Consider the following 72,089-nt stretch of genomic DNA (forward strand, 5'->3'; position numbering starts at 1 on the left):
TCGGACCGGTGTCCATTTTAAGCTGTTACAGATAAGCATTTCCTCCAAGAGCAGGAAACTGACTAAACATGCCAGGCCCTAAGAGGGGCATGAACTGGACCAACCAAATACTCAGACCCTAAAGGGAGGAAGAAGCCTCATGAGCATCGTCCCAATATGCTTGAGGTGGCAGAGACCTCTCTTACCAAGCCAGTGGGTTGAGAATTAGGTTCGCTGTGGCCTGCAGTGATGAGATCTGGCAAAAGCTCTGTGAATGCATTGAGAAATGAGAAAGTGCAAGCAGATGAGAAAGTGATCTGGAGAGCATCTCTCAGGGCCATCTGAGTCAGAAGGGAAAAGGACATGGTGGGAAAGAGAAGGTGGGGGGGTAGAGACAGTAAAAAGGGAAAAGAGTTCAGAAAGGAGAAGAAAGTCTGGAGAAAAGTTAACATGCACAGCTCTTACCAAAAGATATGGGAGTGGCTGATTGAGGCCAGTTGCCATTCCCTCACTCCCCCCTCACATGGCACACCACACGTAAGGAGATGATACGAACTCACAGCCAGACTGAATTTATTCAAAGAAAACGAACTTCCAGAAGTTGACCAGCTGCCAGTGTGCACAAAGACCAAACATGTGGCTGAAGTCCCAGACACCAGCAACCTGGGCCTTATTATATCTTAGGTGGGTTAGGGTAGAGGTGGGGAATAGTAGGTGGAGATGAGCTTCTCCATATAGGTTTTCCAAGTTTTTCAAGGGCTTCCAAACCTGGAGAAGAATGTATGGGGTGAGGTGGGAACAATATAGGATATGAGACTGAACTGGTCTCTTGAAAGAAGGCAGGGGTAACAAGAACCTAAAATGACTGACGCTTATGTTCTTGTCCCATCATAAGCCAAAGCCAAGAGCCTGGAACTCCATCTGAGTTCCCACACGGATGGGAGAGACACAAGCACTTGGGCTGCTTTCCCAGGTGCATTAGTGTTGTGGGTTAGCTTAGGCTCAAACTACTTCAATTTCATGCTCTTGCCTTTTACTTAAAGAAGAATTCTAAGTTCAGGCACAAATACAACATGCAGCATGATGAGGCTTATTATAGTGAGAATACATAGGAATAAATAGTCTTTATTAAAGCAGAGTGTGGCAGGAAGGGGAAAGACAGACTTCCATACCAGGCTCTTCTGTATGCACGAGGGGAGAGAGAGCAAGCATGCATTACCCTTCACCAAGCTTCTTATGAGCTTCCAAAAGGGCAGTGGTTACATAGTCTGCTTGACATGTGGGTGATAGGACTACCTGGGGGTGGAGGAGGTATGGCTTTCAGCTCATGAACTATCTATCTACCTTAGTTTTTCCACTTCATGAGCAGGGAGCTGGATTGGAAGTGGAGCAGCTGAGACTGCAACCAACATGCAGGTGGGATTGCTTGCATGTAGAGGTGGTTAACCCATAGTGCCACAACACTGGCCCTGATATGGACATATCATTAACTAAAGTCTTTTTCATTTTCAATTCCTCAGTTATTGCATAATATACTTTTTCTGTCTTAGTAACCACAAATTATCATTTTAAAATCAAAATCTAGACATTTTAATTATAAAAATAATACATGGGGTGGCATTGTGATTCTGCAGGTTGAGCTGTTGCTTAGAATACCAGTATCCCATAACAGAAAGCCTGATATGAGTCCTGCCTGCTCTTCTGTTCCAGCTCCCTGATAATCCAGTTTCCTGGTAATGCACCTGGAAGGACAGACAGTGACCCAAGTGCCTAGATCCCTGTTGTTGCTGTGGATTCATTTCTGAGAGGAAGAGGGTGGTGGGGGAAAGAGGTGCAGAGTCACCACACAGACCCCAGGAGTCAGTGAAAGCAGGCCTGAGGCAAGCAGTTGCTACAGCTGCTTATATAGTAAGGCAGCCAATCCAGTCAAGGGGCGGTCTATGCCCTAACCAATCACAGCCTGTTGCCAGGCAGTTTCCAAAGCCATCCTATCACAGCCTGTTGCCAGCCAGGCTCTGTTGCCAGGCAGTTTCTGAAACCATCCAATCACAGCCTGTTGTCAGTCAGGCTCTGTTGTCATGTGGTTTCCGAAGCCATCCAATCATGGCCTGTTGCCAGGCAGTTTCTGTTGCCAGTGGCCATCTTGCCATGACCTTCTCACTTTCTCGTTCCACCACATTGATCCCTATCACCTATGTGGGAGACCCACATGGGATTCCTGGTCTCTGGCTTTATCCTAGCCCACCCTAGATATTGAAGCCATTTCTGGAAGAAAACAGTAGATGAAAGCTCTGTCTCTCCCTCACTCCCTCAACTTCTCCCTCTCTCTCTCTCTACCTTTAAAAGTACATCTTCATAACAACACACATATTAGCTATTAAAGACTGCAGAAGAGTATAAAATGAAAGCATGACTCCCTGCATTCTATACTAGTCATATTTCCCAGAACAAACTACTCTTAACTATTTCCTACATTATCTTCTGAGATTTCTATATGCATATATACAAGAGTACTTTAAAGTATCATGAAAATGTAATCAAATGATTAAGTCTAATTTGCTGTAATTAATTTCTTTTTAAATTTTTATTTTTATTTATTTGAAAAGCAGAGTTACAGAGAGGCAGAGACAGAGAGAGTGAGAGTGAAAGCGAGGTCTTCCATCTGTTGGTTCACTCCCCAGATGGCCACAATGGCTGGAGCTGAGCAGATCCAAAGCCAGGAGCTTCTTCAGGTCTCCCATATGGGCACAGGGGTCCAAGGACTTGGGCCGTCTTCCACTGCTTTCCTGGGTCATAGCAGAGAGCTGGATCAGAAGTGGAGCAGCTGGGACTTAAACAAGTGCCCAATGGGCACAGCAGGTGACAGCTTTACCTGCTGTACCACAATGTCGGCCCTTGTAACTAATTCCAAAGTCCATGCATACAAGAAGGTTTCAAAACCATTTGTGTAGTGTGTATTATGAAAAGAGGTGAATGAATTACAAGTTTTGCACCAAAATAATGTCATCTTTAATTCTATTTCTCATGAACTTTTTGAAGTGCCTTCATAAAGATATTTGTGCAGAGGGCTGGCATTGTGGCATAAATGGGTTAAACCACCACCTTTAATGCTGACATCACTTATGGGCACTATTTTGTGTCCCAGCTGCTCCACTTCTGATCCAAATCCCTGTTTATGTGCCTGGGAAAACAGTGAAAGATGACCTGGTGGAAGCTCTTGGCTCCTGGCCCCTGGCCCCTGGCTCCTGGCTCTTGGATTTGGCCTGGCTCAGCCCCAGCCATTGCAGCCACTTGGGGAGCAAATCAGCAGATTCACAGGGAGAGATGGAACAGCTCTCCTTGCCTGTCTCTCTGCCTTCTGAATGAAATGACAATGAGTAAATAGCACTTTATAAAGAGATACATATGCATGTGTCCTTTTTTTTACAAAGGGGCATTTTTTCTGTACCTTGTTTTACATAAGTACTCTGTCCCTACACCATTTTTCAGACCTATTACATATTTAGTATTTGACTGTACAGATATAGCATAATGCATTTTACCACTTCTCTGTCAATATACATTTAGGTTGCTTCTGATTTATTCCCATCTTCAACAATACTACAAAGACCTGACTTGGTCTTTATGTATTTGACCAAATATATGTTAGATAAATTTGCAGTTGAATCCTAGCAAAGGGCATTTACATTTAAAGAACTTTGACCTGCTAAATTATCCTCCAAAGAGAGTACTGTGTTATTCTCCTGCCAATATGAGTGCAAGGGCCTGTTTCCCCACACCTTCCAAAAGTGTGTGTGATCAGAGTCAAAATCCCTTCCGATGCTTCCAATTTCCCATTTCTTCTGCTCTCTGTCTTCAACTTTTCTTTCCCTCTTTTTAGGTCTCTGATCACACTTGGCTTTTGCCAAACTAATCTGTGAATATGTTCTGCAATTATTTCCTCTCTACTTACCTTCTACACTGCCTTCTCTCACCCTCCAACCTCACTTTTCCTGCTCACAAACTTCCCTGATAGTTTCCCTGCTGCTCGGCACAACTGAACAGAAAGCAGGTGCTCGCTCTTACCTTGGTCTCCCACCCTGCCATCCTCTTCAACCAACAGAGAATGTTAATCAGGAAACATGGGAATAATTTCATAGGAAATAACACTGCCTGTGGTGCTGGCATCTAATACAAATTTCTTCTATAGGAGTATGGTTTTGCATTTCATTACACCCATTCTCTACTGCTTATAAACATTATCATATGAAAAAACAGAAATGAGAGTTAACTATATCAGAAATTATGTCAGAAATTAACTCTGAATTTTAAAAAGCTATAATATACATGGTTAATTTTGGCAATCTGCACTAATGACCTGTGTCCTATTACATTTTGCTTTTGAGTACTTCCCAACCTCTCTACTGACCTCCACCTCCTCCCTCCTCCTTCACTCCTACTCCCTTTATACACCACTGCCCCCTTTGCCCCTGAAGCTCTCTCCCTTTGGAAGCAGTCTTGTAGACTGACATTCAGTCATGTGAGAAATGTTACTTATTTCAAAATGGTTCTGTAGGACAGGCCTGAATGGCATCTGATGGCAATCAACTGGCCTTCTAATAACCCTTAGATATGTTTCCAGCATACATGGGGCCAGTATTGAGGCATAATATGTAAAGCCACTGCCTGTGACACTGACATCCCACATGGGCTGTGGTTCATGTCGCAGCTACCCTACTTCTCATCCAGCTCCCTGGTAATGTGCCTGAGAAAGTATCAGAGGATAGCCCAAGTGCTTGCGTCACTGCTTCTTCATGGGAGACGTGGATGAATCTCCTGGCTCCTGCTTTGATCCAGTCCAGCGCTGGCTGTTGTAGCCACTGAGGATGTGAACCAGTAGATGGAAGATAGATATCTGTGTGTGTGTGTGTGTGTGTGTTTATCTTTTCCTCTAACTCTGCCAATCAAATAAATAAATTTCTTTTTTTTTTTTAACAGAGTTGACAGTGAGAGAGAGAGACAGACAGAGAGAAGGGTCTTCCTTTTGCCATTGGTTCACCCTCCAATGGCTGCTGTGGCCAGCGTGCTGCGGTCAGTGCACCACACTGATCCGAAGGCAGAAGCCAGGTGCTTCTCCTGGTCTCCCATGGGGTGCAGGGCCCAAGCACCTGGACCATCCTCCACTGCACTCCCTGGCCACAGCAGAGAGCTGGCCTGGAAGAGGGGCAACAGGGACAGAATCCGGCACCCCGACCAGGACTAGAACCCAGTGTGCTGGCTCTGCTAGGTGGAGGATTAGCCTGTTGAGCCACGGCGCCGGCCACAAATAAATAAATTTCTTTTAAAAAGTTTTAGAAAGGGGTCCACACTATGGTGCAGCTAGTTGAAAACATCCCTTGTAATACTGGCATCCCATATAGGTACCAGTCCTGGTGGCTCCATTTCACATCCAGTTCCCTGCCAATGGTCTGGGATCAAGTACTTGGGCCCCTACACCCAAGTAGGAGATCTGACTCCTGGCTCCTGGCCTCAGTCTAGCACAGCAGAGGCTGTTGTGGCTATTTGGGGAGTGAACCAGAAGATGAAGATCTCTCTCTTAGAATAAAAAAAGAGGGGTCAGCACTGTGGCACAGTAGGTTAATCCTCCACCTTCTGCACTGGCATCACATATGGGCGCTGGTTCTAGTCCCGGTTGCTCTTCTTCCAATCCAGCTCTCTGCTGTGGCCTGGGAAAGTAGTAGAAGATAGCCCAAGTCCTTGGGCCCATGCACCCATGTGGGAGATCCAGGAGAAGCTCCTGGCCCCTGGCTTCAGATCAGCAAAGCTCCGAACATTGCAGCCAACTGGGGAGTGAACCAGCAGATGGAAGACCTTTCTATCTCTCTCTGCTGATAACTCTACCTCTCAAATAAACAAAAAAACTTTTTAAAAAAATAGAAAATAGATTAAAATTAAGGAGAACAAATAAAAAAAGCCCCTCTCTCATTCTGCCTTTCTGTTTAAAGAAAACTGACCACAAATATTCTGACTCAATTTGACATACGATGGAGCCAAGAAAGCTACTGCTGACTTTGTCTATGCCTCCTCAATCCCTTTCTGCAAAAAAAAACAATTCCTCTTGCTTTCCAAGCACCCAAAGCCAAAATGACCAGTGCTACCCAGTTTAACTCTGTTAAGGCTGCTCCAGCATTGAAGGAAAGAAGGAGGAAGGGACACAAATGCATGGTGCTTTAGATCATAGTTTCAGACCAGAATCTCATGGTTGGGGGATGGGTGCTTTCTCAAGATGGGAGTCTCAGGTGCTCCAAAATGGAGTCCCTACTGTCCAGGTGTTACTTCGTTACCAGCTTATGTATCTCATACAAAATATTTCTCTCTTAGGCCGGCGCCGCGGCTCAACAGGCTAATCCTCCGCCTTGCGGCGCCGGCACACCAGGTTCTAGTCCCGGTCGGGGCACCGGATTCTGTCCCGGTTGCCCCTCTTCCAGGCCAGCTCTCTGCTGAGGCCAGGGAGTGCAGTGGAGGATGGTCCAAGTGCTTGGGCCCTGCACCCCATGGGATACCAGGAGAAGTACCTGGCTACTGCCATCGGATCAGCGCGGTGTGCTGGCTGCAGCACACTGGCCACGGCGGCCATTGGAGGGTGAACCTATGGCAAAGGAAGACCTTTCTGTCTCTCTCTCTCACTGTCCACTCTGCCTGTCAAAAAAAAAAAAAAAAAAGAACATATAAAAAAATATTTCTCTCTTACACATTTTATAAAACTTGCCAGAAACCTATAGCCATGAGGGGAAGGATGTGCCAAGGACAGCCAGTTAGCCTGATGAGTCTAAGCATCCTGTTCTCAGCTTTTTCCAAGTCGTATTAACAGGTAAACAACACAGTTGCTCAGAAAGTGCTCTTACACTTGTTACAAGAGCTGCTTCCCACCGTAAGCACGAAAATGCTGGTCCATTCACAAGCACTGTGATAGGGAGGGCACTGGAGAAAAGGTCAAAAACAACACACTCGGGCTGAGAGGAGAAATGCTGTCACCCTAACACCCTCTATCCAGAAATCACTTTCTGTGTTCACTTCCTAGATGGCCTCATTATGCTAATGAGTTTCATAAACTGGTAATCTGGTGACAATGACATTCTATCAGGACACTGGAATCACTCAGTTCTTCATGTGAAAACTGCATTACACTGAAACTCACTCAGCAACAGTTTTCAAGGTCACATCTACTCTACATCTCTGTGGGGGGAGAGGTGAACTTTTTTTCTTTCCCCTCTTCTTTTTGACCCCTCCTCCCATTAACAACTTGTATAGATGCTTCCACAGACCACAGTCTTTATGAAAATGTAGAACTAATATCGTCCTATGTCAAAAATGTCATGGGTTAAACACAGAACCCAAAATAAGACAAGTATCTGGACTTCTTAGTTAATTCAGTGTGGGGTCCAGGGCTGTGGCAGAGTGAGTAAAGCTGCCCCGTTCAGTGCCAGCAGATGGAAGACCTCTCCCTCTCTCTCTGCCTCTGCCCCTCTGTATCTCTGACTTTCAGATAAATAAATAAATCTTTTTAAAAAAAAGTATGGACTGTAAGATAATCAGCCTGGTGGAGCACTGGGTGACTGCAGAACTGGGCAGAGAAAGTGCTACTTTTCTGTATTTGTGTTTATAGTTCTCTACTTCATGCAAATCCAGACTAAAATAGCTCCAGTTGTTGACTGCACAGTTCGCTCTCACTTTGTAAAGGGGTCAGCGGCAGGCAATAGTAGTTGACATCCTTCCTAACAGGAGAAGGAAGAAGGGCTGACAACAGAAATTGAAAAGCAGCAATTAAGTCATCAGCTAAGATTCTGTGGCCTCAAACTCCAGATTGAAAAGTCTGTTAACTAAACACGGAAGAAAGATCAACCCGCAAAGTTACTGCTCACCCTTCACGCTGCTCCCTCTGGCGAAAAGCTCAGCAGCAGGGCCACTGCTGCCAGGTGTGTCCATGGGGAATCCAACGCCCGATGAGGTGCAGAATGGGGGCCATGGAGCAGCTCCTATTCTGACCCTCCTTCCCACCCCTGCAGCCTCCCACACTCCTCTGAAGGCCACTGAGCCCCACCCCGCAGAAGCAGCAGCCAGAAGGCATTCTGTGACCCACCCGAAGTGGGAGCCGGGCTTATTTAAATAGAGCAAACTGGCAGCCTCACGGCCTTCCTTCCCCGCCCTCTCACCTGCCCTGCTTGTGCAGTTGTCCTGACCGGTGTTCTCTGTTTTGTAACCACCACATAAAGCACATTGAGGAAAATTTGAGCAAGGTAACACAGGGGCTGGCCAGGCACTGGGAGGCTGAGCAGTGGCGGTGGGAGACAGGAGAGCCAAGGTCCCAGCCCTGACCCTGCCCCGGGAACCCACCAGAATCACTGAGAAGTGAGCCACGTGGCGGAGCCGCCACCCGCCCTCTCACCCATCCCTCTCCCACATTCACATCTGTGTCCCTTCTGTTCTCCATACTTGCCTGAAAGTCCCGGGAGCCCATCCCCCTGCTTCAGGACACTCAGGGAGCAAAGCAGAGAGTGTGGGATAGAAAAAGTCCCTGGCATGTGGGACCCACAGGCGGCAGCTGAAGAGGCACAGAAGCAGCGGGTGGCGGCTCAGGGTGTCTCCGCAGACTTCCTGGGATTGTACGTGCAGGGCAAGAGCCACAGTGAATGTGGGAGAAGGAGCAGCGTGGCCTCTCAGGCTGACTCCCCATGAATGAACTTGCTCTGTTCTCAACTCTGCGCCAGAGAGCAGGCACCGACATGCACGTACGCAGGTGCAGGTACTCCCACGTCCACACGCACAGGCAATTGGAACATAGAATACGTCAGGGCACCTGGCAACTCTGGGAAATGGAGTCCAGGCCACGCATTTCTAGAGACCAGCGGGCGATCCCCAAGGGCTTCAGTGTGCAGTGGATGGAGAAATACTGCCAGAAGGGGGCACCCGCTCTGTTCACATCCCCTCTTTTCCTTCCCACCCCAAAATCTCAAGGATCAGTTGGAGTTGGTGTTCTTTCCTGAATCAAATCTTAAAGCATGGCACTCTCTTTTGTAACTGATCCCAAATCCTGGCTCCTTCATAACCTCTGTCTTCTTCCAGAAATATCTTATGGGTTGCATTGTTCCTGGAAACTTCTCTCACATAATAAATGATTATGAAAGCAATATACCTTTTAGCAGAGGTGTAGAGGGTAGAGTTTAACATGCAGATTTGATAATACAATTTTATTTGTGTCTTATTGATGTTTATAGTTCTTCTCAAATCATTTTACACCATCTTTTAATTCCTCAAGCATAGAAACAAAGAAGGGAACTGGATACTGAACTAACATTGCTACGTATCTTCTAGGAGCAAGATTAAGGGACTGCATGCCTTACCTCATAGCATTTATACCTTGGATTAATTCTGGAGACAGTATAATCAGGAGTTCACAAAGGGGAAACTGAGGTGCAAAGAGTTTAGAACTTGCCCATGGCAATATCATTAAAATGTCTAGGTTAAAGGCTAACTAAATTCTTTTGTCTTGGGGCTCAGTTTCTAAAACCCCAGATTTGTCATCTGGGGGAAAAAAGTGAGAGAGAGGGAGGCTGGTGCCATGGTGAAGCAAGTAAAGCTGCCTCCTGCAGTGCTGGCATCCCATGAGGGTGCTGGTTTGAGTCCCAGCTGCTCCACTTTGGACCCAGCTCTCTGCTATGATCTGAGAAAGCAGTAGAAGATGGCCCAAGTCCTTGGCTCCCTGCACCCATGTGGGAGACCTGGAAGAAACTCCTGGCTCCTGACTTCAGATGGGCACAGCTCCAGTCATTACAGCCAGTTGGGGAGTGAACCAGCAGATAAAAGATCTCTCTCTCTCTCCTTCTCTCTGTGTAGCTCTGACTTTCAAATAAATAAATAAATCTTTTTAAAAAAAGTGAGATAGAACAAGAGTACCTACAACAATAATCTACACTGTAGAAAACATAGGATTCTAACTTGTCTAAAAAGGAAGACAATTCAAAATTGCTATTATTCCACTGTCGTTTTCATTTTTTCTTATGTTTAATATCAAGATAGCATATATATTATGCAATCTTAGGTATACATATGATTTTTAAAATGTTTAAGTAGAAATGCAAATGGATAACTGGATGACATGGAGGTCTATGTTTATGATTGCTTCTGTCAATTCTAGTTCATGGGATTAGAGTTGTTGCTGGATTAGGAATGCTTAAATACTTATCCATTGCTTTCACACTATTCTTTCGCAATATTCTTTTGGGTAGACTGCTCTTTCTTGCCAAATTGAAAATGTCATGGGGACAAGAAACATGTTTGCCTTGAAATTAACTCAGCATCTGGACAGAGTAAGTCTCTTAGTTCAATGAATAAATGAGGATATAGAAACAAGCACATAAGAGTTGTGACCCCCAAGAACTGCCTAGTAGGGGAGACAAGGAAATAGAAATCTATTTGGAGACTGTCACAATTAGGGTTGAAGTGTATAAACAGGAACCATCCAGGCCAACAGGTCAAATGTTCACCCTTGCTATGGAAGGCATTCCATTCATTTATTTAATAAGTGTTTATTGAGCAATCTTCTGTGTTGTGTGTGGAAAGAACTACCAGCCACTTGATTTCCCTAGGAATTGAAATAAGAGACACTGAACAACCAGATAGAAGCAGGGAGACTGGGCTAAATCACAAAAGGCTTTGCACACAAAGGTAAGGAAAATAAAAGACAGGGGGTAAATTAGTCTATTAAAGATAATTTAGTAGGATCCACGCAGAGGTACTGTGGCAGTGAGAATGAAGAAAAGGCAAATATTACATTGAGATCTACATGTAGAATCAACGGGAGTTCAATGCTTTAATATGGTGGATGAAGGCAGATGAAACTCATGTGTAAATCTTAATTTGGATTTTATTTTTAAAGGACAAGATGTTCTTACTACATTAATGTTCATCAGTAACAAAAGGCTACCTCCAATCAACTTACAAAGTTGGCATAAATCTAGAACACAATCTCATGGGTAAATGTTATGTATAAGCCCTATGTAAATCATCAAGCCTATTATGTAAACTGCTACCATATACAATGGTCCTCACTATGATGCAGTTACTTAGAAATTAGAAGACATGGGGTCAGCGCTGTGCTGTAGTGGGTAAAGCTTCTGCCTGCAGTGCCAGCATCCCATATGGGAACCAGTTTAAGTCCCAGCTTCTCCACTTCTTATCCAGCTCTCTGCTGTGACCTGGGAAAGCAGAAGAAGATGGCCTAAGTCCTTGAGCCCCTGTACCCACATTGGAGATCCAGAAGAAGCTCCTGACTCCTGGCTTCAGATCAGCTTAGCTCTAGCCATTGCAGCCATCTGGGGAGTGAACCAACACATCAAAGATTTTCTCTCTCTTTCTCTCTCTCTCTCTCTCTCTCTCCCTCTGCCTCTCTGAAGTTCTGCCTTTCAAATAAATAAATAAAATCTAAAAAAATGCTGATGAGAAACTATTTTTAAAGAAAAGAAACTAGAAGACATAATCAGTGGCTATATGAACAACCTAAATAAAAATGAAATTCAAAATTACATAATTCATAGCTGAATTTGGAACACCTCACTAAGTCACAGTTCATGTGCCCAGCAATCTCAGGTACTCAAAGTACAATGAGCAGGACATATGTAAAAACATTCCCAGAATAGTCAAAATATGCATTATAAAGTCCAAGTGAGGTGTCCTGCCACTGGCTCTGCATCATGGCTCTTAAACTGGTTCATGAACTGGCTCCTCTGGCAGGCATGAGTGGGCACAAAGAGAAGAAGAAAGCAGTCGGTGTGAACTGTGACTAAGTGGAAAGGGCTCCAAGAACAGTGATGCAGAGCTCTGTGGCCCCTAGCTGGATGTAATATGCAGGCAGGCATTTTGATTTCTGGGAGACTACCATGCTCTGAGTTGTCATGGGGCCATCAGAACTGAGCAGAATCAACACATTCAAGGCCAACATCCACAATTCATCTAGTGATAATGGAGCACAGAAGCTTGGCTTTATGGGTACAACTAAGCCTCACTCCCTTGCTATATCTTTGTTTGGAGCCACTGGAACTGGAGAGCACATGGGGTCAGAGGGGGTAGAGGAGCATGGTGTGTGGGGGTCTAAATGTGGCAGCAGTGTGCAGAGGGAGGTGTGGAGGAGGAGGAGAGAACCAAGAGCATCTAACACTAGGGGCATAAGGAGCAGAGGAGGAAGGGAGACAGGATGACTTGTCAGCATTATGCCCGGTACCCTCCTGAGTATAGTTGATACAACATGAATGATGTGAATATAGTGCTTACCCTAAAGACACTTCAGTCCTGGGGGACAGGTGACAAGGACATAGACAATTACAAAACAGTGTGATAAAAGGTGTAGGTGCACAACAGAATCACCTACATCATTTGTGGATTTCATGTCCATGTCAGGTAAGAACAACTGGGCTAAGGTCAAATCTCAGAGGGATGAGAGCCCAGAAATGACACAGTTGTCTGAAAAGAAAATAGGCAGGTGATAGGCAGATGCTTGGTAACTGAAGCTGGGGCCAGAGCATGGGTCCTGACTGACTGGAGGCTGTCAAACTGTCATTAACCTGTACCAGGCTGAGATGTCCTAGCTTCTATCCTGGTGCTCATGTCTGTAGAGAGGCATAACAAGAAAGAGAAACTCACCTCTGGCTGTGGTTGACCAGAGGGACTGTGGGAGGTCCTCCATTTGAGGCCAGAATCGTTTTACCCTGAGGTTTCCTCATTCATGGGAAGGCTCTTTTTTCTTTTCTTTTCTTTTCTTTTCTTTTCTTTTCTTTTCTTTTCTTTTCTTTTCTTTTCTTTTCTTTTCTTTTCCTTTCTTTTCTCTTTTCTTTTCTTTTCTTTTCTTTTCTTTTTCCTTTTTTTATTTGACAGGCAGAGTTAGAGAGTGAGAGAGAGAGACACAGAGACAGGTCTTTCTTCTGTTGGTTCACCCCCTAAATGGCCGCGACGGCTGGTGAGCTGTGCCGATCCAAAGCCAGGAGCCAGGTGCTTCTTCCTGGTCTCCCATGTGGGTGTAGGGCCCAAGCACTTGGACCATCCTCCACTGCACTCCTGGACCACAACAGAGAGCTGGACTGGAAGAGGAGCAACCAAGGCAGAATCCGGTGCCCCAACTGGGGCTAGAACTTGGAGTACCAGAGCTGCAGGTGGATATTTTCTTTTTTGCATTAAACTCTCCTGCCACCAGATCTCCCACATACCCACAGAGGGCAGATGATAATGACTTATTGAATGAACAGAATCTTGAGGTGTCAACTAAATAGAAGACTCATGAGTCAATACTCACCTTATGGGTGTACTGCAATATGAGAAAATTGAGGCAGGGGATTTTGGTCACACTCAACCTAAGAGTCCTTCTTAAAAATCAAAAGAAATAGGAGCTGGTGCTGTGGTACAGTGGGTTAAAGTTCTGGGCTGAAGCACCGGCATCCCATATAGGCACTGGTTTGAGTCCCAGCCTGCTCCTCTTCTGATCCAGCTCTCTGCTATGGCCTGGAAAAGCAGTAGAAGATAGCCCAAGTCCTTGGGCTCCTGCACCCATGGGGGAGACCTAGAAGAAGCTCTTGGCTCCTGGCTTCAGATCAGTGCAGCTCCAGCTGGTACAACTCCAGCAGTTGAGGCCATCTGGGGAGTGAACCATTGGATGGAAGACCTCTCTCTGTTTCTACCTCTCTCTGTAACTCTGTCTTTCAAATAAATTAAATATTTTTTTAAAAAAGCAAAATAAATAAATAATCCCTTTCACAACTCAGAAGTACCCAGCTGCCAACCTCTTGAGTATATGCTCCAGAAAATGAGAAATTCCCTAAGACTAGAGATGGGCAAGCACTATCTTGACACTTTCAAAACCATGTGAGGAGAAAAAGCCCCACCCCACTAGAACCCATTCATCCAAGGATACAGTAGAAGCCTCAGAGGCTGGCCTCACTGCACATTTGCCAACAGGGTAGGCAGGGCACAGAAGGAGTGAAGATATTTGTGGCCTCATGGTGCTGGCTCCAGCTGTTGACACACAAAGAATGGGTGATAGGCAGGCGTTCGAGCTAGCCCTGCCTCTGCCTGGCCAGCACTTCAGTATGCATGGACCAAATCTGCATCTGGAGTGCCTGCTGAGGCCAGGGGATACATGGGGACCTGCAGTCAGAGGAAGTTTGAAGCACTAGCTTCAAGGTTGGAGAGTTGCCATAGCAACAACACTTTTAGGGGTTGATGTGACAGGGACAGCCCTGGGAAGATGAACCAGTCTCTTGACCCCATGTCTTTCCCTTTATGCTCCTCTGACCTACAACGTGAATGAGGCTCTGACAGAGGGAGAGTGGGGCATGGGATTTGCAAGGCAGACAGATGAGCAAGTGAAGCAATCTGACTTCTTACCTGGCACAACTAGAGAAGAGGAGAGATTTGCAGGCTAGAAACAGAGCAAAGAGACAGCAAAATAATACATCCCTGTTGCCCCTTCCCCAAGATGCACAATTGACCTCTTCTTAAATCAGAATTGATGGTAGTAGTGATGTTGGAAATTGTGAGTGAAGGGCCCAATGTGGCTAATTTTCTGTTTGTCTTTCCTGTAAAAGGTACAGCAAGTGATATCTACTTAAAACATACACATAGCTTGAGCCTGACTGAGAGTTCTTGCAAAATATAAGTACACCTTGTGAACTTGAAAGATGCTAACTGTGTGGCCCCTCACTGGGGATTTGGAGTTCTGTAATTAGAGCTGGATTTTGTCACTGGTGGTGCACACTGTTGTCTCTACTAGAGTCCATGGCCACTCTTGTGGCATTTACCCTGGTTGGACATTTCCTCACATTCCCAGCTGAAAGGCACCAACCATGAATGCCTTTAGCTAAAGAGTGAAATCTATCTGAACTGCAGCAGATTGTGATTGGATAGATTTTTATTGTAGAATTTCTACCAGAAATCACCTTCATCAAAGCATGCTTTGTTCTGACTTTATCATACACAGTGATGGAGCAAGGACAAAAGCCTTGGATCCATGATGACCTCTTACAAAGCAACAAGCAGGCCCCTGTTTTTCGGCCTTGCCAATACAGCGCCACCCTACTTTAACCAGGCCTGTCCTGCCTTGACTTTTGGACACATTACTATCAGAAGACTCCTGCTGTCAGCCCGAGATCTCTCTCACTCCTCCTCTCAAGCTATCTCCCCATATCTCAGCTGCTCAGCCTCAGAGTCCAGTCTCAGCCTGAACCTCTCCCAGCTCACACTGTTATCTCAAAGGACCCTGAAATCTAGCCCAAACTCTCCCTCTTTCTCATCAGCCCAGCATTAGCTCACATCTCCAAGCCCATTGCCTACAGTGCTAGCATCCCATTCAGGCACTGGTTCAAGTCTCAGCAGCTCTACTTTTGATCCAGCTCTGCTATGGCCTGGGAAAGCAGTGGAAGATGGCCCCTGTGCTTGGGTCCCTGCACCCACAGGGGAGAACTGGAAGAAGCTCCAAGGTCCTGGCTTTGGATTGGCCCATCTCTGGCTGTTACGATTATTTGGGGAATGAACTAGTGGATGGAAGACTTTCTCTCTGCCTTTGCCTCTATGTCACTCTGCTTTTCAAATAAATAAATAAATAAATCCTTTTTTAAAAAATGTTTTATGGGGCTTATTAATGTATGATTAATCAACATTTCTAGTTTCCTTATATAATGTCAATTATAGTATAATATTCTGCTATTAACTTTTAACTGTTCATTGTTTAGGATGACAACACAATTTGTTATCTTCTTTGGTTTTGTTACATGTTTTTCTTTTTTAAAATATTTATTTCTTGGTATGTCTGAGTTACACAGAGAGAGAAGGAGAGGCAGAGAGAGCGAGCAAGGTCTTCCATCCACTGGTTCACTCCCCAGTTGGCTGTAATGGCTGGAGCTGTGCCAATCCAAAGCCAGGAACCAGGAGATTCTTCCAGGTCTCCCACGTGGGTGCAGGGTCCCAAGGACGTGGGCCATCTTCTGCATCTTCCCAGGCCATAGCAAAGAACTGGATCAGAAGTGAAGCAGCCAGGACACGAACCAGTGTCTATGAGATACCAGCATTGCAGGCAGCACCTTTACCCACTACTCCACAGGGCCAGCATTGTTATATATTTCTCTTTTGAGCTTTATACCTCTTGCCTGGCAGAATTTTTCAGAAGTATAATTCCCAGCATAATACTCCTGGCCTGGCACTTTGAGATAGTGAATTCTGGCTACATAACAAATATAGCTAAGTTTATTAATGGACTGCAAGTAAAACTAGCCTGAAGACCACTCCTTCTAAACCCTCATTGTTGCTCAAAGTTGGCTAAAAATGTGCTCACACTGACCCCTTCTCATCAAATGTTTCTCTCTTACATGGGTCTGGATCAAAAACCAGGTCAAATAAAACCTGGAAAAATTGGAACATGATCAGCTGCATTTTCAGAAATGGATTTTGGTCACAAAGAGGAAACAAAAATCAAGATGCAATGAGTCATTAGTGTCAATCCTAAATCAGGTTTGATGAAGCAGGATGGTTATAAAGGAAGGGATTTTTAATGAATTATTGTTTGATAGTAACTATAACAGAACATTCTGTCAGAACTATATCCTCTGGAGAGGGCTCCCATTTTGAAGGGGAGATGCTACCTTGATGTGATACTTAGTGTTCTCATACCTAATGCTAGAAATTTTGTACAGCACCCACAGTGAACTTCTGAGGAAGTTCTTTGACATTGTTGTTCCTGAGAAGCTGGGATTAGGATGCAGAGCACTAATTCAAACTTTGGAAAAATAAAATTACCGATGCTGTAAGATTGATCTGGGCATTGCCACGTGAGGCTGGCTGATATGTCTCAGAATAACAGTCACTTGTGTACTGCAGGACGCAGAGTAGCTCACTTTTGGCCAACCCAGCACAATACATACAACTCACTGTGTGTGCTTCCACTCCTGGAGCAAAGGTTACTGACTCATTTTGGGCTCTCTGGGAGATATTAAGCCATAGTATTTGATAACCAAAATGTTATTTTGAAGCTATAATGTTTAATCCAGTCACCTTGCCACGAGACCGCTCTGGGACACATATATGTGAATAATTATATGATATTGAACAGCTAGATCTGACCAATGTCCCTTTAGCAGAGGGGGGAACACCCATTCCATGTCATAGAAAGCCCATGGGTCTGACCTTGCTAAGGCAACTGCAAATGGGACTTGAAATTCAATAAACCTGTAGCAGGCTAAATCTTTTTTAAAAAAGATTTATTTATTTACTTATTTATTTGAAAAGGAGAGAGAGAGAGAGGGAGAGAGAGAGAGAGATCTTCCATCCATTGTTTCACTCCCCTAATGGCCACAATGGCTGGAGCTGGGCCAATCCAAATCAGGAGCCAAGAACTTCTTCTGGGTATCCTGAGCAGGTACAGGGCCCCAGGTCTTGGGCCATCTTCCACTGCTTTCCCAGGCCATAGTAGAGAGCTGAATTGGAAGTGGAGCAGTTGGAACTTGAACCAGTGCCCATATGGGATGCTGGCACTGTAGACAATGGCTTTACCTGCTATGCCACAGTGCCAGCATCCCATATGGGCACTGGTTCAAGTCCTAGCTGCTCCACTTCTAATCCACTCTCTGCTATGGCCTGGGAGAAGAGTGGAAGATGGCCCAAGTACATGGGCTCCTACACCTGTGTGAGAGACCTGGAAGAAGCTCCAAGGCTCCTGGCTTTGAACCAGCTCAGCTTCTGCCATTGAAGCCATCTGGGCAGATAACCAGCAGATGGAAGACTTCTCTCTGCCTCTGCCTCTCTGTAACTCTGCCTTTCAAATAAATAAATAAATCTAAAAAAAAAAAGCTGCACAGAAACTGGCTGTGCAATCCTTCTCATAATGCAGAGGATCTCTACAGCTAAACCCAAGACTAGAAACTTTATCTGAAGCAATGCCTACAGGGGCTGGTGTGGTAGTGTATCAGGTAAAACTGCCAACTTCTACTCAGTATCCCATATGGATGCTGGTTAGAGTCACAGCTGCTCCACTTCTGATCCAGCTCCCTGCTAATGGCCTTGCAAAATCAGCAGAAGGTGACTCAAGTACTTGTTCCCCTACCACTCATGTGGAACACACTGAAGAAGCTCCTAGCTTCGTCATGATCAATCCCTGGATTATGCAACCATCTGAGAAGTGAACCAGCAATGAAAAAACTCTGTCTCTCTTTCTTTCTCTGTTAACTTCACTATTATGTAAATAAATAACTAATAAAAGAAATACCTAAAACTTTGTCTCCTTTCATTCTTACAATACCCCAGTCAGTCATTGTTCCTTTTCTCTGAGGTTTGAGGAATAACAAGAAATTGGGGCAAATAAACCAAAACTTCCATAATACAAAATCAAGGCTCAGCCTCTTGTCTGTCTCTTAGCCCAAAGCTTTCTTGCCTGTATGGTATTGAAAAAATTTGGGACCAATGCTGTGGCATGGTAGGCTAAGCCTCTACCTGCAGTGCCAGCATCGCATATGGATGGTTCTAGTCCCAGCTGCTCCACTTTTGATCTAGCTCCCTGCTAATGGCTTTGGAAAGCAGCAGAAGATGGCCCATGTCTTTAGGCCTCTACATCCATGTGGAAAGAATTTCCTGGCACCTGGCTTCAGATCAGCTCAGCTCTGTCCATTGTAGCCATTTGGGGAATGAACCAACTGATGGAAGACTCTCTCTCTCTCTCTCTCTCTCTATCTCTATCTCTCTCTCTCTCCCTCCCTGTCTGTAAACTCTGCCTCTGAAGTAAATAAATAAATCTTTTTTTAAAAAAAGGGAGTGATACAGCTGGCCTGACAAGCTAGTAATCACTGGACAAAAGAAGTCATTTGTTTCTGCAATAGATAAAACCCTGCTAGCCAAAATTGTCTGGAAAGGTTTATTTAGGGGAGTTTCAGATCAGGTAAGAAAAATCCAAGTCTGGGAAGTAAATAACTACCATTTACACATAAACCCCAGACAAATTAAGCTCACCTGTACATCATAAAAATTCCCTAAAGAACATGTCATCGCCACCAATAAAAGGAAGATCACAAGCACCACTGAACAATCGGGAACTTGGACAAAGCTCAACATGCACCTGTCAGCCCCAATTTTAATCTATAAAAACATTTACCTCTAACTTCTTGGGGAGCCCTGAAATTAAGTGAAAAGTTCTCATCTCCTTACTTTGGACTTCGCCATAAACACCTCTAGCTACCATCACTCAGTGTCAGTGATTGGCTTACTGTGTGTTGTGCAAGCACATATAGGTTAGGGAGTTCTTTTTGTTTTATTTTTTGTTTCTGTTTTAAAGATTTATTTATTTCTTTGAGACTCAGAATTACACAGAGAGAGAAGGAGAGGCAGAGAGGGAGAGAGTAAGAGAGAGAGAGAGAGGTCTTCCATCTGCTGGTTCACTCTCTAATTGGCTGCAATGGCTGAAGCTGCACTGATCTGAAACCAGGAGCTTCTTCTGGGTCTCCCATGTGGGTGCAGGGGCCCAAAGACCTAGGGCATTTTCCACTGCTTTCCCAGGCCAAAGCAGAGAGCTGGATCAGAAGTGGAGCAGCTGGGACTCAAAGTGGTGCCCATATAGTATGCCAGCACTGCAGGCAGTGATTTTTATCCGCTATGCCATGGGGCAGGTCCTGGTTAGGGGGTTCTATAACAACAATGCCAATGAGTTTGGGGGGATTATTCTGCATAGAAGCAGAGATGGTGCTTGAAACCCAGGCATGCTGACATAGAATGTAGGCATCTCAAGCAGTGCTCCAATCACTATGCTAAATCCCATTCCCTTAGTTTGTTAAATTAACTTTCTACTTGAATGCCAGAGAGACTGAGAAGACAGAGGAGATGATCCATCTGATGTTTCACTCCTCAAATGCCCAGAATGTCTGGGGCTGAGTGAGGCCAAAGCCAGGATCCAAGAACTCATTCCAGGTCTCCCTCATGGCTGGCATGGATCTGAGTGACTTAGCCTCCAAGGGCAAACATTAGCAAGATGATGGGATTAGAAGAGCCAGGACTCTGTCCTAGGCACTCTTGTAGCAAAATGTGGGTGTCCCAAGTGACAGCTTAATTGTTGTGCCAAATTCCAGCCCAGCTAACTTTGTTGAGGTATTTTCCCTCACAAGTCTCTTTCTCTACTTAGAAGAGGGAAAACTGATTTTTCTTTGAAAAAATTGTCAATTAAACAGGGAGACTCTCACAAATGTAAATGAGATACACTCAGTATTATATTAAATATATTATTTGAAAGTTTGCTTTTAATAAATTCAGGAAAGTAAGAAAATAATAGATTGTGGTTTGGGTACAAATAATATATCTAAACCGAGCATAACATGAGTTTTAACACCTCTGCTTTAGAAGACATTTACAACTACATTGAAGTTGTGTAGAAGAGAATGATATAGAATTAATGAAAGCAGGAATGCAGGAGGTCAGATTCTTCTTTTCCCCTCAGGCTTCAATGCAGGACCACCAAGTCCGTATTGCAATGTTCGGATACACTATGCATATTTTCACACTGTTTTTGTCTGCCACTCTCTGAATCTATGTTGGGATTTCTTCCCCAAGCCTTCTTGAATCTGTAAAAATATCACAGCATGATATAGCTCCATCCCATTAAAACACTCAATAATGGATACATGACTCTTTCTTAAACTTTATATGAAGAAACACAGAATAACTCACCTGGAAGCATTTCAGAAAATGAGGTAAACATTCAGGGAAAAAGCATTTGGCATGGTAGTGAAAAGACCCACATTCCATGTTATGGTACCTGGGTTCAAGTCCCAGTACTGATTCTGATCCAGCTTCCTGTTCATACACAAGCAGGTGAGCAGCAAGCTCAGTAGTTATCTCTCTGTTGCCAGCGTGGTGGATTCAGAATAAGATTCTGGCTTCTGACTGCCCTGGCCAGTCCCAGCAGGTGCAAAGACAATCTCTCTCCCTCTGTCTCTCTCTCTCTCTCTGTGTGAGTGTGTGTGTCCCTCTGTCTCTTAATCAGTATCTGTTTTCAAATGAAATTTTTTTTTAAAGATTTGTTTATTTGAAAGGGAGAGTTACAGAGAGGAGGCAGAGAGAGTTTGAGAGAGAGGTCTTCCATCCACTGGTTCACTTCCCAGATGACTGCAACAGCTGGAGCCACACCAATCTGAAGCCAGAAGCCAGAACCTATTCCAGGTCTCCCACACGGTCGCAGGGACCTAAGGACTTGGGGCATGTTCTACTGCCTTCCCAGGCCATAGCAGAAAGCTGAATCGAAACTTGAGCAGCCAGAACACAAACCGATGCCTATACTGGATGCCGGCACTGCAAGTGGTGGCTTTACCGGTAACACTATGCCACAGTGCTGCCCCATGAAATGTTTTCTAAAAATGAGAAACATGGACAAGAAAAATATTTTTTCTTAAGCCATCAGGGTCATGTTCAGCATCTTTACCTACATGTGGAAACTGCCCAAGTCTTCCAGAAGCTGCAATCATATCTTAGCTCAGTCTTGAGGGAAAAATGCTCTTGTTTTCCTGTAGGTGCTGTGTGTACATCACTGGTAGTAGCAAGCCTGTGCTTGACTCCTCCAGGGTGAGTTTTGGTGCAAAGCTCACTGTTTAGCGGTGGCTTGCTGCCCCCTGCTGGCCCTCTGGTGGAACTAATAAAGTGTTTGGCAGATACTGACAAATTGTTTACAAACTTTCAAGACCCTACATAATGATGAATTGCAAAGTTAAAGTGGTCACAACTTCCCATTTTATAAAGCTATAGGAATGGAGAGACTGAGCCTCCTCTAATCTCAGCTTCAACTGTATCCCATTACCTTTTTTATATGCATTTCATTTCCAATCATTTCACAATGTTTGCTATTGTCCTTTGTGATTTGTTTCTGTAGCTCCTAGGAGTGTGTTCTTATTTTCCACATATTGTGCACTTCTCAAATGTTCTTCTGTTACTGATATTCCAGGTGAATCTATTGTGCTCAAAGGATGTCCTTTTTTATTTTTATTCTTTTAATTTTATTTAGATTCTTTTGTGACCTAGCAGAAGCTCTTCTGCAGACCATCTTCTGTGAGTACTTGAACAGAATGTGTATTCTTTTGTTCAAGTACATGGTCAAGTTGCTTTATCATTTCCAATATATTGCAAACCTGTTCTGTCCATTATTAAGAGACATATTTCTGTCTCCTAATATTAATTTTTTAAGAATTATTATATCTAATGCTGGACTAGAGAGAGAGAGAGAGGCATTCCTCTGCTGATTTTCTTTCAAAATTGCTACAAAGATGGCCAGCGTTGTGGCACAGTAGACAAAACCACTGCCTGCAGTGCCAGCATCCCATATGGGTCCTTGTTTGAGTCCTGGCTGTTTCAATTCTGATCCAGCTCTCTGCTATGGCTTGGGAAAACAGTGCCATTTCGGCAATCTGGGGAGTGAACCAGTGGATGGATGACCTCTCTCTCTCTGTTTGACTCTCTGTAACTCTTTCACATAAATAAATCTTTTGAAAAGGTGAGCTAGCCAGGAGCTGGATCACTAGAACTGCCAGAACTCGAATGAGTGCCACAATTGGTGGCTTTACTCCCTATGCCACAGTGCCCCTTCCTAATACTAGTCTTGACCAGTCTTTTCTCTACGATTTTTGTCATTTTCTTTCATTTAATGTTGGGCTTATTTGTTAGATACATGCATATCTAGAATTAATCTTATCCAGGTTGATTGACCCTTTTATTACTCTAAAATGTCATTTATCTGTAGTACCTTTATTTTAGAGTTTCTTCTCTTATTGGAATGGTCAGCAAGTATATACATCTCTTTTATAATTACCTTACATGGCATATCCATATTTCATGCTTTAACCTCTACTACTTTTGTATTAGAAGCACCACTGTTCTGGTGCTTAAGGTTCATTTACTCCATGATTCTGGCTTTTTCAATTTATCTTAAAGATTTATTTTATTTTATTTTATTTTATTTTGAAAGACAGATACAGCAATCATGAAGGGAGCACAGTCCAGAGTAGGCAAAGCAGCCCCTGGTACAAATCACCCCAGTGAGCTGTCTTGCTGCTTCCTGAATATTTCTTTGAATCAGAAATAACCTGAGCAACTAGTTGTTGACCTGGTGTCATTGGCCTAAGGAGTTTCAGACTGGCACAAACCAGATTAAAATTCCAACTGAAATCTAGGGAAATGTATCTGGTAAGTATCAAACTTGTACATGGTGCTACCAGGTAATATCTCTTTTAATGTTTTGTTCAGCTGTTAGTGGACATTGGTTTTTTTTGTTTTGTTTTGTTTTCAAAAGATTGAATTGATTTGAATGACAGAGGTACAGAGAGAGAGGGAGACAGAGAAAGAATTCCCATCCATGGGTCACTCCCCATTTGGCCATAATGACCAGGATTGGGTTGGTCCAAAACCAGGTATCAGGAGCTTCTTTTTCCAAGTCTCCCACATGAGTTCAGGGGCCCAAATTCCTGGATCATTTTCTGCTGCTTTCCCAAGCACAATAGCATGCAGCTGGATTGGAAGTGGAGTAGCTGACAACACAGGAGGTGACTTTACCCATTATGCTACATTGCTGACCCCTGAACATTGCATTTAAGAGAGCTCTCCCTGGGACCGGTGCTGTGGTGTGGTGCCAGTTTGAGTCCTGGCTGCTCTACTTCCAATCCATGTCTCTGCTCTGGCCTGGGAAAGCCAGTAGAAGATCAGCCAAGTCCTTTGGACCCTGCACCTGTGTGGAAGACCCGGAAGAGGCTCCTGGACCCTGGCTTCAGATCACCACAGCTCTTGCTGTTATAGCCAATTGGGGAGTGCACCAGTGGATGGAAGACCTGTCACTCTCCCTCTGCCTCTCCTTCTCTCTGTGTGTAACTCTGACTTGCAAAAAATTAAATAAAATAGAAAGAAAGAGAGCTCTCCCTTTTGTAGTCAGATATCTCTTCCCTAAGAAATTGCTTTCTTATTTTTTTTAAAGATTTATTTTATTTATTTGAAAGATAGAGTTACACAGAGAGCTAGAGACAGAGAGAGAAGTCTTCCATCTGCTGGTTCACTCTCCAGATGGCCGCAGCAGCCAGAGCTGCTCCAATCCAAAGTCAGGAGCCACAAGATTCTTCTGGGTCTCCCACATGGGTTCAGGGGCCCATGGACTTGGGCAATTTTCTATTATTATCCCAGGCCATAGCAGAGAGCTGGATTGGAAGAGGAGCAGCCAGGACTAGAACCAGCACCCATATGGGGTGCTGGCACTTCAGGAGAGGGTGTTAACCCACTGTGCCACAGTGCCAGCCCAAGAAATTGTTTTCTAACTTGGTTCTTTTACAGGTCTGGACTAAACAGCAATTGTGATCAGACCTCTATTCTTATTGCCCCTTAGCACTTATTTTCTAAAATAAATAAATTGTATTTGGAAACTACAAAAGAAAAAGCTGTTTTACTATAATGCTGCTTGACCTCCTTAAGACTGAATAAGAAATGGCCACTTAAAAGATCTCTGAATGGGGCTGGGGCTGTGACGTAGTGGGCTAAGCTACCACTGCAGGTGCCTGCATCCCATCTGGGCATGATTTCTAGTCCTGGCTGCTCCTCTTCTCATCCAGCTCTATGCTGCGACCTGGAAAAGCAGTAGAGATTTGCCAAGTGCTTGGGCCTCTGCACCCATGTGGGATACCCAGAAGGAACACTTGTTCCTGATTAGGATTGGCCCAGCAATGGCCATTGTGGTCATTTGAGGAGTGAACCAGATGGAAGACCTTTCTCTTTGTCTCTCCTTTCCTCTATAACTCTACAGATGGTCTGGGTGGAGGCTTCTTGGAAATAGAAGTCAGTTGTTCACAGTCGATGGTTACATGTTCCTCATGAGCTGTCAGTGAGGTCTGCCTTCTGTCATTGCCTTTCAGTGGGCTCCTGAAACTCCCATGCAAACACCATTATTCATAGGTCATTCAAAACACCAGCAGCCAGTGAGTGTCAGCCAAAATATGAAAATTTTAACTAAGGTTAAAATTATATTCTGTGTATTGAGTACAATGAATCAGAATCAGCCTTTTGAGTTTTCTTTCATAGGAAAAATTTTCAAAATCGTAGCTTTGAGGAGCTGGCACTGAGTCATAGCTGGTAAAACCACTGCCTGCTGTGCCATTATCTCATATGGGCACTGGTTTGAGTCTCGACTGCTCCACTTCTAACCCAGCTCTCTGCTGTGGCCTGGGAAGTCAGTAGAAGGGGGCCCAAGTCCTTGGGCCCCTGCACCCATGAGCAGACCCCGAAGAAGCTCCTGTCTCCTGGCTTTGGATTGGCCCTGTTCCAGGAGTTTCGACCATTTTGGGGAGGTAAACCAACCAGTTGAAGACCTCTCTCTCTCTTTGCCTCTGCCTCTTTGTAACTCTTCCTTTCTAATAAATAAATAAATCTTTAAAAAAAAATGTTGCTGCTGAACACTCCCCAAACTGCCTGGAGGAATTGCTACAGCAACTTCAAATGGGTTCATTTGCCTGAGACATAGCAAGTCATTCACTGGCTCTGGGGTAGGGAAAAAAAATTATAACTTTAGTTATATACTATCGCAGTTCCTTAAGACATCTAGGTATTGCTGTTAAGCATAAACTGGGTAAAGCAAATGACATAAATGTTTCTAAATATAAACTTAAGTACTCTTTTTTTGTTTGCTGATAGATCAGGATTTCTCTCATTTGTCAGTTGAAAATAGCTAATCAGAATAAAAAATGAAAGGGACTCTGTGAAGAGGCTGGAGTCTCCCCTATTCAGAGATTAGAACCCAGGTATCTCCTCTACCCAGCACCATTCTAAGGTGGGCTGAGGGGTAACCCCCAGGGGACATCTGGAGAGGCCTAGGCCTGCCACTCCTTTCCTCTACCCCATTTTTGCCATGTGATGAAAAATATTGCATTTTGGATTTTTCTCTTCTGTCCTTGCACTTTAAAATCACCTTAACTGTAGCCTAGGGGAAGCTCTGAGGGGCTCACTTAAGAAAGCCACCCAACCCCTCTCTCCCAAGAAAGGGGGGATTTTCTAATAGTGTTTTGAATTAGGCCAGATGCTTTTCCTGATCCCCCTCCTACCACCACCACCAATGTCATGGAGCTCTGACCCCTTTCCTGGGAAGCTAAATGCCAATAAGCCTAGAAAACTAACTTTCCACAAGTCCTTTCCTCTTCTAACCAAGAGCTCAGACTCCTCTCTCCCCAGGTTTCTTTCATGATCACTTAGCACCAACAGGGGGTTCTACTACTTCCTTAGTTGGTAACAGACAAGAGAGGGACCGTGGGGAGAAAGGAAGACTCTGGTGTCTCTCCTCTTTTCCTGCTGGTCTGAGGACCAGGAAAAGTAAGACCCTCCTTCTTTTACATATCCCTCCCTCATTTTCCCATCCCAAGATAGATATATAATTTCTTTGATATTTATACCCACACCTGGTAACACAGAAGATTAAAAAATAGGATCTGTAACAATAATAAAAAATTATTTCTGGTTTAAAAATGATCTGGTTCCCTCCAGGGCAAGCAATTGCACAAATGCCCATTGAATCTGGTCCAGGGACTAGGGAAGGAAGGTCTTAAAAGGTAAAAGGGGGGAGCTACTACCCCAGCCTCAGGGCCCCAACTCTCCAACTCCCCAACTCGGTTGCATTTTATAAAACACTCATCCTCTGGGAATCGGAGTTTTAAAACATGTCCATGCAGGGGAAGGGAGCCCCTTGAGGGAAGGAAGGTGGTCACCCGGGGCCCTTTGGTGTAGACACAGTGGTGTGGGGAAGGGGAGGTGCTGACGGCTCACACCATATCTCAGGTGGTACCACCCACTCAGGACAGTTTCTTGACTCCTCCTCTTGTGGGGCCAGGGGAGGCTGAGCTGATGCTCTTGGGTTGCTGTTGGATTTGCTGTGGGCAGTATTGAGCTGTACTTCATCTTCAGGCATCAGCAGTGGCTGCAAGGCCACTTCTTCTATCTCAGAGACACCAGGTGGGGATTTTTGGCTGCTGTAAGATGTTTAACGGCCCAGATATGGGGTGGTTGGACCTGGTTCAGGGGACCCTAGTCCCTGGCCCCTTAGGCTTTCTGCCTTCCCCAAATGGGGGACAGCTGGGCATCCAAATGGAGTCTTGCTCGGTGGTGATCTCTTCGGATCAGCTAAGGAGGAAGCCCTATGAGGGCATGGCCTGAGCCAGGTGTTGACTGAATGCCTGAGTCTCCCAAGCCTGGCTCTTCCTCATGGACTGGGAGCTGGGTGACTTGTGCAGCAGCTTCTCTCATCCCTGGAGGGAGGCCACAATGTGGCACCACAGATTGTCATAATGGACTGGTGAGGGCTCTCGTGTTGGACCTGTTGGCACCAAACGTGGATGCCTCTCGGCTTCCTGTTTCTGGACCAGGAATACTGACAAGAAGGGAGAGGTGTAGCTGAAAGCTGGGTCTGGCTCAGGCTTCCGTTGCATGTCTGATTGGCCAGGCTCTTACAGGAGGTGGAAGTGGTGCCTTCTGAACGCATGGACTGCAACTCATCCAGTACAAAACCTGTTCTCTGCGCCGACTTGAGGCTGGAGGAACGATAGCCACTGGAAAGTGGATCGAAGTGAAAGCTTTTGCCAAAGGTGGGAGAACAGAAGCTCTTGGGTTCCAAGCTGGGCTCTGAGTGGTAACTGGGATGACGGCTGCTCTCTGCAGTTGAGGTTGGCTTCCTCAAACTGTCCCCATGACTAACTTGGTGCTGGAGGAATGAGGCAGGGCAGCTGATGTACTGCTGCTACTGTAACCCGGCTGACACTTGTACATGGTTGGTGTGGGGGGCTGTCCTTGCCCCAAAAACTGCTATCTCCATTAGTAGCCAGGCAAAGGTGTGTTCGCAGTCCCATGCAGCTGCTCAGGTCTGGCATAGGAGGAGGCCGGGGTTTGGCATTTGCAGAGTGGCTCTCTGTTGTTTCCAAGCTTCCCTTAGACTTAGTTCCCCTAAGCTCTCCCTGGATGCCATTATCCATGATCTTCACAGTAATCTGACACTTCTGGCTGAAGGAAGGGAGGTCTGATTACAATTGTCTTCTCTTTCTTTGGTCTTCCCAAATATCTGGGTGCTGGGGAATTGCAAAGTGCATTGTTACAGCAGCCATTGGTGAAGGGGCTCATGCCTCCCCGGAATTTACCCATAACCTGTTCATTGGTTGTGCATCCCTAGGCCACCAGCACCACATGAAACCCTGTGAGGCCAGCTACAGGGATGAAGAATAAGCCAGCAACACACTTCACTGCCATTGTGACAGTGTGCAGACCCCCGAGAGCTCCTCTATGTGGCAGAGGACATAAAGGAGGCCAAAGCCAAATATACCCATAGAGTGGGCTGTCAGGGAAAGGAGGAAGAGGAAGAAACAATGCTCGTTCTGGCGGCCAATACAGGTGTTCACCCAGGGGCAGGGATGATCAAATTCCTCCACACAATTATCACAGACACTGTGTGGGAATGCCAAGGAGGACAGTAGCAGCGGCAGCTGGCACATCCTTTCATGCACACCTGGATGCCATTGATCTCCACTGTTTTGTCAAGGGAGCTCGAAAATCTTCCTTGTCCTCATCTTCCTCAGCTTGAGGGAAAATGCCTGGGTCCATGAAGGTGGCCCTACTGAAATTGGCCAGAACAAAGAGAAACATAAATGCATTGTAGATGGGCACTGCAGGTGACATATTCAGGCTTAGTTCTGGACACGTACAAGCAAAGAAGAGTGTTGTAGCTCCCACTAAGAAGATAGCGGCTGCTGAGGTCAGGATGTGTTTCTGGGTCTGAATGTCTATCCAGACTCTGCGGGCATGTTGGAGCTCTGAAGGGACATCTAACCTGCTGCATAGCCCAGGCCCACACAGAGGCAGAATGGATAAGACAATGGGATAAGGGAACCAACAGAGAAGAGTACAGAAAAACAAACAAACAAACAAAAAAACAAACAAAAAAATTTCAGGGAAACCAAAAATTTAGAATTATCATCCTTCCACATCCACAAACAAAACTGAAGGTCAAAATATCTCAAACGAAAGAAAGCATATGGGAGGGGGAAAGGTGATTGCAAGTGATAAATAACCACTTCCGCAGAACAAAGCAGAAGAGGAGGTTAAGAAACACAACTTGGGGGCTGGCGCCGTGGTGTAGCACATAAATCCACTGCTTGCAGTGCCGGCCTCCTATATGGACACCAGCTCAAGCCCTGGCTGCTCCACTTTTGATCCAGCTCTCTGCTATGGCCTGGGAAATCAGTAGAAGATGGCCCAAGTCTTTGGGACCCTGCACCCACATGGGAGACCTGGAAGAAGCTCCTGGCTCCTGGCTTCAGATTGGCACAGCTCCAGCCATTGCAGCCAATTGGGGAGTGAACCAGCAGATGGAAGACTTCTCTCTCTCTCTCTCTCTCTGCCTCTCCTCTGTGTAACTTTCAAATAAATATACAATGACTCATTTAGGACCGAGGTCTTGCATGCGGAGTAAGTGTACAACAACTCCTGCTGTAATTTAACAATTGAATCTCATATGTATGATGTCAGTGATCACCCAAGACTCTTGCCATGAGTTGCCCAGGCTAAGGAAGCCTTTTGAGACCACAGTCTTTGTCAGTATTTAGGCAAAGCCAAAGGCAAAATGGAAGTTCTGTCCTCCCTTCAAAGAAAACTACATTCTTCTTGGATGGCTCCTTCTTTCCACTGGGGTATCATTCATGGCAATCCTTCATGTAGGACTTTTTTTATTTTTGCCACAGTGTCTTAGAATTCAATGTCTGAAATGTTTTTATGGGCTTTTCAACCATACAAGAATGCTTTAAGGGCTCATTCTGAGGTCACTATGCTATATAAAATGATTGTCATTCCATGAGTCTGCTGTATGAACTGCTTTCCAACTCAACATGTCTTAAAATGCAATGTCTGGTCTTACTCTAAGTCTCTTTTTTATTGTTTTTTAAATATTCATTTATTTGAAACACAGAGTTACAAAGAGAGAAAGAGACAGAGAGATCTTCCAGTGGTTGGTTCAGTCCTCAAATGGCTGCAACAGCCAGAGCTGGACCCATCCAATGTCAAAAGCCAGGAACTTCTTCCAGGTCCCCCAAGTGGTTCCAGAGTCCCAGTACTTGGGCCATCCTCTGCTCATTTCCTGGGTGCATTAGCAGCAAGATGGATCAGAAGTGCAGCAGCTGGGACTCAAACCCATGCCCATATAGGATACTGGCAAGGCAAGCAGTGGCTTTACCCTCTACACCAAAGTGCCAGCCACATGCACACAAATCTTAATCAGTGACTATCCCTGGTTTTAAACTGGAAGTTTTCTGGCAGAAAAATCACTAATTTCTCTGGTTTCATTTGAGGTACAGAAATACTAGCATGTTGCTTTTATTACTGCTGTAGAATGGTTATATACCTGCAAGGTAAAGCTATGCAGAAACTGGCTGTATAACCCTTCTATTTATATACAAGATTGCTACAGCAAAACCCAGAACTAGCAAGTTTTTTTCTTAAAGAAATGCCTATGGTGGCTGATGTTGTGGTGTAGCAAGTAAAATTGCCAACTATGACCCCAGCATCCCATATGAGTACTGCTTTCAGTCTTGGCTGCTCCACTTCCAATCCAACACCTTGCTAATGGTCTTGTAAAGGCAGAAGATAACTCAGTACTTGTGCCCCTGGCTGATGCAGCCACCTGGGGAAGTGAACCAGCAGATGGAAGATATCTCTCTCTCTCTCTGTGTTAACTATTAAGTAAGCAAATGAGTAAGTAAAAGAAATGCCTCCAACCTCCTCTCCTTTCATCCTAAAAATACCCCCACATTACCCCACAAATTTCATGAAGCAGTCTAACCAATCACTGTCCCTTTTCCCTAAGGATGGAGAAGTAACAAAAAATAAAAACATCTAAAATGAAACCCCTATAAAACAAAAGCAGGACCAAGCATCTCCTCTGTCTCCCTTAGACCAAGGCGTCCTTATCCATATTGTACCAAAAATAATTCACTGAATTGAGGGAGTGATACAGCTGGCCTGCACACAAGAAGTCACTTTTCTGCAACAGATAGAAGCCTGCTGGCCAATATTGTCTGGATGGGTTTATTTAGGGGAGTTCCACATCTAGGTAAGGAAACATCCCAGTCTGGGGCAGCAAATAACTACCAATTGTCTGTAAACTCCCAGATTCACTGACGCGCACTTGAACACCATTACACTTCCCTAAAGAATATAGCATCTTCAACTAGGAAGATGAAGGTCAAAAGCATCACGAACCGATCAGGAACCTGGACACAAGCTGAACATGCATCTGTCACCTCTAATTTCAATCTATAAGAATCTTTGCCTCTAACTTCCTGGGGAGCCCTGGAGTTAAGTTCCTTGATCTGGTCTTTAAAATAAATGCTTCTTTACTCCACCACACCAAAGCCAGTGATTAGCTTACTGTGTGTTGGGCAAGTATATACAGGTTTTAGGGGTTCTACAGCAACACCACCAACCAGATTGGAGGTATACCCTTCAATAGGGGCAGAGATGGGACTTGAACCCAGGCATGCTGACATAAAAGACAGGCTTCTCAAGGAGTGCTCCAATCATTCTGCCAAATCCCATTCCCTTACATTTTTAAGCTAATTTTTTCTTTGAATTCCAGATAGACTGAAGGACATAGCAGAGATCACCCATCTGCTGGTTCAGTCCCTAAATGTCCACAATAGTTGGGGCTTAGAGGTCAAAGTGAGGTGCCAAGAACTCATTCTAGGTGTCTCTCATGGATGGCAGTTGGGCCATCTTCTGTTGCTTTTCCAGGTGCATTAACAGGGAGCAGAATTGAAAGTGGAACAGCTCCTATATGGGACGCCAGTGCTCCAGGTTGTGGCTTACCCACTATACCACAGCATCAGCCATGATTATATTGCACACCTCTGCTTTTGAAAATATTTAGAAATAATTCGAAGCTGCAAATTACTGATTTGGGCTTGTGCTGTGGTGCACCAGCCTGTAGCATCTGCATCCCATATGGGAGCCTGGCTGCTCCACTTCCAATCCAGCTCCCTGGCAATGCACCTTGGAAAGTAGTGGGGGATGGCCAAGTCCTTGTGCCTCCACACTGATGTAGGAGATCCAGGACAAACTCTTGACTTTGGATTAGCTCAACTCTGGCAATTGTCATTTTGTGAGTGAGCCAGTGCATAAAAGACACAGCTATCTTTCTAGCTATCGCTCTCCCTACCTCTTTCTGTACCTATTTCCAATAAAATAAATAGAAAAAAAATACAGTGTGGCTTTGGGGGGCCACTACTCAACACTCCCTCCCCAGATTTAAAAAGTCAGTGATAGAGAATTAATGAAGGCATTAGTTTAGGAGCTCACATCTTTTCCTCTTGCCTCAGACTAAACCAGCAGTGAGTGCTCCCCAAGTCTGTACTGCAAAATCCTGATAAATTTGTTATCACACTTTCATTATCTGCCAATCTCTGAATCTGTGTTGGGATTTCTTCTCCCAAACACTCTCGGATACATATAAAAACAACATAGCCCAGTGCAGCTTCATCTGATTAAAACACTCAGTGATGGATAATTGACTTTATATGAAAAAAATAAATAAGCCACCCAGGAACATCTTAGTAAATGATTGCTTCTCTGTTGCTAGTTAAGAGAAACTCCCAGGGAATAAGCACTTGGCCTGGTACTTGAAGACCCACATTCCATACTGTGCTGTCTGTCTCAAGTCCCAGTACTGATTCTGTTCCAGCTCCCTGCACGTGCACAACCACGGAAGCAGCAAGCTCAATAGTTGTCTCTCTGCCACCAATATGAGAGATCAGATGAGTGACCAGCTTCTGATTTGGCCTGGCCAGTTCCAGCCCATGCAAAATCACTATCTCTCCCTCTTTCTCTGCTTATGTGTATGTGTCTGTCTCTCTTTGCCTTTCAAATAAAAATTTTTTAAAAATGAGAAACATCCTAGACTGCAACAAGGCTCATGTGCAGGATCATTTCCTCCATGTGGAAACAGCCCCAAGTCTTCCAGAAGTTGCAGTGGTGCTTCCTTAGCACAGTCTTGAAGGAAAAATGTTCTTGTATTTACTGTAGGCACAGCACCTACACCACCTGGTGGATTAAGAATGCGCACCATAGGAGGCCTCTTGGGTGAGTTCAGGATCAAACTCATTGTTCAGTGGCTTCTTGCTGCCCTCTGCTGGACTTCTGATGCAACTAATACATTTTTTGTTAGACACTGACAAACTGCTTACAGACCACCCTACACAATGAAGAATAGCAGAGTTGAAGTGATCCTAATTTTCCATTTTAGTACTTAAAAAAGCTATAGAAATTGAGAGGGATCATATTCGTAACCTGTTTTAACTGCATCCTATTTTTATGTTTCATTTTCATTTCCTATCATCTCGCATTTTTTACTTTCACTTGTTATCTATTTTCTATAGCTCTCTATTTAGGAATATGTTGCTATGTTCCATATATATGTGCACTTCTCAAACGTCCTTCTGTTATTGACACTCAAGATAAATCCCTGTGGTCATAGAACATTCATTGTTTTATTTGTATCTTTTCAGTTTATTTAGGCTCCTTTGTGACCTAGCAAAAGTTCTTCTGCAGGGTATTACATGTGCACTTGAACAGCAAGTGTATTCTCTTGTCCAACTATACTGTCAAGTTCTTTCATGATGTTCATATTTCCTATATCCTTTCCAATATATTGCAAGCTACTTTGCAAACTTCTTTCCATTACTGAAAATGGCAAATATATGTGCCCTAATACTAGTTGACAACTCTACTTCTCCCTTTTTGTCTCTCTGTGACTCTGCTTTCAAATAAATCTTAAAAACATCCCTAAAGAATAACATTGAAATTTTCATTGCAAGTGCATTGGTTTGATTTTATCTTCTGTAATTTTTCTGAGTTCTAACATTTGTAATGGACTCATTAGGGTTTTTTGACATTTGAAATTCCAAAAGAGGGGAGGGATGGATGGACAGAGAGCAGCCACGTGTTGGTTCATGCCCCGAATGATCACAGTAGCTGGGGATGAGTTAAGTCAAAGCTAGGATCTGAGAGTTCAATCTAAGTTTCTCATGTGAGGGAAAGGGACGACTTGAAGCATCAACCCCCTGCTGACTCTGTTAATGATACACATGCCATGTAACAGACAACTAATTCTACTACGTTCTTATTTTTATCAGTTTGCTCTCTTTCTTGCCTAATAGCTCTAGTCTGAAGTTCCACTGCTACAAGCAAAAGAAATGATGAGGGCAGGGATCCTTATCTCCTTGATATTAGAGGAGACGACTGAATACCGTGAGCAGTGATCTAGCTATGGCCTGGATCATGCTGATGTGTAGTTTTCTATACCCAGTCTGTTTATTACACCACATCTATTTCTTTGTGTGATGCAAGGCAATGTCTTGTGCTAAGCTCTGTCACATCTCAATTATCCCCTTGTGGGTCTATAGTAGCCCAATACAGGCATTGACCAATTGACCATCAAGGTTGTGGTGAGGGAAACATTCCCCAGCTGGAGGCAAGACAGAGTAAAATTGCAGTGATGCTTCAGTGATCCCAGCATCCCATATGGTTAAGGTCCTGGCTACTCCACTTCTGGTGCTACTCCCTGCTACTGCTCCTAAAAAAGAAGTGGAAGATGGCCCAAGTTCTTGGATCTCTGCCACCCAAGTAGAGACCTGGATGGAGTCCCAGTCTCCTGGCTTTGGCCTGGCCCTACACAGCTGTTTCAGACATTTGGGGAGTGAATTGCTGAAGCTGACATGAGGTGATATTTTGAATGAAATTAGGTCATTGTTAGTCCCTCCTCAGCTTACAAATAGCCTCCTAAATTATGTTTCACCACTAAGAGACTCATTGTACCATATGCAATTGTGTATTAAAACAGACAGCTTGGCAAATAGCATAAACTTAAACAGAAATACCATTAGTTTTAACAATCCTCTACTAAGGTATATAAATGAAAGACATAGAACCAGTATAATGAAGAGCTGCCTATATTCTCATGTGTATTACACATTACTCAGAATGTTAGATGTAAAAACAGTGGATATATCTGCCTACACATGAATAGACTTGAAATGTGCCACATAAACACAATGGGGTTCCACTGAGCCTTCCATAGTGAAATTCTGTCACTTTTGGCAATTTATGTGAATATAGAGATTATATGTGAAGTGACAAACCCAGAAGGACACAAAAGGACAAATATTATCTCACTAAAAATCTGGAATGCATGTTAGAGAGAAGAATGGTGGAGTAGGGATAAAGGGGACACATTGGTAAATATGCACAAAGTTTCCCCTAGACACCGTGAATGAAATTATAATGTTGCATTTCATATTTCAAATTTCTTGTAGAGATTTTTAAATGTTCTCACCATAATATATGAGGTGAAGAATGTGAATAATTCTGGGCCAGTGTCGTGCCTCAATAGGCTAATCCTCCACCTTGCGGCACTGGCACAGCAGGTTCTAGTCCCAGTCGGGGCTCTGGATTCTGTCCCAGTTGCCCCTCTTCCAGGCCAGCTCTCTGCTGTGGCCCGGGAGTGCAGTGGAGGATGGTCCAGGTGCTTGGGCCCTGCACCCCATGGGAGACCAGGATAAGTACCTGGCTCCTGCCTTCGGATCAGCATGGTGCGTCAGCTGCAGCACACTGCCTGTGGCGACCATTGGAGGGTGAACCAACAGCAAAAGAAGACCTTTCTCTCTGTCTCTCTCTCTCACTGTCCACTCTGCCTGTCAAAAAAAAAAAAAAAAAGAGAGAGAGAGAGAGAGACTGTGAATAATTCTCATTTGAAAATCCCAGAATTAACATTCATCAAATGATCACATCATACCCTAAAGTATCTACAACTATTTTTCAGTTGAATATTTACAAAGGCAAATATTATCAGGTTACACTAAAAAAAGAATAAGGAACAATATAATCTGTATAGGATTAAAACTTTTTTTAAAACTTATTTTGTATTAATACAGAGAAATGTTTCATGCATTCCATAGCAGGATAAAACTTGAGGGGCCAGCACTGTGGCATAGCTATAATTCTAACATTTGAAGCTAAAAAAAATTTTTCAGAGAAAACTCAAGCCAAAACAAGAAAGCAGAAGAAATAAACAGTAAAATGGAGAAGGTGGAGACAGGAAGGGGTAATTCTCCCCATCTTCATGTAGGAAAGAAGCAGTGTTGTGATGCTAGCATGTGGCAAGGATGCCTCCCCACCAAGACCCTACAATCTCTGAACCTTGCTCTCAACCACCATACTCACATATGGATCCTCTTTGGACTCTGCTGATGCCTCTGGGACAGTCACACAACCCCTGCTGTGCATGTAAGCCAAGCCCAGGAAGAGCCAGTTCAGATTTACCACCCACATGCTCTTGTCTGTTGGCTGGCAGGGTGAAAACCCTGCAGGGTTTACTACATACCAATTGTAAGAAGGCGGCATGTTTGAATATCCTGGGTATCTTGTATTTTCACCTGGGTCAGAGACAAAGGATTGTGCTGCTTAATGCTGAACACAGTTGCTCCATCAGCAAAATGATTTCCTTCTTTTGCCTGGAAATGCAGGGGCTACACAAGCGGTACAGATAATATTAAACCTTTTAAAGTGTTCAGGTCCTGCTGCTCCTCCAGGGTGAAGTCCATAGTCCACACCTGTAACAGTGCATTTCTCCGAACGGTATCAGCTCTGGGTCACAAAGAAGGATGACAGGGAGTTCATTCTTCTCTTTATGTCTATCTTACCTCTTATATAAGATGAAGCTAATTTTTGTATGCTATAGGCCAACAGAAAGGAAAATGATAATCAAAACATATCAATTTCATATTAACTTTCAATTATGAAATTTACTATGATAGAGTTTCCCTTATTCAGTAAAAGATCACAGTGTAATCTGTAGACATAAGTGTAATGTGTAACTGAAGAGTGTTAGATCAAGTGAGACGTCCATTCAAAGTAGATCAGGCTAACAATGTTTTAAAAAACTTTGGAAGGATGGCCTTGTGGCACAGTGTGTAAAACCACAGGGAACCTGTTTAAGACCCTGTTGCTAACTTCCTTTCCAGCACTCTGCTAATGCACCTGGGAAAGCATAAGATGGCCCATGTCCTTGGGCCCCTGCAGCCACCTGGGAGACCTGAGAGAAGTTCCTGGCTCCCATCTGTTCCAGTTCAAGCTGTTGCCACCATCTGGGGAGTGAACTAATGATGGAAGATCTCTCTCTCTTCCTAAATAAATCTATTAAACAATAAATTTTAGGGGATGGTATAGTGCCACAGCAGATTAAGCTACCATCTGAACCCACAGCATCCCACATGAGCACCAATATGAGCCACACCTACTCCATTTCTTATCCACTCCCTGTGAATAAATGTGGAAAACCAGTGGGAGATGGCCGAAGTAAGTACTTAGACTTCTGCCATCCACCTGGGAAACTTGGAAGAAGTTCTGGGCAGGTACTGGCCCAACCCCAGCCATTGTAGCAATTTGGGGACAACCAGCAGATGGGACATCTATCTCTTTCTCTCTCTCTGTAACTCTCTTTCAAATAAATAAAGAAGTAGTAAATAAAACTTTTTTGGATCATCGGGTTACACTTCACAGAAAAGACATATCTCTTCATCAATGTGTCCTCATGAATATAAAATTGCAAAACACACTGGCAAAAAGGCAAAGAAAAAACTAGACCAAGTGATGGGAACTACAAATGCACCATATCTAGGTGAGTGGTCCTGGACTGTGAGGAGAAAAAAACAGTAAACATGTTCAAAGAAGTGTTAACTGAATGAATCACTGTTTTTGAAAATTATTTATAAACAAAAGTATACTTATAAGCTTTTTCATATTTCTTCCAAAAATCAATGTAATTGCTATTGTTTACATGAAAGATATTGTGTATGTCCTCGAACAGGGCACATAAACTTGGAAAGTTATCTTAGAAGATTTGCATTTTTTTAAAGATTTTATTGGAGCTGGCACTGTGGTACAGTGGGTTAAAGCCCCAGCCTGCAGTGCCAGCATCCCATGCAGGCAACAGTTTGAGTCCTGGCTGCTCTACTGCCAACCCAGCTTCTGCTGGTGCTTCTGCAAGTGCTTGGGCCCCTGTACCCATGTGGGAGACCCAAAAGAAATTCTTGGCTCCTGGCTTTGGTTCAGCTCAACTCTGGCTGTTGCAGACATTTCAGGAGTGAACCAGTGGAAGGAAGACCTCTCTCTCTCTGGCTCTACCTCTATCCGTAACTCTATCTTTATTTTTTATTTTTTTTATTTTTTTTGACAGTCAGAGTGGACAGTGAGAGAGAGAGAGACAGAGAGAGAGAGAAAGGTCTTCCTTTGCTGTTTGTTCACCCTCCAGTGGCTGGCGCACCGTGCTGATCCGAAGGCAGGAGCCAGGTACTTATCCTGGTCTCCCATGGGGTGCAGGGCCCAAGCACCTGGACCATCCACCACTGCACTCCCTAGCCACAGCAGAGAGCTGGCCTGGAAGAGGGGCAACTGGGACAGAATCTGGCGCCCTGACCGGGACTAGAACCTGGTGTGCCAGTGCCGCAAGGCGGAGGATTAGCCTAATGAGCCACGGCGCCGGCTGTAACTCTATCTTTCAAATAAATAAAAATAAATATTTTAAAATAACAGATCAAAGGGACAAGATTTTAAACAAGATTTTATTGATTTATTTGAGAGGTACAACTACAGACACAGAGAGGAAGGGATAGAAAATATTTCTTCCATCTGCTGGTTCACTCCCCAAATGGCCTCAATGGCCAGAGTTGAGTCACTCAGAAGCCAGGAGCCAGGAGCTCCTTCAAAGTCTCCCACGTGGGTGCCAGAGCCCAAGCACTTGGGCCATCTTACACTATGTTCCCAGGCCACAGCAGAGAGCTGGATCAGAAGGTGAGCAGTCAGGACACAAACAGGTACCCATATTGGATGCTGGTGCAACATCACCAGCCCCCAGAAGATTTGAATTTGAGAGTCAACGTCTGGAAGGAGAATGAAGAAATGGAGAGGAAGAATTGGAGATGACATGATGACCAACCATTAGGCATAGAGTAGTCAGAATAGTGAAGAAAAAGACAGGAAGCGTGAACACAATTCGGTACTAATTGGTTACACAGAGGGTTGAAAGTGGAGTTCAATTCCATGATGTGTACATGAAAGACTGTGTGGACACTGGCACAGGAAGTTGAAATTGGAAAAAAAATCAACAAGAATATGATGCAAAGAAGTGAGACTGGTACCCATATGGGATGCTGGCACTACAGGCTATAGCTTAATTTTTAAGTCTTGAAAAAAGATTATTTGCACACAATTTATACCTGCAAGACTCAAAGAATCTTCTGAGAACACCTATTTGGTTGGTTCAATAAAAAAAGAATACTGGAGCCAACATTGTGGTGTAGCAGGTTAATCCACTGCTGGCAACACTGGAATCCCATATAGGTGCCAGTACAAAACCTCTCTGTACCACTTCCCATCCAGCTCCCTGCTAAAGTATCAGAAAGCAGAAGATAACCCAAGGGTGTGGTCTCTTCCACCCACGTAGGAGATATGGAAGAAGCTCCAGGATCCTGGCTTCAGACTGTCATAGCAGCAGTCAATGCAGCCATTTGTGTAACGAATCAGCAGACAGAACCTCTCTCTCTCTCCTCTTTCTGTAACTCTTCCTTTCAATTTAATAAATAAACCATTAAAAAAAGATGAAACATGACCACTGCTGGACAATAGTGGGAGTCAGAGAGTATTCTTATTTTATATATTATTGTTTAACACTACCTCCTCCAGTTCTTCTAAAAAGTACAAGCAATCCTTTGGGAAATGATAGCAATCTGTCATCTCCAAAGTAACTGATACCTGAAGGTTATGGCCATGACAACACTGTTAAATATGTGAACAGTTAAATAGACCTCAAATGCTTTCAAATGCTCACAATTGGCCAAAGGAAAGGAGAATGAAGCATATATAAAACATGTTTAAAAAGTCATAAAATGAAAGATTAAAACATCATCTCAAAAAGTTGACTCCAGGCTGGCACCATGGCTCACTAGGCTAATCCTCCACCTGTGGCGCCGGCACACCGGGTTCTAGTCCCAGTCAGAGTGCTGGATTCTGTCCCGGTTGCTCCTCTTCCAGTCCAGCTCTCTGCTGTGGTCTGGGAGTGCAGTGGAGGATGGCCCAAGTCCTTGGGCCCTGCACCCGCATGGGAGACCAGGAGAAGCATCTGGCTCCTGGCTCCTGGCTCCAGGCTCCAGATCAGTGTGGTGCACCAGCCACAGCACACTGGCCACAGTGGCTATTGGATGGTGAACCAACGGAGAAAGGGAGACCTTTCTCCCTATCTCTCCCTCTCACTGTCCACTGTCTGTCAAAAAAAAAAAAGGTTGACTCCATCTAAAACTATGAAAACATATATCTAAGTCCACTTTTTATTGTCAGAAGCAATCCAACTGAGAAAAAGTACTGAGGGTTTAAGCCATAGAGGCCAAGGGTGATAGATAGGAAATACAACACCTAAACAATCTAGCCCCGAGAGTCTTTGCCAAAGGCTGCGATGTGGATTGCAGAGGAAGGATACTGCAGAGGGCAGGGACATGTGCAGTGAGGGTGCATAATCAAGGCCTCAGTAGAGTGTGTGCCATGTGCACTTAGGTCACTCCCTATTTCTGCCTCCATGATAGACAAATTGCTATGATGATCCCCCCACCCTTCGTGACTCCCTACTTTTTTCAGAGCATAAAGGAATCTGTAAACCTGAAGAGTTACTCTGGTTTATCTTACTCATGCTTTCACCCTCTACATGGGGTACACAGAAGGCACATAACTTGTTTCCTCTATTAACAGGTCTATGTATCAAGGGAGGCTACATCTGGAGATAACATGGGTGCCTGGCATTATTCTAGATTCTGGATTTGAGTGTAAAATGGGACATTGTGGTCTTTGGTTGAGAAAAAGTTAAGATACCTGTGGGATGACCTGCACTGCGGCTCACTTGATTAATCCTCTGCCTGCAGTGCTAGCATCCCATATGGGCACCGGGTTCTACTCCTGGTTGCTCCTCTTCCAGTCCAGCTCTCTGCTGTGGCCTGGGAAGGCAGTAGAGGATGGTGCAAGTGCTTGGGTGCCTGCACCTGCATGGGAGACCAGGAAGAAGCACCTAGCCCCTGGCTTCAGATCAGCGTAGTGCCGGCTGTGCCAGCATTTTGGGGGGTGAACCAACTGAAGGAAGACCTTTCTCTGTGACTCTCCCTCTCACTGTATATAACTCTATCAAATAAATTTTTTAAAAAAAGATACCTGTGGGAGAAGAGACATTCCAACATGTGATGACCAGGGACCACTCATCTTCAGTGTTGTTTCTTGAGAGGATCTTACACCCCCATTCCTATACTTAAAAATGCAGACAAGGCCACATGACTCTTTCCAGATACAGTGGAAGAAAATTTTGTCACATTTGATAAAATCACAGAAAATCACTGTTCTTTATCATCCAGCCACAATGACCATCAGTAGACACCATTCTATCAGCCTGAGGTCAAAATGACAGCTGATGCACAGCTTAACTGTGGAAGACTTGAAGAAACTGGGCCATTGGTTACCTGAGAAAGCCATTAAAAGACCATTAGCTGTAGTAGATGGCACTCATAAATAGATGGCACTGCAAGTCCATGGGTTATATCTCTGGAATTTTTAATAAATAGTGCTTAACACAAATACAGAGAAAAGGGACTGGTGTGTGGCACAGCAGGTTAATGCCTTGGCCTGAAGTGCCAGCATCCCATATGGGTGCAGTTTCTAGTCCTGACTTCTCTTCTGATCCAGCTCTCTGCTATGGCCTGGGAAAGCAGTAGAGGATGGCCCGAGTCCTTGGGCCCCTGCAGCCACGTGGGAAACCCAGAAGAAGCTCCTGGCTCCCAGCTTCAGAATGGTACAGCTCTGGCCATTGCAGCCATCTGGGGAGTGAACCATCAGATGGAAGACCTCTCTCTCTGCCTCTCTTCTCTCTGTAACTCTGTCTTTCAAATAAGTAAAATAAATCTTAAAAAAAAAAAAGAAATTAAAAAATAAAGTTTTGGATCAAGACACAGAAATAAATAAATCTTAAAAAATACAGAAAAAAGCTAAAATGGAATCCAAAGATCACATCAAATGTACAAAAACTTGACAAGTACATGAGGTATATGATTTATAATTTTGAGTGAGAAAATTCCATAACATTGTACTAAACACTAGATGAATAAAATAACAGAAATTTAGTTTCTCATAGTTTCACACTATGCTGCCTGAAGTTTTGATTTCTGCTGAGGACATTCTCTTGTTTCAAGATCATCAAATTTCCAACATAACCATTGGGATCTAGTCTGTTTCTCCTCCCATCTCTAGGGACTCTCTTTCAAAATCAGATTGGAGGGGCCAGAGCCGTGGCACAGTAGGTTAATCCTCCATGCCTGTGGTGCTGGCATCCCATATGGATGCCGGTTTGAGTCCCAGGTGCTCCTCTTCCAATCCAGCTCTCTGCTATGGCCTGGGAAAGCAGTAGAAGATGGCCAAAATGCTTGGGCTCCTGCACCCACATGGGAGACTGAGAACAAGTTCCTGGTTCCTGGCTTCAGATCAGCACAGCTTCAGCCATTGTGGCTGAGGTGAACCAATGGAAGGAAGACCTTTCTCTGTCTCTCCCTCTCACTGTCTATAACTCTACCTCTCAAATAAATAAATGAATAATCTTTTATATATCAGATTGGATTAGGTCAGGATATAAGATAACACTCAGACATCAATAGCCTCTGTATACACAGACAATACCACAGCTGACATAGAACTTCTAACATCAACCCCATTCACAATAGATGCAAGAACAATCAACTACCTTGGAGTAAATTTAAGCAATGTCAAAGATCTCTGTGATGAGAAATACAAAATATTAAAGAAAGAAATGAGACAAAAAATGAAAAATTGTTCATGTTCATGGAGTTAGAGTCAATATCAAACTCCAAACTACTGAAAACAATTTAAAGATTCAATACACCAAGATTCAATATACTGATTCAATATACCAAGGACATTCTTCTCAGATATAGAAAAGGATGCTGAAATTCATATGGAAACACAAGAGTCCCTGAATAGCTAAAGCAATCTTATACAACAAAAAAAAAAGCTGGAGGCTTATTTGAGATGTAGAGTTGCAGACAGTGAGAGGGAGGGAGAGAGGTCTTCCATCCACTGCTTCACTACCCAATTGTCACAATGGCCTGAGCTGGGCCAATCTGAAGTCAGGAGCCTGGAGGTTCTTCTAAGTCTCCTATGTGAACACAGGAAGGAGCTCAAGCACTTGGGCCATCCTCTACTGCACTCCCAGGCTATAGCAGAGAGCTGCATTGGAAGAGGAGCAGCCAGGACTTCAACTGGTGCCCACATGGGATTCCAGCACTGCAGGTGGAGAATCACCCACTGTATCACAGCACCACTCCCAGGTTTCAAGATATACTATAGTACAGTAATCAGAAGAGCCCAGTACTTGTTCAAAAACAGATGGATAGACCAATGGAACAGAATATAAATGCAGAAATCAATCCTGGAGAAGGATAGTCTCTTAAACACATAGTGCTGGGAAAACTGGATTTCCTCATGCAGAAGTATGAAGCAATACTCCTACTTTACACCTTACAAAAATACACTCAAATGGATTAAAATGGATAAAAGATTTAAATAACAACCTGATACCAAATTATTAGAGAAAGTTGGGGTGACCCTGCAAGACATTGGCATAGAAAAAGACTACTTGGAAAAGACCACAGAGGCACAAGCAATCGAAGCCCAAATTGACAAATGGGATCACATCAAATTGAGAAGCTTCTGTACTGCAAAAAAAAAAAAAAAAGTTATCAAAGTGCAGAGCCAACTGACAAACTGGGAGAAATGATTTGCAAACTATGCAACTGATAAAGAATTAATAACCAGAATATATAAAGGCTCAAGAAATTCCACAACAGCAAAACGAAAAACCCAGTGCAGAAATGGGCAAAGGAGTTAAATAGGTATTTTTAAAAAGAAATCCAAATAGCCAGCAGATACATGAGAAAATGCTCAGGATCACCATTCAACAGAGAAATGTAAATCAAAACCACAAGGAAGTTTTACCTCACCCCCGTTAGAATGGCATTCACATAGAAATCAAACAAATGCTGGCAAAGATGTGTGGAAAACTTAACCCTGATCCACTGTTTGTGGGAATGTAAACTGGTAAAGACACCATGGAAGACAGTATGGAGATACCTCAAAACATCGTACTTAGTGAATAAACCAGTCTGAAAAGGAAAAAAAAAAAAATATATTCTCCCTGATCTGTGATAACTAATAGCGCACCTAAAGGTAACCTATAGAAATGAAATTGACACCTTGAGAAGCAATGACTTTGAACAGTCCTTGTCTTGACTATTGAGGAACAATTTTTTCACATTATCTGCTGAACTCTTTACTTAGTATAGAGTTATTCATATGTGTATAAAGTTAATTGAAAATAGATCTTAGTAAAAAATAGGAATGAGAATAGGAGGAAGAAGAGTGTAGGTGGGAGGGTGGCTATGGTGGGTAGAGTCACTATGTTCTTAAAGTTGTAATTATGAAATGCATGAAGTTTGTCTTCCTTAAATAAAAGGTTTCTAAGGAAAAAAGATATGAAAGGAACATTCCAGAAAAATTTTCATTTTGATGATTTGGGTCAAGGCTACTTGGTAGCAATATTTAAAAGCAAAGAATGAATGATGCATTTTTATCTTATTTATTTTTAATTGTTTACTTTTTTGTTTTAAAAGACATAGTTTTGGAGAGAGAGCAGAAGGCAGTGGAAGATCTTCCATCTGTTGCTCTACTCCCCAAGTGGCTGTAACAGCCAGAGCTGGGCCAGACTGAAACCAGGAGTGAGAAGCTTCATGTGGGTCTCACACATGGGTGGCAGGTGCCCAAGCACTTGGACCATCTTCTGCTGCTTTCACAGGTGCCCTAAGCAGGGAGCTGGATTGGAAGTGGAGCAACCAAGAAACAAACCAGAACCCATAGGGATACTCGAATCCCAGGCAGCTGTTTAACCCAATATACTGCAATGTCACAATTTTTGTAAATTTAGACACTAGAAGTGAGTGTGGACAACTCAAGAAATTAAGCTTCTGCAACTTAAGTGAGAGGCTAGGACTATATTCCTGGCTCTCTGTTATGACCCTGTCTCAGTCCTGGTTGTTGTGGTGTGAATCAATGGATTGAAGGTGTCTGTCTCTGTCTCTCTCTCTCTCCCTTTCTCTCTCATTCCATAACACAGAGTAGGCTAAGCCTCCACCCATGGTGCCAGCATCCCATATGGGCACCAATTTGTGTTCCAGATGCTCTTCTTCTTTTTTAAATATTTATTTGAAAGTAGAGTTGCAGAGAGAGAGCCAGAGACAGAGAGAAAGGTCTTCCATCTGTTGGTTCACTCCCAAAATGGCTGCAATAGCTGGAGCTGGGTGGATACAAAGCCAAAAGCCAGGAGCACCCTCCAGGTCTCCCACTTGGGTGCAGGGGCCCAAGGAGTTGGGCCATCCTCAACTACTTTCCCAAGCCATAGCAAAGGGCTGGATTGGAAGTGGACCAACTGGGACTCAAATCAGTGCCTATATGGGATGCCAACACCACAGGCAGAGGCTTAACCTACCATGCCACAGCAAGGGCTCCAGATGCTCTTCTTTGGATCCAGCTCTCTGATTTTGTCCTGGGAAAGCAGTGGAAGATAGCCCAAGTCCTTGGGCCCCTAAACGCACCTGAGAAACCCAGAGGAAGCTCCTGGCTCTTAGCTTTGGATCAGCCCATCTCCAACTATTTTCGCCATTTGGAGACTGAACAAGTGGATAAAAAATTTGAATGTCTCTCCTCTCCCTGTAACTATGCCCATCAAATAAATAAATAAAATCTTTTTTTTTTAAAGTCTCTATGTATTTCCATCTACTTCTCATTCTCTCTCAAGTATATAAATACTTTAAGATGGCAAAAGATTGGCCGGTACCATGGCTCACAAGGCTAATCCTCCACCTGCGGCACTGGCACACTGGGTTCTAGTCCCAGTCAGAGCACCAGATTCTGTCCCGGTTGCTCCTCTTCCAGTCCAGCTCTCTGCTGTGGCCCGGGAGTGCAGTGGAGGATGGCCCAAGTCCTTGGGCCCTGCACCTGCATGGGAGACCAGGAGAAGCACCTGACTCCTGGCTTCAGATCAGCATGGTGTGCCAGCTGTAGCATGCCAGCCGCAGCAGCCATTGGAGGGTGAACCAATCAATGGTTAAGGAAGACCTTTCTCTCTGTCTCTCTCACTGTCCACTCTGCCTGTCAAAGAAAAAAAAGATGGCAAAAGATTCAAGTCAAAAACTAGAGAATTGTCTTGGGCTCTGACTATAGTTTATGCCATTGATAAATGGAATAATTTGACTGAAACATAACTTTGTGGAGTGAAGTAATCCTGCATTTGTAGACTCACTGTGATAAAACTATGGAGAGTTATTTAAGGACCTGCAATAGATTCTATCCTCTACACATTTTCTGATCTAATCCATGAAGCAAGTTCAGCCTCCAAAAAGCTTTTAAAGACACTCTACTTTAATAATTAAAAATATTATCTTTTTAATTTTTTCTGATGTAGCAAATTCTTGCCAAAGTTTGAATTCAAACCATGTAAAAAGTCTTGTAGTTATGGCAATAAAAAAATTAAGACCAATGTGAATTCAGCTCAGATGGCTTTAAATCTTGAAACCATTATTACTTTATCTTATATGAATCCTGATTCTGAATTATATTTCTTTATGCTTTTGCAATTTACTTAAAAAAACTCACAAAACTCTTAACATACAATGTGAAAGAAGCTGAGGAATAAATAACCTACCAGCAATATATTTATTTTTGTCGGTCTTGGCCACATGAAGATGTCTCTAGAATCTTATCTGCAAGAGAAATTTCTTAGAAGGAGGGGTCAGACAAAAAGTCTAGATTCTTCCTAGATTCTACTGTGCTAATCAAGAGCATGAAGGAAATGTATATAGAAAAATGGGCATATTGGCTCAGTGACAAAAATGAAGTAGCCTCCCTGTGGGGGAATATAATCTTTACACATGGGAAAAACAGAAAAGATGCCAAATGAGCACACACAAGTCTACCAATCACTTTGATTAAACATAAACTATTGTTAGACTAACTAAAATATTAATTTATTACAATTATGTAAAAAAAAATCATTGTCAGGGGCTGTCACTGTGGAGTGGTGGGTAAAGCCACCTCCTACAGTGTGGGCATCCATATGGGCACCAATTTGAGTCCCAGCTACTCTACTTCTGGTCTAGGCTCTCTGCTATGGACTGGGAAAGCAGTGGATGAACACCTAAGTCCTTGGGCCCCATGCACTCACATGGCAGACCTGTAAGAAGCTCCAGGCTACTGGCTTCAGATCAGCCCAGCCCAGCCATTGAGGACATGTGGGAGTGAACCAGCAGCTGGAAGGCCTCTCTCCTTTCCTCTGTCTCTGTAACTCAGCCTTTCAAATAAATAAATTGTATAGAATAATTTATAATGCTCATCACTATTGTTCAAAAGTAGCAGTACAACCAAAAATTATGATTTCACTAGAATCTATATTACATAGAAAATTATTCAGGGCAGTACTATTTTCCTTAAAACATCTCTTGCTTTTTTTATGTATCTCAAATTCCTTAAAAGTATCCAGCTTGAAAATTAGTTTTTGGCCACAACTATATGTATAGGAAAAATTGACAGAATCTACTAGCACAGCTTTCTGCAACTTCCATGTGACACTCCTCCCTGTATCCAAATCTTAACATAATTCTCCACCACACAGACCCCTGACATTTTCCAGTTCACTTGTTCTAGCCCATGAGATGACCATAAGTATGATATCAACATAGTTTGTAAAGTATTTTACAGTTGGGAGTGTGCCTTCTTGTACAGTAATCACATGGAGAACCCTGAGACTTACCTGATGGACACCTGGGGCCTAGGCCATAGGCTGTGCAAATCAGACATTGGAAGGGAAGGCATTATGATGCAGTAGGCTTACCTACTTCTCTGGACATACCACATCACAGAGTGCCTAGTTTGTGTCCTGGCTATTCCACACCTCCAACTCAACTTCCTGCAAGTGGTTTTTTTGTTTGTTTGTTTGTTTTAAAAACTATTTATTTATTTGTCTGAAAGGCAGAGCTACAGAGAAGCAGAGGCAGAGAGCGAGAGGCCTTCCACCTGCTGGTTCACTCCCCAAATGGCCATAATGGCCAGAGCTAAACAGATCCAAAATCAGGAGCCAGGAGCTTCTTCCAGGTCTCCCATGAAGGTGCAGGGGTCCAAGGACTTGAACTATCTTCTACTGCTTTCTCAGGCCACAGCAGAGAGCTGGATTGGAAGTGGGCAGCCAGGACTGGAACCAGTGCCCATGGGATGCTGGCACTGCAGGTTGTGACTTTCCTATTACAGCACAGCACCAGCTCAAAAGTGTTCTCTTGAGGCAACAGATCATGGCTCAAAAACTTGGTTTCCTGCCATCTGAATGGGAAACCCACATAGAGTTCCTACCTCCTGGCTTTCATAGATATAACACTCGCTATTGTGGGCTTTTGCAGAGTGATCCAGTGGATGGAGGACCTTTTTCTCTGACTTTCAAATAAACAAATCAGTAGAAAATTATCGGTATGCGATATGGAACAGTGGGTCTCTACCACCACTGGTTAAAGCCAGAGTTGCTCCACTTCCAATCCAGTTCCCTACTAATGCACCTGGGAAAATACCTGAAGACAATCCAACTACTTGGACCATTTCTATCCACCTGGGAAACCTGGATCGAGTTCCTGTTTTCTGGCTTTGGCCTGGTCCAGTCCTAGCCACTGACACCATTTGAAGAGTGAACCAGCAGAAGGTATTAGATAGAAAGATAGATCTGTCTCTCCCTGTCTCTCTATGAATCTGCCTTTCAAATGAACAAATAAATAAATAAATTTTAAAACATATATTGGTGTGAGTTAAGCAATCTTGAAGGCAGCAGCCTCAATTAAAGCAGTAGACAACTAAAACAGGTGATTTGTGATTCCAGGTGCCAGCAGCATATGGATGGCCTAGCAGAGGCCACCCTAAAATGCTTACTAAGAATTACAAATGAAATGGTTGAATTTTATACCTGCACAATTTTTCTCCATTTTGAGTGCAAGAGCCCAGAATCTTGGACCATCTTCCTGTTTTTTTTTTTTTTTTTCAGAATATTAGCAGGGGACTGGATCAAAATTTGGGCAGCCAGGACATTAACTGGTGCCATATAGGATGCCAGGGTCACAGGCAGTGGCTTCACCTGCTATGCCTCAACACAGGCTGCAAAACTGTTTTAATCTTATACATCTATTTGAGCACTGAACTGTGATTTATTTGTATTTTACAAACCAGCAAGCAGTAAAAGCATGAATTATTCACAAGTTAAGTAATGGAAAATAGATTCACACTAAATTTTGTAGCATATAAGTAGCTGATACTAAGTGTGAAAACCTTGTATAATGCCCACATTTGGATACACAATCCATAGAGATTATTAGGGAAAAAGTGTAACCATGAACAAGGAAAAGTCTTCCAAAACAGTTTGTTCCAAATCAACTGTGGTTTCTGAAATGGGTCTCAAAATACAACTTTTAATATAAATGTGGTAAATTAAATAACCCTACTCAAAAATAAATAAACCAGAGTTTGTGACATCTACAAATCATTTGATATTTGTCAATGCACTTCACCATAGCTCTATATATCAAATATGACAAACTACATTTCACATTAATTGGAAAACAATAATTTTTTTAAAAAATCATAGTAGACAAGACACACACCCTGGTATTTGATGTGAGCCTCCCAATCAGCAGATTAAACTGATGCAGCACAATCCCTGCCCCACCGCTCCTGGTTTTGATTTAGCCCAGACTCAGTTGTGAGCCTTGGAGGATGAAAGCACTGTATCTGTTTGTGTCTCTGCCTAAAAGATATAAAAGAATAAATGAAAGAAATGTACTACTCCACTCATAAGCAGGATGCAGCTACAGAAGAGATGTTGACTCTAAGCCACTCAACATCCCTTAGGATTAAGAGAATGGGGTCTCTGAGGGGAGAATGTTGTAGGCAGGCATATAGAATAAAATTCATTAGGTGTGTGAGCTAAAAGACTACACTTTCACCATGCCCCTGTGTGACCTCATACCCCTACCTGGCCACACCTGTGTACCCACTGGCCCATCAGGTTAATTAACCTCTCCCCTTTGGAAGTGGAATAAAAGTCTGGGACATGATGTCCTTCTCTCTCCTTTCCTTGGCCTTTTGCCAGTATGGGGCTTGCTGCGGCGCTGTACCTCCAGGGCTCGTGGCCTTTGGGCCACCCACCCCATGCTTCCTGGCCTAGATGTTCCTCCATGTGGCTGGTTCCTAGTACTCAGCATGAATTCAGATTTGCTTCTCTCCTGTAGATAGGGTTCTCACTCTCCTATGCATTTCTTTCACTAAATAAAAGCTTAAAAATGTAAAAAAAGGCCGGCGCCGCAGCTCACTAGGCTAATCCTCCACCTTGCGGCGCCGGCACACCGGGTTCTAGTCCCGATCGGGGCGCCGGATTCTGTCCCGGTTGCCCCTCTTCCAAGGCCAGCTCTCTGCTGTGGCCAGGGAGTGCAGTGGAGGATGGCCCAAGTGTTTGGGCCCTGCACCCCATGGGAGACCAGGAGAAGCACCTGGCTCCTGCCATCGGATCAGCGCGGTGCGCCGGCCGCAGCGCGCTGGCCGCGGCAGCCATTGGAGAGTGAACCAACGGCAAAAGGAAGACCTTTCTCTCTGTCTCTCTCTCTCACTGTCCACTCCGCCTGTCAAAAAAAAAAAAATGTAAAAAAAAATGTGGCTCTCTTCTGCTCTTTTCCCTATTTCTAAACTTTGCAACACAAGCAACCACAAATGTGCTGCATTAAAATAGATTTGCTAAGCCGGCGCCGTGGCTCAATAGGCTAATCCTCCACCTTGCGGCGCCGGCACACCGGGTTCTAGTCCCGGTTGGGGCGCCGGATTCTGTCCCGGTTGCCCCTCTTCCAGGCCAGCTCTCTGCTATGGCCAGGGAGTGCAGTGGAGGATGGCCCAGGTGCTTGGGCCCTGCACCCCATGGGAGACCAGGAAAAGCACCTGGATCCTGGCTCCTGCCATCGGATCAGCGCGGTGCGCCGGCTGCAGCGGCGGCCATTGGAGGGTGAACCAACGGCAAAGGAAGACCTTTCTCTCTGTCTCTCTCTCTCACTGTCCACTCTGCCTGTCAAAAAAAAAAAAAAAAAATAGATTTGCTTACTGTGGACATTGCAGGGAGGTTTGAGGGTAAGAAATGCCACTTGTGATAACGTCATTGCATACTGGAGTGCCTTGCTGGAGCCTGCTTGTCCTACCTGATCCATCTTCCTGCTAATGTTCATCCTGAGATGATGATTCAAGTACTTGAGTCCCCCCCCAGAAACATGGTAGCTGCAAATGCAGTTTTTGGATGCTGGATTTAGCCTGTCCTAGCCACAGCTGCTGCAGGCCCCTGGGCAGTGAGCCAGCAGATGAGAAGGTCTTTCTGTCTCTGCCTTTCAAATAAATGAAAATAAATAAGACATTAAAGAAAAATGACAGCAAAAGAGAACAATTAAAATATCCTATTTTAATGAATTCTACTATATAAATTATCGTGTTCAATGTGGATTATCTAAATATACCAATTAAAAGAGATTGAAACAGGCCGGCGCCGTGGCTCAATAGGCTAATCCTCCACCTTGCGGCGCCGGCAAACCGGGTTCTAGTCCCGGTCGGGGCGCCAGATTCTGTCCCGGTTGCCCCTCTTCCAGGCCAGCTCTCTGCTGTGGCCAGGGAGTGCAGTGGAGGATGGCCCAGGTGCTTGGGCCCTGCACCCCATGGGAGACCAGGAAAAGCACCTGGATCCTGGCTCCTGCCATCGGATCAGCACGGTGCGCCGGCTGCAGCGGCGGCCATTGGAGGGTGAACCAACGGCAAAGGAAGACCTTTCTCTCTGTCTCTCTCTCTCACTGTCCACTCTGCCTGTCAAAAAAAAAAAAAAAAAATAGATTTGCTTACTGTGGACATTGCAGGGAGGTTTGAGGGTAAGAAATGCCACTTGTGATAACGTCATTGCATACTGGAGTGCCTTGCTGGAGCCTGCTTGTCCTACCTGATCCATCTTCCTGCTAATGTTCATCCTGAGATGATGATTCAAGTACTTGAGTCCCCCCCCAGAAACATGGTAGCTGCAAATGCAGTTTTTGGATGCTGGATTTAGCCTGTCCTAGCCACAGCTGCTGCAGGCCCCTGGGCAGTGAGCCAGCAGATGAGAAGGTCTTTCTGTCTCTGCCTTTCAAATAAATGAAAATAAATAAGACATTAAAGAAAAATGACAGCAAAAGAGAACAATTAAAATATCCTATTTTAATGAATTCTACTATATAAATTATCGTGTTCAATGTGGATTATCTAAATATACCAATTAAAAGAGATTGAAACAGGCCGGCGCCGTGGCTCAATAGGCTAATCCTCCACCTTGCGGCGCCGGCAAACCGGGTTCTAGTCCCGGTCGGGGCGCCAGATTCTGTCCCGGTTGCCCCTCTTCCAGGCCAGCTCTCTGCTGTGGCCAGGGAGTGCAGTGGAGGATGGCCCAGGTGCTTGGGCCCTGCACCCCATGGGAGACCAGGAAAAGCACCTGGATCCTGGCTCCTGCCATCGGATCAGCACGGTGCGCCGGCTGCAGCGGCGGCCATTGGAGGGTGAACCAACGGCAAAGGAAGACCTTTCTCTCTCTGTCTCTTTCTCTCACTGTCCACTCTGCCTGTAAAAAAAAAAAAAAAAAAAAAAAAAAAAAAAAAGTCCAAAAAAAAAAAAAGAGATTGAAACAGCCAAAATAAAACCAAGACCAAACTATGTGTGATCTATAAGAAAACCATTTTAAATATAAAGACACAAACAGATGATCTGATTCTGAGTTAATTAAAGAAAAAATTGGATGCCAGCATTATAGCGCTGTATCAAGATTAACTTCCTACTTATGGTGCTGGCATCCAGCAGAGTATCAAATATCAGCTGCTCTGTTTTCAGTTGAGCTCCCTTCTAATGTCTAGGAAAGCAGTGATGATTGTCCTAGTACCTGGCTCCTGCCACCCATGTGGGAAACCCAAATGGAGCTCAGGTATCCTCCAGATGAAGAGTTAGGGTCCTGGCTTAGGCCCAGCCCAGCCCAATCCAGCCCATTGCAGCCATTTGCAGAGTGAACCAGAGGACGGAAGATCTCTTTCTCTGTCACTCTCCCATTCAAATAAATAAATATTTAAGAAAGAATAAATTTCACTTGCATATGAAATGTGAAAGATCTGCATTACAACATGGTGACTCTGCCATCATCAAAAAAAAAAAAAAAAACTACATGATAGAATGCATATGGTGGTGAGGTTTATTTCACTTCTACACACATATTTATCACCACTAATGTGTTAAATTATTCCATTTTTTTCAAGTGAAAATATATAAGTACATTAAGAGTAGGATAAACACAAAGATAGCTTCAGTTCTGATTAGGATTTAGGTCAGAAAAATTTTAAGTGTTACACAATGAAACTGAAGGCAGTTTTCCAAAAGGATAGTACACTGTTTCCTTAGCATCAATCTGTGCAAAGTAAAATCCATACAACTGAACGGGCATTACAGATACATCAGTGGTAATCAGTACAAATAAATATAAGTGGAAATACCAAGTCACTGGAAACTGGTATTTAGTAATGAATAATCAGAGATGCCAGTTACTACTAGATGGAATAAGGAAATAAGGTCATCCCAGTGTTGACAAGTCACAAAATACACATCAATGAAAATTTAGTTAATCCCTCCACTCTATGAATACTTCATATTAAATATGAATTTATCCACAACCTGCCGCCTAACAATATTTTTCTCACATATTTAAAATATTTGCCATGCATTAGCACTGGTGGGGAATTAAAAAAAGTAACAGTCACAGACATCGAATAATAATCTAGAAGAAAGCAATGTTCCATAACCACTGGAACCACTGACGTGAACTTCCTGAACGACTGTTAGAGTCGACCGCCCAAAAAACGTCACCAAGAGACACGTCTCTTATGCAAACAACATGGGGAAGTTTTATTGATCATCCAGCATGCTGGGGCTGTCTGATCATCATGAGCAGAGCAGCCCCGAATAACCAAAGGTTAGGGTTTATAAAGGCAAAAACCGCAAAACCGGGAAGGGGGGAATACATGGTTGCTATGCACGGTTGCTATACACAGTTGCTAAAATCAAAAGAGAGTACATAAAATCAAAAGAGAGTATATGGTTACTGGGGTCAACATAACCTAAAACCTAAGTGAAATTAATATTTATCATAATCTTGACAATACCAGTTACAATATTACAATTAGCAATTAGGACTTGACATTAATGTAAGACACAGACAAATCACATCTTTATTATTAGCCCAGGTAACCCAGGTGCAACCTTTCTACTTTTAAGCTTGAGCAATCATGCTAGGGGGTTTTTGTGCATTGCCAAGGGTGATGTAGTGCACTGCTATTGTCCGACTATTTGAGATCATAGCTTCAGACCAGAGTCTCACGGGGGTAGGGGGGTGGGGGAGTGCTTTCTCAGAATGGAGTCTCAAGTGCTCCAAAATGGAGTCCCTACTGTCAAGGTGCTACTTCACTCTGTCTTATTTTTACATCTGTACCAGGAAGGTTTAAACCTGTAAGCTTAAGCTTAACTTTTTACACCTGCACATATACAATTTTAACTCTTCATGACAACCTAGAATAGAAAGATCTGGGGAGGCCAGCACCTTGGCTCACTAGGCTAATCCTCCACCTTGCGGCGTCGGCACTCCGGGTTCTAGTCCCGGTCGGGGCACTGGATTCTGTCCTGGTTGCTCCTCTTCCAGGCCAGCTCTCTGCTGTGACCCAGGAAGGCAGTGGAAGATGGCCCAAGTGCTTGGGCCCTGCACCCACATGGGAGACCAGGAGAAGCACCTGGGTCCTGCCTTCAGATCAGCTGGCTGCAGCGGCCATTGGAGGGTGAACCAACAGCTGGCTGCAGCGGCCATTGGAGGGTGAACCAACAGCAACGGAAGACCTTTCTCTCTGTCTCTCTCTCTCACTATCCACTCTGCCTGTCAAAAAGAAAAAAAAAGAAACATCTGAGGAAAAAACACTCAAGGCAAAAAAGGAAGACATCTTTTTGTGTAAAATATCAATAGTTAGTATCAGCATCCTGAAAAGTTGAAAAGCCAAGAGACAAACACAAGCAAAATTCTTCTTTGGAAGAAGCAGATCGTAAACTACAAAAAGAACCACAAAGAATTAGACCTGGTCACTTCTGAGGGCAGTGGGGGAAGAAATCAGGAAGACACCTGAACTGACAAATGCCCATTCATTCACTTGGGTAAGCATTCTGTGGGTGTTTATACTTTTTATGTAAAGTCAGCAGAAAATAAGGCTACTGAACAGTAATCAGGCCCTTGCTTCTCAACAACTGGATTCACCAGAGAGGAAAGCATTTATTTCAAGAAGCCGGCATCTTGGGGAGAAAGAGATCTCTTCATCTAAAATGTGCTCTTTCCACCCAACAAGCCAGCAAAAGCTGTTTCTAAGAACACGGGTCGAGGGGCAGACACTGGCATATGGGGTAAAGGCACAACCAGCAGTACCACTGTCACATATGGGCACCAGCTGCTCTGCTTCTGATCCAACTCACTGTGAATGCAGCTGGGAAATCAGTGGAAGGTCACCCATGTGCTTGGGCCCCTGCCACCCCCTTGGGAGACCTGGGAGATGCTTCTGACTCCTGGATTTGGTCTGGCCCAGCTCAGGTGATTGCAGCCATGTGGGGAATGAACTAGCTGATGGAAAATCTCTCTCCATCTCTTCCTCTCTCTCTCTCTATCTCTTCCTTTCGAATAAAATAAATAAATCTTTTTTTAAAAAATGGGTAGCTTCAGATGGAGGTTAGAAATCAAAGTGATTCTACTTAGTTGACAATTTGGCCACTGTCCAGGCTTTGCGCTAATAAGTGCTCATCTGGGGATATCCAAGGCATCAACCAGGTGAAGATGTTTTGATGGGGCTGAAGCTCCTTTCTTAGCTGGGTCAAAGCCTGCTATTCTGGGCTGGTGCTGTGGCACAGCAGGGTAAAGACTCAGCCTGTGGCACCAGCATCCCATATGAGATGCTCCTTTTCTGATCCAGCTCTCTTCTGTGGCCTGGGAAAGCAGTAGAAGACGGCCCAAGTCCTTGGGCCCCTGAACCCACATGGGAAACCCAGAAGAGGCCCCTGGCTCCTGATCAGCTCAGATCTGGCCATTGCGGTCATTTGGGGAGTGAACCAGTGGATGGAAAACCACATAGGATCCCTGATCATTATAATAATCACTTACATAATATTAAGTCAAATTATGTATAAATATACTAAGTATATTGAATATTTAATTAATAGACATTTAAAAAATATTAAAAATCTCAACTTTTAAAACTCAGTTTTCTAAACCCAAAGTCAGAGAATACATGAGATAATCTTGACAAAACACAAAATTTCTTTCCCTTCTGTAATAACCAAAAGGTAAAGAAAATTCTTTTGTGCTGTGTTTCTTCTAATGGGAAGCTCCTCCAGATTACTTAGAAGTTAAACCCAATGGAAAGGTACCCAACCTTAGCCACTGGAGGCTGTGAGCATTCAACATTATAAAAGAATGAAAAAACTTAGAAAACATTACACCTGTTGCCAGTACTGTGGCTTAGCAAGTAAAGCCACCGCCTGCAATGCTGCGATCCCATATGGGTGTCAGTTCACGTCCTGGCTGCTCCACTTCTGATCCAGCTCTCTGCGATGGCCTGGGAAAGCAGCAGAAGATGGCCCAAGTCCTTAGGCCCCTGCATCCCTGTGGGAGACCCAAAAGAAGCTCCTGGCTGCAGCTCAGTGCAGCTTTGGCCATTGTCGTCATCTGGGGAGTGAACTATCAGATGGAAGACCTCTCTCTCTCTCTCTCTGCCTGTCTGTAACTCTGCATTTCAAATAAATAAATACATCAAAATTAAAGAAAATAATACACCTTAGAAACAAAAGCAGAAAAAAAACCCATAGAACAATTTAAATACATCTAGAAAAGTCAGGTGTAGGGGCCAGTGTTGTGGCGTGGAGTGTAAAAGCCACCACCTGTGACACAGGCATTCCACATGCACACTGATTCTAGTCCTGACTATTCCATTTCTGATACAGTTCCCTGCTAATGTGCCTAGAAAACCAATGAAAAATGAAAAAGTCCTTGGGCCCCTGACAGCGAGGTGGGAGAACCAGAAGAAGCTCCTGATTCCTGGCCGTTGTGGCTCAAGTTCAGCCATTGTGACCATTTGTGGTGTGAAGCAGTAGACCAAAGATCTCTGTCTCTCCCTCTCTCTGTAAACTCTGCCTCTCAAATAAAAAGAAAGCTTAAAAAATATTAGGTGTAGGGGTTGGTGCTGTGGCGTAGTGGGTCAAACCACTGCCTGCAGTGCCAGCATCTCATAAGGGCACTGGTTTGAGTCCCGGCTGCTCCACTTCCTATCCAGCTCTCTGCTATGGCCTGGGAAAGCATCAGAAGATGGCCCAAGTCCTTGGGTTCCTGCACTCACTTGGGAGACCTGGAAGAAGCTCCTGGCTTCACATCAGCACAGCTCTGGCTGTTGCGGCCATCTGGGGAGTGAACCAGCAGATGGAAGACCTGTCTCTCTCTCTCTCTTCCTCTTCTCTCTCTGTGTAATTCTGACTTTCAAATAAATAAATAAAGCTTTTTAAAAAAATCAGGTGTAAAGATCAAGTACTCTTATTATCCCTAGTCTCCTAAGATAAATATTTCTTTCAAGATTAATTTATTTCCAAGGTAGAGTTACAGGGAGAGAGATCTTCCATTGGCTAGTTCATTAGCCAAATGGCCACTAGAACCAGAACTGAGCCAGGTAGAAACCACTGCCAGGATACTCATCCAGGTTTCCCACATGGGTGCAGGGTCCCAAGGACTTGGGCCATCCTCTCCTGCTTTCCCAGGTGCATTAGCTAGGAGATGAATCAGAAGTGGGCCACGAGGAATCAAACCAGTGCCCATATGGGTTGCTGCCATCACAGGCAGTGTCTTAACCCGCTGTGCCACAGTATCAGCTGTAAAGACAAGCATTTCTCATGACAGGCCATAACTAAACAATAAAGGAGGAGAAAAAGCTTATAAGAGATGGCTAGTTGTTGGAAAGGAGTCAACCAAATGGAAACTGTAAGAAGCTGCAGTTGAGAAGATGGTTGAAAATGTTATTAGAGGGGCCAGGCACTGGAGCATAGTAGGTTAATCCTAGGAAAGCAGAGCAAGATGTGCTTGCAAATGGGGGACCCACAAGAAGCTCCTGGCTCCTCTTGGATTGGCTCAACTCCAGCCATTGTGGTCATTTGGGGAGTGAACCCATGGATGGAAGACATTTCACTCTGCCTCTCCCTCTCTCTCTCTCTCAAAATTTTAGGCACTGTGGTATAGAAGGTTAAGCCTCCTCCTCAGTGCCAGCATCTCATGTGGACTCTGGCTCAGTTGAGTCCCAGCTGCTCTACTTCTGATCCAGCTCTCTGCTAATGCACCTGGGAAAAGCAGAGGAAGGTGGCCTAAGTACTTGAGTCCCTGCACCTGTGTGGGAGACTCAGCAGGCGCTCCTAGCTCCTGCTTACTGGCTCCTGCCTGACCCAACCCCCACCCATTGAGGCCATTTGGGTAGTGAGTCATTGGATGGAGAGCTCTTTCTTTTCCTCTTTCTCACTTTGTATCTCTGTCTTTCAGATAAATAAATCTTTTTTAGAAAGTTATCTACTTTAAAATCAAGTATTAAAAATCTCTAGCAAATATTTATCATTAATATTTATATTTTCTAAAAAAACTTTACTGATTTAACACAGGGGACTAAATCCTAGTTTTATTTATTTAAAAGACAGAGTTACAGAAAAATAAAGCCAATGAGAAAGAGATTGTCTATCTGGTTCACTCCCCAATCATCTACAACAGCCAGAGCTGGGACAGGGTGAAGCCAGAAGCCAGGAAAGTCCATGTGGTTCTCCCACATGTGTGGCAGGGGTCACAGCCATCTTCTGCTATCCCAGGCACATTAGCAGGGTGCTGGATTAAAGTGGAGCAGTCTGGACTCAAAGAAGCACTCTTATGGGATGCAGGTATGATAGACTGCACTTAACCTATGATGCTGCCCCCACTTTGAAAATTGTTAATGTCAGGGCCAGTGTTGTGATGTATGGGTAAGGCCACCACCTGTGATGCTGGCATCCCATATGGGCACTGGTTCATATCACAGCTGCTCTACCTCAGATCAAGCTCCCTGCTAATGGCCTGGGAAAAGCAAAGAAAAATGGCACAAGTGTTTAGGCCCCTGCTACTGATGTAGGAGACCAGAATGGAGCTCCAGGCTCCTGCCTTCAGTCTGGCCCAGTGCTTGATTATTACAGACATCTGGGGATGAACCAGTAGATGGAAGATGTCTGTCTCTGTCTCTCTGACTCAGCCTTTCAAATACGTAAATAAATCTTTCAAAAATTCTAGGCTTTGGGATATTGACTTAGAATTATTTCTTATTGGGGCTGGTGCTGTGGCATAGTAGGTTAAGTCTCCACCCGCAGTGCTGGAGTGCTGGCATCCCATAAGGACACTGGTTCAAGTCCTGGTTACTCCACTCCAATCCAGCTACCTGCTAATGACCTAAGAAAGCAGAGAAGGTGGCCCAGAGTCCTTTAGCCCCTGCACCCATGTAAGAGAGTGGGAGGAGGCTCCTGGCTTCTGGCTTGAGATCTGCAAGGTCCAGCCATTGCAGCCCTCTGGGGAGTGAACCAGTGGATGGAGGACCTCTCTCTCTCCTTCTCCCTCTCTCTGTTATTCTGTTTTGCAAATATTTAAATAAATAAATCTTTATTTTTATTTCTTATCCTTGGAAACTTACTGTTTAGTGAAAACTTAGCAAGTAATTTTGAACAGTTATATGTTAACAACTTATGAAAACATTTACCGGGCCGGTGCCGGGGCTCACTAGGCAAATCCTCCACCTTGTGGCACCGGCACACCAGGTTCTAGTCCTGGTCGGGGCACCAGATTCTGTCCCAGTTGCCCCTCTTCCAGGCCAGCTCTCTGCTGTGGCCTGGGAGTGCTGTGGAGGATGGCCCAAGTGCTTGGGCCCTGCACCCCATGGGAGACCAGGAGAAGCACCTGGCTCCTGCCATCAGATCAGCGTGGTGCACCAGCCACAGCGTGCCAGCCATGGTGGCCATTGGAGGGTGAACCAACGGCAAAAGGAAGACCTGTCTCTCTGTCTCTCTCTCTCTCATTGTCCACTCTGACTGTCAAAAAAAATTTTACCAAAAGGCCCAATGCCTTCTATATATTTTAAGGCAAGAGTACATGTATTTAGAAAAATCTATCTTTTACATTTAGCAATTCAAAAAAAGTCATCCTACTGCAGAGTAGCCCTTGGTCTCTCTAGCTGTTACACTGCTTTATCTCTCTTCAGCCACTCTAAGTCAGAGATGCTCTTATCCCTGGGCAGGAAAACCTGAGGTCTAATTGCATAGGGTCCCCAAATCAGTAATCCATCCCGTGATCACCTTGAGGAGAGGATCTGGGTTGTGCATGGCACAAGCATCATGAGCCATCAGGGGTGGGATTCCCTTTCTACCCAGTCATCCTTCACACCTTGCACAGCTCGTACTGGGCATTCTCTTCAGTGTGTGTTCAGTTTGTATACCACCTCCAGCTCATGTCTCCACCACGTGGCTTCTGCTGTGATGTAGTGAACAGCAAGACAGCCCTGTGGTGTCAAAGATCAGGCACAAATACTCACCTGTCGGCTTGATGCTGATGTTTGCTCCATGCCAGACATATCCACAAATCCAGCAAGGCTTGCAGCATCAGCTTGAACCTTGCTGTGGATTCTGACCCAGCACTGCTACATTATCTTCTCTACCCCCTCTCCAGTCAGTGCATACTTGAGTCTATTTCTCAGGAAGGTGAGGAGAGGGAGACATCCCTTAGGTTGCAGGGACCTGATGATGCACAAGGTGCCACAGCAAAGACCACCAATTCATTTTTCAGCAATTACACTTACATTGCCTGAGAAACTACCATATTAGATAAGTATGGTTATTCTCTTAAGTCATGATCTTGCCACAGAACAACTTTAAATTTGACTTCATAGGAAGCAATGAACACTGCATCATCTTTTCATCTATTGTTTGTGCTTAGGTGAAAATTACGTTGTGATTTTAAATAACACAAATAAGCACAACCAACTTTTACACATACAACAGTACACACACATAATGCATAGCATACATTATTACACAGAAAAATATAGAAATCTCTGCAACTCTTTTTAAATCTTTTAATCAGGCCCTATGGTTCACCATGTGGGTAGCCAATTGCACAGGGATGAATGTTGGTAAGAAGAGCTTATTTCTAGAAGCTGGCATCTTGGGAGAGCCAGAGAGAAAGGTCCTCCATCAGCTGGACCACCCCCAAATGACCACAATGGCTGAGGCTGGGCTAATCCCAAGCCAGGAGCCAGGGCCTTCCCCATATCTCCCACATTGGTACTGGGTCCCAAGCCCCCCTTGGCATCTCCCACCACATTCCCAGGCCACAAAGCAGAGAGCTAGATCAGAAGAGGACCAACAGGGACATGAAACAGTGACCACATGGGATGTCAGCACTACAGGTGGAGGTCCAGCTCTATATGCCACAGCACAGCCACGAGAGAGCTCTTGATATAAAATGTTCTATCTCTGTTAAAGGGTTAATTTTTTAAGATTTATTTATTTATTTGAAAGAGTTAGAAGAAGAGGTAGAGAGAGAGAGAGAGGTCTTCCATCCAAAGGTTCACTCCCCAATTGGCTGTGATGGCCAGAGCTGTGTCAATCCGAGGCCAGGAGCCTGAGATCATTCTGGGTCTCCCACTTGGGTGCAGGAGCCCAAGGACTTGGGCCATCTTCTACTGCTGTCCCAGACCATAACTGCTTAAGGGTTTCTTAAAGGACAAGGGTAGCTTCAGGGGAGGTAAATAAAACAATGAGTCACCTTAATTGACAATATGTAAATGCCCAAGCTTTTTTCTGATGAGGCCTCTTAACCAGGGGGCTCAGCATCAGTTGGGTGAAGGCTTCTTTGTTAGCTGGGGCAAAAGTCCACCATTATACAAATATTACTATTCACCAGAGTAATTCAGGCAATATACAATATCAGTAATTGGTTTTTGCTATATAAAATGTGAAAAGGAAAAGAGAAGGAGGATGGCTTTAGTATGGTTAAAATTCATTTTTAAAAGCTCCAATCAACTGAATATAATTACTTCCTGCTGTTAGTAACCTCAATTAACCCTATTGTTCCTGAAAAATTTACTTGAGCATTTAACTCAGAAAGCAACTTCAGTCCCAGTGATGGTACTGGACACTAACATACATGAAGATAATTATATCCTCATTTCAGATTCAGTAAGCACTCTGCTGGAAAAACATCTTTTATTGCTTTATTAACTCTTGTTCCTCACAGTCAATTTTATCAGAGGCCTTTGTGGAAATTTACAATAGATTTTTAAAAAAAACTTTTTAAATTTATTTGACAGATAGTCGGTGAGAGAGACAGAAAGGTCTTCCTTCCATTGGTTCACCCCCCAAATGGCCACTACAGTGGGCGCTGTGCCAATCTGAATGAAGCCAGGAGCCAGGTGCTTCTTGTTTCCCATGTGGGTGCAGGGCTCAAGCACTTGGGACATCCTCCACTGCCTTCCTGGGCCACAGCAAAGTTGGACTGGAAGAGGAGCAACTGGGACTAGAACTCGGCACCCATATGGGATGCCAGTGCTGCAGGTGGAGGATTAACCAAGTGAGCCATGGCACTGGCCCCTATGATGGATTTTTTAAGAGACCAGGGAGCCCCAGGGTCTCTGCTCTACCACTGGGCTGAGGCAGAGCTGAAGCTCCTGCATTTTCTAAATTGACAAGGACTCCTAACCTGTCTCCTTGGGCATCAACAGCCACAGACACAGTTGCTGGAAAGTTTAAGGGATTTAAACGCTTACTCTGTCCCATTTACCAGAACTCTCACAAAACCTCTACTGTTAGAAACCCACTGACGCTGTGGCATATTGGGTAAAGCAGCCACCTGCAGTGAGTGCCAGCATCCCATGTGGGTGCCCATTGGGGCTGGTCCTGGGTGCTCCAATTGTGATCCAGGTCTCTGATGTGGCCCTGGGGGAGCAGTGGAGGATGGCTCAGGCCCTTGGGCCCTTGCATTGGGTGTGTGTTGGGGGGGAACTCAGAGAAAGCTCCTGGCTCCTGGATTCAAATCAGCTCAGCTCTGGCCATTGCAGCCATCTGAGAAATAAACCAGTAGATGAAGGACCTGATGGAACAAGGAAGAAGGACATAAGCCTCAGCCATTCTCCTGCATTGAACGAAAGAGATAAACATTGGAATGTACTCTTTGACCTAGAAACACAATTGGAGGGCCTGCGCTGTGGCATAGCAGGTAAAGCCGCTGTCTGTAGTGCAGGAATCTTTTAGGGGTGCCGGTTTGAGTCCTGGCTGCTCCATTTCTAATCCAGCTCTCTGCTATGCCTGGGAAAGCAGTGGAAGACAGCCCAAGTCCTTGGGGCCCTGCACCCATGGGAGAGACCCAGAAGAAGCTCCTGGCTCCTGGCTTCAGATCGATGTACCTTCTCTGGCCATTGTGACCATCTGGGGAGTGAACCAGAGGATGGAAGCCTTCTCTCTCCCTCTCTGCCTCTCCTTCTCTCTCTGCTTAACTCTGACTTTCAAGTAAATAAATAAATCTTAAAAAAAAAAAAAACACCTCAATTTGGTCTCATACTCTGCTGTCTTCATACTCCACCCCTTACAGCCACCTGAAAGACCAGTTCCAGGAATTCCCCTCTGCCTGCTGCCCCCACCTCACCCCCATCCCCAGCCTTCCCTGGGGGTCAGGGCCTTCAGTCAGGTGTTCCATCATGGGTACGCGGACAGTTGCAGTTGGTTACCATCTCTACAGATTTATTTTCCCTGAATAAATTTGGTCCAGCTATAAATTCATACACTACCTCCTCTCTATTCTGTGCCTCTTTTCCTAACAGGACACCCCCCATCCCGCCTCTGCCTCTCTAACTCTGCTTTTCAAATAAAATAAACATTTAAAAATCCCACTTAACAACCACCTTCTCTTAAATTTAACACATATGCAGGCCATGCAATATTACAATAGAACACCATGTTTTTCTTAGTCATAAGATCGTAACTATATCCTGCCCAATCAGCCACGATGCAACTCAAGGTGATTTTGGATGGAAATTAAATTGAACCACTCATATTTCAGCCAAGAGGAAGAAGTCCTCATACAAACAACCAAATGAGTACTCTTCCAAAAAATATCCAAGTTTCCTCACAGGGAGGCTGAAGTAAAAATCTTAGAATCCATCTCCTACACACCAGTACCACAAAAAATGACCTAAACCAGGTCCAAATGCCATGAGCCCAAAGAGCAGAGACAGAAATTGCAGGTATGTGTGGGCAGCCACAGGTAGTCACTCCCTTTGTTTACACTTAAACATATGAATGGAGACTTCCCGGCACAGACAATTGGGCTAGGGAGATTCCGGGAAGAGACAGGAAGAACCTAAACCTTTCACAAGAGATGATACAGATAATCAGTCACACCTGTAACCTGCATTTATCCCCTGAGTGTTTTATTGTACCCTTGTAATCAATAATTAAGAAGCTTATTGGGAACTCTTTGTAACCTTAAGTGCCTTTTTGATATGTAAATCTTTTGTGCTCCTTCTTGTAAACAATTGATCATGTTTAAATACTACTGGATTTATTCAATAAAGGAGCCTTGATCAGAACTTGTCTTGGCTCCATTCTTTGCGTCCTTGTCCCCGCATTCCCACTCTCTGTTTCAGGAAACCCAGTTCATTGTGCCGCAGGCCGGCACAGGTATGCCCCTGGTTCAACTTACCCAGTCTCAGAGCTGTTGACTCCGGACACAAAGGGGAGCCATTGACTCCCCGCAAGGTAGCTAATGTCACAGCGGGAACAGAAAGGAAAGTCCCGGAGAGAAAGTGCTCTCAGAAGCTGCGGAGATGTCCCCAGAGTCCCAGCCAAAATGTTAGCTCAAAAGCAGCTCTGGAGTGGAGGTACAAGTGACCATTGCTGTCCTTACTAATGTGAAAGGGTTAAGCCACTTGAAAAATACATTCCAGGGGCCAGCGCTGTGGCTCAGTGGGTTAATGCCCTGGCCTGAAGTGCCAGCATCCCATATGGCCACCAGTTCTCATCCCGGCTGCTCCTCTTCCCATCCAGCTCTGTGCTATGGCCTGGGAAAGCAGTAGAAGATGGCCCAAGTCCTTGGGCCCCTAACCTGTGTGGGAGAACCCAGAAGAAGCTCCTGGCTCCTGGCTTCAGATCGGTGCAGCTCCAGCTATTATGGCCAATTGAGGAGTGAATCATCGGATGGAAGGCCTCTCCCTCTCTCTCTCTGCCTCTCCTCTCTGTGTAACTCTGACTTTCCAATAAATAAATAAAATCTTTAAATAACAACAACAAAAATACATCGCGGACTTCTGGGCTAGCTCACCAGTGTTGTTTCCAGACACATAATCCGGCTCTGGATGCTCACCGCTTCAATTCGCCATAGCTGAGTGCTGGCCAGAGGAAAGGGGTGTATTGCCAGAAGGCAGCTGCAGTCTTGGGAAAGAAAGTCCTCCCAATCCAAAGAAGCCTTTTTCTACCCAACCGCGCAGCACAGAGGATGTTTAAAGGGACAGGGGTAATTGGAGCACCAGGCTTGAAATAAAACAATGAGTCTATTCAATTGAAATTATGCAGATTTTCAGGCTTTGTTCTGAGGAAGGTCCCACCAGACAGTCAGGGGAGTCCAGGGTGTTGGGAGGGAGGTGCTTTCTACCTCAGTTGGGGGGGAGGTTCTCTGTCAGCTGGGTCAAAAGCCTGCCCTTCCAAATCATCTCCTTTTTTTCAGTAGGCTTCCGAAACTCTTCTGCAAATATTACTCACAAGATTAGGGGAAGGTAGGATGCCTTCATTAGGACTACCATGCTGTTGGAGGAGGGTGATCAGGGTTTATAAAGAGGTTGTAATGCAGGGGGTGCTGGTGTAAGGACTAGATGACCTAATGGGGAGTTCTTGTAAGAGTGGACAACAGGCTTGCTTCTCCCCAGAACCTGTCTATTAGCAAGACAGAAGTGGTGATCCCACTCCCCCAGTTTCTAATTTTATCATGAGAATAGCAAGGAAGCAATGATCTGCCCTTCTGAGCTTCTAGTTTTATCAGGAGAATAGAAAGAATTTGCCTATCCTACTATTCAGCTGGATTTTTGTTTTAACAAGAGCTAGCTAGACAGGATTATTGATGGGTTTTGTCCCCAGCCTCTGACTAATTGTTAGCTGTTATTATTCTGCTCATCCAAATTGTGGTTAAAAAACTCCATCCATTTTTCAGGTCTCCCTCTCTTGGAGACCCCCTAGTGGCTGCTGTGGCAAGAGGTTTCTCATGTAAATAAATCTTGCTTTGCTCACTGCGTGTCCACATTAAATTCCTTGTGAGACAGGCACCCCAGGCACCTTCTTTCATCACCATTTTCCCCCATTACTTTGGTGTGGTGAAGTCATGGAAGAGTTGACAGTCTCTGGTGTCGGATGTCATGGCTTGTTGCTAGATCAATGACAAGGCTTAAGTTCTCTGATTCCTCCTGGTGGTCAGCACCTGAGTCCTTCAGCTCTGCCTCAGCCTAATGGTAGAACAGAGACCTGGGGCTTCCCTGCTCTCTTAAAAACCTACTGTAAATTTCCACAGATGCCCCTATGAAGTTGATTGTGAGGACAAAAGTTAACAATAGGATTTCTTTCTTTCTCTTTCTTTCTTTCTTTCTTTCTTTCTTTCTTTCTTTTTTTTTTTTTTGACAGGCAGAGTTAGTAAGAGAGAGAGACTGAGAGAAAAGTCTTCCCTTTTCCATTGGTTCACCCTCCAAGTGGCCGCTCCGGCTAGCACTTGGTGGCCAGTGCACTGTGCCAATCCTAAGTCAGGAGCCAGATGCTTCCTCCTGGTCTCCCATGTGGGTGCAGGACCCAAACACTTGGGCCATTCTCCACTGCCTTCCCAGGCCACAGCAGAGAGCTGGAGTGCAAGAGGAGCAACTGGGACAGAATCTGGTGCCCCGACTGGGACTAGAACCTGGGGTGCTGGTGCCGCAGGTGGAGGATTAGCCTAGTGAGCTGTGGCACTGGTCAATAATGGGATTTCTAAGAGCTGGGTGTCTACTTCTCACTGTTTCTACACACACACACACACACATTCCTCTCCTAGACAAAAGATTTCCCAGGTACAAAATTAGGTAATGTTATCAGACTCAGTAGCCTTCTTTGCACCAAGTGAACAGTGTTTTCCGGGTGTGTGTTTATTGGAGGGGAAGACTAGAACCACCTATGAAGTTATTGGGATAAGGCAGGACTTTGTAGTATAAAATATCGGGCTGTTTCCCAAGGCCTGCTTCTGTAGGCAGCCCATAAAGAAGTCATCGACAAGTCAAGGTCCGTCTTGGCTTGTGGAATTCCTGGGATAAAAAAGTCATGTACTCCCATGTTGAAGGAGAATGATCAAACAAGAACATTCTGCTAAAATTAACTATGTTATGACTGTGTTGCAGAAAGCCCGATAAGTTGCTTGTGTATGGTGTTATCCTCTGTGTTGCCTTGACCTATAGCTGGTTATGTATAAATATCGCTGAGACACTGGAATAAAGGAGACTTGTCTTGGCTCCATTCTCTGACCCTTGTCCCTCTTTTCATTCCCACTGCCCCCTTCAGGTTCTGTTTGACTGGTGCTGCTGGCCTGCACATGCTTCTAAGACTACTGCATAACTTCTGCGGGGCATGTGTTTTGTTTCCCATGGCTGCTTTCACACACATAGGCTAACTTCTATCTTCCTATCTAAAAATATTATTGAAGAACATGAATGCCTTCAATAGAAAAAATACCCTTAGAAACAAAAGCTGAAGGAATTGTCTGATTACATGGGAAAAATTAAACACATTAAGGAAATGCCACTGGAGAAGAAGCTAAGGTCCTTGTATTTGTGCAAGAAAGAACTCAGGTGTGAGACAGAGAGCAGTGGAAAGCAAAGTAGCAAAGTTTATCAGGGTTGGGACGTCCGTAAGAACAGATGGGCACCTCTCCAGACAAACCAGAGAGAGTGCCTAGTTCACATTTAGGCTGGGGCTTTTAAGGGGCTGGGTCTTGCCTTTCCACCTTTTTGCTGTCTCCTTCTTCTCCAGAACAAAGGACTTCTTGGGTGTAAATACAAAAAATTCCTTTCTGAGTTTCCCACTGAAGTCAGACAGGGGAAGCCTGGCTAGCTTAGCCAAGGGGTTTCTCTCTAGGGTGCCTGCCTTAGAGGAAGGATGCTTATCAGGCCAGGTAGAAGAGGCAGGGCCCCCTGGAAGGTTATCAGGGTCTGAGGGCAGGACTTTGCAGTGCAGATACTGGACAGCACCTGCAATGTTATTGGGTGACTTTGAAATGCGAATGCTGGACTGCTGTAGATGTCCCTTTCCTTAGGCCCTTGTCACACACATAGGTTAATTTCTGACTTCTTACCTAACAAAAAGACAGAAGAATCAAGTTATCCTAGTGAAGAAGGCATAACCTTAGGTTTCTAAATAAAACAGTTTTAATGTCAGGTCACAACAGTCAGAACCAAGGAGGAAGAAATAACTTACAGGAGATGCCTAGAAATTTGACAAAGAAAATCAGCAATTAAGTAGAAATTACTAAAAGGGAAATTGCATTAAAAATAGATTTCAAAATGAAACATTAAGACTTATATGTGTATATATATATATACACATATATATGTATATAGAAAGTATATATATGACTTATTACAGATATATATACATACATATACACATATATGTATCTTTTTACAGATAAATATATATACATATATATATACCTGTAACTAAATAACTATTGCTTTAGCATGTTGCCCAAATCCATAGTTCTGTCTTTGTACTTATATAACATGAGAAACTCATAGAAATAATTTCCTTCTAATCTCAGCCAAAGCAACCTCACAAAAGTTATCTGCTACAAATCTGTAACATTCTTATATTCCCTTATATTCCTTAAGTTATTTGTTCTGCTTTGTTCCTCTCTCTCCTTGCCAAACACCAGTTTTATGTCATGTTAGGACAAAGATCACTTGCATTCTTTGTGCAAGGTGTCCAGTGTGTAAGAAATCTTCCTAGCCAAATGAATCAGTTTACAGGTATTTATTGGGATTCCCCTCCTGGGCAAGGTTCACCAGTTCCAACAGAGTGGGGGCCAGGCAAGTCACGCTTCAGAGGTTGGGAGGGCTCCTTTTATAGATACAGGGCATGGGGGTTAAAGGTTGAGGTGCTTCTGATCCTCATTGGTTGACCTTTAGGTGCACGCGGGACCTTGGCAAGCACTTTTTGTTCCTGGAAGTGTGGGACTTCTCTCTTGTGGATCCCAAAGCTACCTCTTTGTTATTTGGAACACATCTTGGGTGCCAAGACACATTATCATTCTCATTTTTCTCTTCCCTATCTATTGGTTCCTTAATTTGCATTTTGAAATAATCCTAAAAAGCCTTTAAAATAAGAGCAAAGAATTTCAAATTATTCTAAAGTAGTCTAAAATGGTTTGTCTTATATCAATGATTTATGTAAACAAAAAAGTCCATTGTCTTTTACAATTCTTAAAAAGCAAACAGTACAGGGGCCGGTGCTGTGGCACAGCAGGTTAATGCCCGGGCCTGAAGCGCTGGCATCCCATATGAGCACCGGTTTGAGACCTGGCTGCCCAACTTCTAATCCAGCTCTCTGCCCCAGGGTCAGCTCATACCCAGCAACCACAATATGAGAGCCTCACTCCCTTAGGAAGAGCTGTGGCAAGAGGACTGGGTTGTGGATTTAGTGACCTGTTTCCTAACTGAGGGGAATTACATTATCCAGGAGGAAAAACAAGGGACAGGGGATCCCACAAGTCATGGGTTCTGCCCCAAATTTCATGCATGAAATCTGGATTCTCCCTGAGAACCTGTGCATCCTAACCACACAATTTGGAAAAATACAGAGCTCTAGGGCTGAGCCAAAGTCACCACATTCAGGAATGAGAAGATATCCAGTGTCCCATGCCAGATACCATCTTGCAAGCAGGAGGCAACTAACCCCACAAACTCACCATATTCCAGATTCCAGGCATCCTTCTGATGGTTTTTGTAGTGAGAGAACTTCACAGGTGACAAAGAATGAGCCTCGTGGAACCACTATAAGCAGCAGACTGGAGAAGCTGTATTTAGCAGCATGAAGAAAAAGACCCCATGTTGCTCTTCATTGTTGATCCAGTGTGTCTGATTGGACAGTTTGCTGAGCCAATGAGAAGGCATCATGTCAGAGAAGATGCAGCCAATCAGAGTCACACCTACTAGATTTCTGTGACAGTTGGGGAGAAGGGGTGCCATTCATCCAGGCTGTGGCTGGTGGGGGTAGTGAGGGTTGAGTATTGGGCTCAGGTCTGGAGGTGCTCACCCTCCTTGGGCCTCGCTCTCCTAAGAGCAGGGGCTGCTGTCACCTTCATGATGACTCAACCACATGAGAGTGGGGATCTCTCCCACCCTCCAATGTCTGTGATTCTGCTGGGATCTTATGACCTGTAGCTTCCCATAAACTCCTTTACAAGAGATGAAATTTACTCAAAATTTAATGAATTCTGAGCTTTTCATTTTCTTCATTTTTTTGACTTAATTTTGTTTTAGGTCATTTTGCTTTTTTAATGATTTGAAAAATATTTAAAGATACTCTATAGAAGTTTTCTAGTCTGTATTTTGTCCTTTAAAATGGCTTTCTATTTTTTCCTGCTGCTACATGGAAAGCCACTTGATATATATTGATCTTATACTCACTAATATCACTTAATTCTCTTGCCAGTTTATAGTTTGTTTTGGATTACCTCTGTAGATTGTAGAGTCAACCACATATATTGAAAATTTTGTTGTTTAATTGGGTGTAGAAGGGACATTCCTCAATACAATCAAGGCAATTGATGAAAAACCCACAGGCAGTATCATAGCGAATGGGGAAAGGTTGGAAGCATTTCCACTTGTGAGAGGCCAGAGCCATGCCATGACAGGCTTCTCACAAGACAAAAAAACTGACTAGGCCCAGGATGCCCCTGGTGTGAGAAGATGAAACCTGACACTGGGCAGTCCTTGGTCCTGTCCTCAGGACCAGGTGGAGGCAACCCATAAGGTGGGCCGCCCTTGCTCCTGCAGGCCCAGGGGAAGGAAGGAATGCAGATGTAATACTTGTTTGCCTGGGAACTATAAAACCCTGAGAACAAAGAGAAGGGGGTCTTGGTCTCCCAGCACTGCATTGCATGGGAGGCTGGGGCCCCAGCATGCTGGACCTACAAATAAAGTCCGTTCATTCTTTGCATTATGGTCAGTCTGACTGGTTCTTTCTATCTGGGCAATCTGGAACACAACACACTGAGATCTGATACCAGACAGCAATGCCCACTCTCACCATTGCTATTCAATATAGTACTGGAAGTTTTTGCCAGAGCCATTTGGCAAGAAAAAGAAATTACAGGGATACAAATTGGGAAGGAAGAACTCAAACTATCCCTCTTTGCAGACAATATGATTCTTTATTTAGGGGATCCAAAGAACTCTACTAAGAGACTATTGGAACTCATAGAAGAGTTTGGCAAAGTAGCAGGATATAAAATCAATGCACAAAAATCAACAGCCTTTGTATACACAGGCAATGCCATGGCTGAGAAAGAACTTCTAAGATCAATCCCATTCACAATAGCTACAAAAACAATCAAATACCTTAGAATAAACTTAACCATG

General features: G+C 44.2%; 1 pseudogene; it reads right to left on the reverse strand.

Moving 5' to 3' along the window:
* Nucleotides 1–20,271: 20,271 nt before the first annotated feature.
* LOC138850457 (palmitoyltransferase ZDHHC5 pseudogene) lies at nt 20,272–28,823 on the reverse strand (annotated as a pseudogene).
* Between the last annotated feature and the right edge of the window lie 43,266 nt (nt 28,824–72,089).

This window comes from Oryctolagus cuniculus, chromosome 7 (assembly GCF_964237555.1).
Source record: "Oryctolagus cuniculus chromosome 7, mOryCun1.1, whole genome shotgun sequence".
Classification (NCBI taxonomy): Eukaryota; Metazoa; Chordata; class Mammalia; order Lagomorpha; family Leporidae; genus Oryctolagus; species Oryctolagus cuniculus.